This window comes from Schistocerca serialis, chromosome 2 (assembly GCF_023864345.2).
Source record: "Schistocerca serialis cubense isolate TAMUIC-IGC-003099 chromosome 2, iqSchSeri2.2, whole genome shotgun sequence".
Classification (NCBI taxonomy): Eukaryota; Metazoa; Arthropoda; class Insecta; order Orthoptera; family Acrididae; genus Schistocerca; species Schistocerca serialis.
Genome location: NC_064639.1, coordinates 343,229,564 through 343,301,652, shown reverse-complemented (window position 1 = coordinate 343,301,652; position 72,089 = coordinate 343,229,564). Strand labels below are relative to the sequence as shown.

Genomic DNA, 72,089 nt, shown 5'->3' with positions numbered 1-72,089 from the left:
GAGCCCAGCGTACCTGGCAACATGCGGGCGTTCAGTGTCCTGCAACAGAATGATGCCGTCCGTCAATATTTCCGGGCGTGTGGTCTTGATGATGCTATTCAAATTTTGCAAGGTGTTCACGTACCGCTGTGCGTTAGTTGTGGCCCATTGTTCCAGGAAGTAAACGAGATGCGAACGCATGCAGTCAAAAAAAAAGATTATGACTTTCCCGGTGTTGCTATCCCTGTTGTTTCCACTGCGCTGCAGAAGTTTCGCTGGAAAGCCCTTACACTTTCTCCGTACAGCCCCGATCTCTTCCCTTGCGATTTCCACATTTTTGGAGCCTTAGAAAGTCATTCGTGGTCGTTGATTTGCTGCCGATTGTACATGGGTACAATCACGTTTCCGTAAGCAACCGCGAACATTTTTCCATGAAGGCATTGACGGTCTTGCCTCACAATGGATAAACGTATTAACAGTTAACGATTACTTTTGGAATGAGAAACACTTTACTTACTTTTTTCATATCTTTCTCGTTTCATTTGACTGCCCTTTTGTAAAGGTGGAAGGTTCGTTGACGGTAAAAAGAATCCCGATAGTGTTAAGAAAGAGTGTAGTATTATATTTGCATAGTTTTGAAATACCGTTGTCTAGATAAGTGCTGTAAGTTAAACGGACGGAATGACTAACGAAGAAGTGCTTTCCATGACGAGAGAGCAAGGAAAATTATTGGAAATGAGAAAAACGGGGGAAACATCTTTGCTGGAATCTACACTACAAAGAAATTGCATGCAACCAAGAGTTACTGAAGGATACATTGTAGCGAAGATAGAGACAGGAAGTACATTGAAAATGGACGAAGTTACTACCAGATTAAGCAAGAAGCAATGAACAGAGGAACTTGGAGATCATCCAGTTTAAATCTGTCTTAAGACGGATAAACCAAGAAGCTAGAGACATGTTTCGTACATCCGACTTCGTGGGCAGCCTAACCCATAACGCTCGCTGTTTTTCTTTGTTGGATTTACGCCAGAAGCTTCACTTTTTGAGATATTGTAAACAGTGACGTATGTAACGTATGTGACACTGATAAATTTTTATGAATTTCAAGTGGTAGTTCATTATACTCTCAAAACATAGCGCTTCTCGCCTTGTTTTAGTGGCACGTTAACGCGACGTTACACCGTCATAACCAAAGAGGCACGCATGAATAACGCATGTTTCGGTATTCCACTGCCTTGTGTATATCTCTTTGGACTAGCAGATTGCTATGACGTGTCTCACGAGAGTCTCTTTGGTTCCGACTGCCAATCAGACGATCTGACGCGAGAGTCCGTTTTTCCTGCAGTTGAAAAATGGTCCAAATGGCTCTGAGCACTATGGGACTCAACTTCTGAGGTCATTAGTCCCCTAGAACTTAGAACTAGTTAAACCTAAGGACATCACACACATCCATGCCCGAGGCAGGATTCGAACCTGCGACCGTAGCGGTCTCGCGGTTCCAGACTGCAGCGCCTAGAACCGCACGGCCACTTCGGCCGGCTACTGCAGTTGAACTTCGGCGTTATGTTTCTCATATATTCTTATTTATGTCTTTTTTCAGCTCGACCACGCGGTCTCCGGTTGCTAGTCGCTGTGCTGTATTCACTTCCTGTTGCTGCAAATCTGTTGGTGAGATTGCTACATGCTTGTGGCTGAAGCAATGCGATACAAGTACAGTCGGCTCCATTTATGTAGGACGAAGTTATTTTTTCAGTATCCCGGTTGCGAACTGTAACTTATAGCTCTTTTTACGGCTTTCTTATTGAATATGGAACTTCATTCTGTCTGGATGGGTTTGAGCCGTGTGCCGACGTATAACAGGATATCCATGTATTATATCAGTATCCATTAAATCCTTTATTCTATTCTAAATGGTCCCCTCACATTCGGTAAAAATTCAGTCGAACTATTCAACACCGTTAGTTATCTATTCTGTGAAGGGACGTGCAGTTTCTTACTTAGTTTCGATTTCGATGTCGATCAATGACCTTCAGTGTATATCTGCTCAGTCCGTAAAAAGGAGAGTTTTTTCTCTTAGAGCAAGTTATTAGCCACCTGTTATTCGTATAACTTTTTCCGAATCTTCCTTCGTTTTCCCCTCAGCCACGTGTTTATGTAAGATCACGGTCAGAAAAAGATCGTACTGTAATCCCTTGCCCTGCTTAACTTTGTCACTCAGAATATTGAAGAAAAATTCCCGCACTCGGGGTTCCTCACTTACTACCAACACAAAAATGTCTCTCTCAAAATTACGTCCTGCGGATATTCCGGGAGTAAATGGACGTTCAAGATTGGGAATCTGGCAACACAGTAATGACATATTCTGTAACCACCTCTGTCAGCAACCCGGATTAGTACATGTCCGGTAACTGTCTCTATCAGAAACTCAGAGCATTGCTGCGCAGTTGGTGCAGTGGACAGTGGTTTGGGTTAGGACGCAGGAGAGCGAGAGTTCGATCCTGGCTCGAGGTGTATTTGTTTGTATTTGTTAAATGTAGTCTGCGTGGTACTGTGGGCATCTTAAAAGTTATCCAGCGAAAAGAGTGGATCTCCTGCAAAATATTAACACTTAAATAATACGAACGCAGAAATGGAAGTACAATTGTTTTTCAGAAGCTTTTAGCATGTCGTGGACGTAAATTGTTTCGCACCACTGCATCTACTAGATTCCAAACCTGTTAGTACCAACTATTATTCTTGCTACATTCAGGTCCATTACATTTCCTTAGGGCCTTTCGCCACCCCCAGTCCTAGCAAAGGGTTTTGCAAATAATTTTCGAACTCGGTTACCATTTCTGTGTATTATCACCATGGAATCACAAATTATGCCTTTCAACATCAAGGCTGACAAGTTCATTCTGTTTAGTAATTTTCTTCACGTGTTATTATTATTATCGATGGAAATGTGGAAATATCACATCCATTAGCGTTAGGGAAACAGTTCACTTCGAAAACGAATATTTCACATTGGCAGAGTCAGTATGAATCATGCAGAACGAACGCTCAAAGAGAGGTGATGCGCTTTAAGTGGAACAGCCCGCTGTGACTAATGACGTGTCTGTACTGCGTGCTCTGTTCACCAGACAGGGACTAGTTGCTAGCAGAGTAACGCGCCCATGACAGACTGTACATTCGTACACATATCATATTTTCGTCACGTGGTATTCTAAAACAGTGTGGTAGAAGTATGGCGTACACAAACGTTGAATATCTGGGTTATGCTTCTTGTCGTTTGTGCACTTGATAACAGGACTGGTGTTGACGTTCGTGAATATGCTGCTAGATATCCTGGTCGACGTCATCCAGATAAGAACGTATTTCGTCGTCCGGAGCTTCGCCTTCGGGAGACAGGTTCTCTCCTTCCACCGCCGCGTGACGGAGATCGTCCACGGACTCGCCGTACTCCAGCTACTGAGGAAGCTATAATGGAGGACATAAACCAAGAACCCCAGCAAAGTGCACGTACCGTAGCAAGGCAGGCGCATGTCACGCAATGCATGGTCGTTGACGTGCTGCACGAGCATGGGCTGCAGCTCTATCATTATTCTTTAACACAACGCCTGCATCCTACAGACCGTCGTCTACCGATGCATTTCTGTGAATGCTCCCAGCAACAGGAAGACAACGACGTCTGCATAAACACTGTAAAATGGTCGGATGAAGCAGCGACTTCAACATACACCACTGGCGTGACGTAAACCAGGACATTAATCGCGACCGTGGATATCAAGTTCGCTTTGGCATCAAAATCTGGGCCGGAATATTGGGAGATAGGACTTTGGATCCCTACTTGTTGCCTGACTGGTTGATTCCACGAAGGCATCATGCATTCCCCTCAAACTATTTGCCTAATGCGCTGGTAGATGTCCCACTTCACGTTCGGCAGATGTTATGGCTCCAATATGATGGTGCACCTTCATACTTTGGAATTAATTTGCGACGGTATTCGGACAGAATATTTCCAGGGAAATGGTCCGGGGTTCCAGTTGTATGGCCTCTGCGCTCAACTGACCTGAACCCCTTGGATTTCTTCCTGTGGGGACACCTGAAGGAGCACGTGTATTATACTCCACCGACACATATGGAAGAACAGATAGCGCGTGTTCATGCCGCTCTTACGGAATCTATGCTTACTAATTTCCAGATCGTGTTAATGTAAGAACAGAAATAAGTCAGCAACTCATTTGAAATTTTGTCATTGTTTTAAATTTAAATATAAAGATCATGGTCATATAAACAACTGCATTACATTACAAATACTATAACTCTGTATTATTTTATTCCTGGGCATTTATGTCAATGCTAATCTTGATTAAAGTACTCGTATTTGCTCATAAAGTGACTGCATTATACGTTAATATACGAATAGAAATAAGACATCAGATCACTTGAAGTTTGTTCTTGTAGTAATTCATTTATCTTATTTTGAACTCTCATGTTAACGACAGTTCTGATTAAAGTATTTGTCCATGTATGGACTTTAATACAGGCAAACCAAAACACATAACATCTCTGAGCAAAGTAGGCCTATGTCTTAACTTTGTGTCAGGATCTTTGTAACAAGTAACAGTTATGTAGCACATACTAGATGCTGGCAAAGTTTCGCTATCACAGTGTAAATGCGTACGTATTGTGTAAAAGTGTGTGAAGTGATGTTCCAAGTGGCCATCGCTGTGGAAGCAGACAGGTGGACACTAACAGCAAAAAGCCGCCCATACCGTCGCATTAAGTGCAAAACTAAAATTTTGCATACATATCGACAGAGAAACAATACTTATGCCGATACATTAAAGCATGTTCCATCTTCTTGCCACAGAGCCTGCACCCAGCATTGTGCTAGAAAAAAATACGCAACTTCCGGAAAACCATCTGAAGATGAACCTGAAAAGGTTCGAAAACTTGTTTATTGAATAATAAATAAATATTCAAAAAAGTGACGGTTGCAGTTTCATGTATTTATATAAAATTAACAGTCACAGGTTCTAAAATATCCAGTCTATTTCTGACTTGTCTGACCGCGTTTTTGTTATGATCGCCGTTACAAAAAACTGAACTGTTAAATGTCGTATACGTGTGGCTTAAGAAACGCCGTATACTCCAATATTACGTGGCAGAATGAAATTGGCAAACAGAAACAAATACGCTTCGACCGAGAATCGAACCCTCGACCTCTTGGATGCTAACCCAAAACGCTATCCACTGCACCAACTACGCAGCGCTTTTCTTTAGTGCTGACAGTGGTAGTTACCGTACATGTGATCATAGTGTTGTCGGATTGCCAATCTTTGACGTCCAGCTGCCGCCAGAAATACGCGCAGGATGAAATTCTGTGAGAGACATTTTTGTGTTGCTAGTATGTGACGAATTGCGCTTCGAAGTCCGAATGTGCATATTTTTCTTCACCCTGTGTATTACGTGGCTATCAGTATTTTGAACTGCCCGGATAACTATATGTGTTAAATCGTAGTTTCCGTGACAGGGAGGTGGAGCTGCACGGATAGAATCTGCTCGTCAGATTAACAATGAGGTCCGGTGTTTCGGCCAGCCTGGATGTGGTTTCCCTCATACCACTAGGCGAATTCTGGGCTGGTGTCCAACTTCCGCCTCAGTTACAGGATGTGCAAACATTTAGGAAAACTTTCGCTCACTTTCACATAAATAACACTACGCGCAGACAAACGGGGCACACAATTCCGCCCCGGTGGCAACAGGATGGCAACAGGAAGGGCATCCAGCCACCCCTTAAATTAACCATGCCTACTCCGTTCCTAATCATGCCGACCCTATAGATCTGGGACAAAGGTACAAGAATAAGCAGAGGACATGTGTAACAGCATTTTCAGTTAATTAATCAATGAGGAGACTGACGGTAAATTCAGAAGCACAGCCCTCAGCTCCCACCAAATGCTCATGTAAAAATTCGTTTTGTATCGCTCAGAATTGTTACAGAGTATACAGACTGTATTAATGTGTGCGTGGCACGGACGACTTGCTATAAGAAGACCTCCATTACACTAAGTGTTCGTAAACTGTGCACTACCTAATTGGCTTATTTTTTATGGGACTTAATAATCATTATCACGGTCTGTTTACCATTGCGCACGAATATTTAACTGTTGTCTCCACATAAGTAACAGACAGATGTGTATGTACGTGTGCTTGCCGGAAAAATGACTATAAACAATTTGAAAATATTTCTAATATGACTTGCACTATTAGATTTTATAGACGCCTATTAGCTTCGAACAGGAAACGAAGATTAAAAGAATCACCTCTGCTTGATGACACACGACCAGAGACTTGACAAACCACCTGCTGCAGGAGAGTTGGCTAACAGGAAAGAACGCTAGTACCACAGCCGTAGAAAAAAAATATATTACGTAACTTCATTTCTTGGTTTCAGATGAGAAGAACGAAATTAGTAAGAAATTGCTGTACTATTTTTGCAACGGTGAATATCTTGGCAGTCACAGGCAGCGATAGGACGGAAAGGATGTAAAGTATGACGGACGAAATTGCGTGGAGTTTGCGACGAGTAATTTCACACTAAAAATAACTTTGCAGCTGAGAATGTTTCTGTACAAAGCTTTTATTTGCTCATTTCCCAGCTTAAGAGCCACTGCAGACTCATAGTGGCTATTTGTCGTGACGGTGTTCAGTCGGATAACGAGTATGACGGAAATTTGCACACTAGTTTGTCGAATGCAAACCTCTTCAGCTCTGTGCAGCTACAGAAAATCGGTTACTGTATTCGAACCTTCATTTCCTTCTGCAATTTTCATCCCTCACATTTTCCTCCGTTACCAAATTAGCGATTACGCGATGCCTCTGGACGTTCCTATCAAAGGTTCCCTTCTTTTTCTCAGGCTGTGCCTAAGTTGGATTGTTTTGTGTATTAAACCGGGGACCTACAAACGACGGAGAGGCTTCGACCCGCCGTAGCCCTCAGTGGTTCACAACCCCACAAAAGGCCACAGCAGTCCACCTACACCACCGACGCCCCACACCGAACCCAAGGTTATTCTGCGGTTCGGCCCCCGGTATACTCCCCCGGAAACGTCTCGTACCAGACGAGTGGGACCCCAAATGTTTGCGTGGTAGAATATTTACGGTGTACGCATACGTGGAGACAGTGTTTGTGCAACAATCGCCGCCATCGTGTAACTGAGGCGGAATAAGGGGAACTAGTCCACAATCGCCGAGGCAGATGGAAAACCGCCTCAAAAAGCATCCCCAGGCTGGCCGGAACACCGGACCTCGCCACTAAACCGCCGGGCGGATTCGTGCGGGGGACCGGCACGCCTTCCCGCTCGGAAAGCAGCACGTTAGACCGCACGACTAACCGGGCGGGCGTCTCATAAATTACACTTTTCCTCAATTCGATGCAGTACCTCGTCGTTAGCAATTCGATTTACACTCCTAAATTTAATCATTCTTCTGTAGCACCACATTACAAAAGCGACAATTCTCTTCTTGCCTGAACTGTTTATCGTTCATGTTTCCTTTCTGGCACAAGGGTACACTCGAGACGAATACTTATAGAAACGAGTTTCTAATAATGACATTTACGTTTTATTTTCAGTAAAGATATATTCAATGTCTGTCTTCATTTTATATCGTCTTTAGTTCGTCCATCATCAGTTATTTTGCTGGTCAAATACCAAAACGTATCTACTAGTTTTAGGTCTCTTTTCCTTCAACATCGCCTAATTTAATTCGTCTTTATTCGAAGACCATATTACTGCCTTTGTTAAGTGTCATCTTACAACCTCTTCTGAAGAGGAAAACACTTCCCGATGTTTTGCAAACCTACAGTTGTTTGGTCAAGAACTGGCTTTCAGCTACTCAGGCGATCTTCAGGTAACAAACGAATCTGGCAAACACCGATAAACGTGATTTGTGTCTCACAAAGTATTTAATAAACATTACAATAATTACATTAACTAAAAAAGAGGTAAACAAATTTTTATGCTGAGATACATTTAATAAACGATGATAAACAGGGTGAATCTACGACTTGCAACTAAAACTAAGTTTAACAAAGGAGAAAATGGAAATTGAGTCTGAAAATTTAATACTAGGCTGGCCTTCTGTGTTTGTTGATTTCCAGTATTTCTAGCAGGGTCATCCTTCTGCTTTTCTTGGCAGAATGTAAAACTTCACATTCTACATTCTCGCACTGTTCTGACCATGACTGAAAATTGTAACGTATTAATGACGTTGCACAAGGCCATTCGCAGTCAAATATAACAGTGCAACTTGCAGACTTTATGTTCAAGCATACATTTCTCGCGCGGTTCCTTATTTTTTTGTCCAACGGCATGTGATCTCTAAAGTTAAAAGTTTCGCACTTAAAGAAGATCCATTATACACAACAAGCTTTTAAGTGCTGATTTTGCTCGCTAGAGTATAATGTTTTTTTTTTCAGCTACCATACTTTCAGTTTCCTAGATTACATAACGTCGCCGTGATCCCAGCGATTAGCTGCATTCGGTAGAAAATATAAAACTCGTGTAAACACCCATCACCAGGAAATGGGCCTGCGATAGCTGGAAAGCTGGTTAATTGAAAAATGAAAATTTTGAAAGAGGCTAGCCGCAGTTTCGAAACAAATTGTCCGCTAATCTTCTTTGTTGATCGGAATCGAACTGCTACGAATGGCTTTTATAGTGAGCTTAAACTGTGTACCGGTCCTGATGCTTTCGGCCACAACCAGCGACTCGGGCCTTGTTATTACGACTTCCAGGTGCGTACAGAGAAGCCGAGCTCCTTAACGAGGTGCATTCCGCACACCAGGCGTGACTGATTCTCACTTCTCTGATTATTTCCGCTTTCCTTGTTAGCGTTGCAGATTAGTACCCTAGACGTATTCCGGGAGGAGTCGGCGGTCAAAATGTTCCACTTGTCTCGTTACGAGCACCAGCACGCAACCGATATGCCGATTATTTCTGGAATAACTGGATGCCAGTGCAAATTACTGACTCCTTACAAGGGCAGAACACAGACCGTTTATTTTTCCTAGTCACTTTTCCAGTGACGGGCCTGTTACTTGGAAAAACGTAATACACTGTAGAGGACGGTGTCTGAAGCACAGACAACGGCCAGTGAGGAAGTGCAGAAGTGTTCCTTGTACTGAACGGACAGCCTCTTTTTTTGAATCCCCTTTTGAAGTGTTCTGTCATCAAGACTGCGTTATGCGACACAGAAGCTTTTCGGAATAATACAATCATCTAGAATGAACATTTCACTCTGGACTGGATATTTCGTTCTGAAGCGGAGTGTAGTGTTTTGGAACCTCTTAACAGCTTAAAACTGTGTGCCGGGCCGAGATTCGAAGTTGGGACCTTTGTCTATCGCGGGGAAGTGCTCTGTCAACATGAGTAGCGACCCACAGCACAGCTTTTCTTCCGTCAGTACATGATCTCCTACTTCTAAACTCCGCAGGAGTTCTCCTGCATACCTTGCGGCTCAGAGCACTCTAGGGAGCACACTAGGGAACGTACTCTGAGCATCTGAGGTCATCAGTCCCCTAAAACTTAGAACAACTGAAACCTAACTAACCTAAAGACGTCACACACATCCATGTCCGAGGCAGGATTGGTACCTGCAAACGTAGCGGCCGCGCGGTTCCAGACTGAAGCGCCCAGAACCGCTCGGCCACAATGTCCGGCATACCTTGCGGGATAGGTACTCGTGGAAGAAAGAATATCGCGGAGACGCGGCTTAGCCGTCGTCAGGGGAATTGTTATGAGTTTTCGCTCTGCAGTGGAGTCTGTCCTGATTTGAAAATTCCTGGCAGACAATATTGTGTGGTGGAACGGAGTGCAAACCTGGGACCCAGGATTGAGTCCCGATTGGCTGGATGGTTTGGGGAACAAATCAGAGCACACTACGCTGCAGAGTGGAAACTCATTCCGTAAGAGTGTAACATAACTGGTAAATTACATGTCGGTATGCAATCTTTATTCAGTCTGGAAATATCTGTGTTTTGTTAACTACGCTGGGAGAACAGACACATGTGATGACTGTAGCAACCAAGTTATAGAGTTTTTCTCTTGTGTAGACAGCTCAGGTGGGTCAGCATCTGGTCGCATTGGAACACAGGGCTCTTTCTCTAAGCTTCTCAAGGGTTCCGAAATTCCAAGGAATGCGACCGTTTCTTGCTTATCGGGAGAATAGAGCGCCGCCATTGAAGTCAGGAAGTTTCGTTGTTCCGTTGAGTCCCGGGAGTGTTCGCAGGCGCGGCGAATCTGCTGTATCTGCCCTGCAGTGGCACTGAAGTGTACGACTCGCCACTGTGTGCTGAAACAGCACGAGAGCTATTCGTATTCTGGGAGCACCAGCAGCCGCCCACCACTGTTTTCGGTTTACCCAGTGAGCGGAGAGATAGCAGTCGGTGTGCAACCAGATAATTAAGGAAAATACAGTGAGAGCTATTCAAGAATTTTAGCAGTTTCTCCCCTACCCTCCCCCTCCCCCGCAATTTGTGCTGGAAAGAGAAATCCTGGATTGCGAGGCTGGTAATCGTGATAGACTCTTCCCTCGAGGACTTGGCGTTGTGGAAAGAGGGTGTGCGGCTGTAGAGAGGGTGGAGAATAGCGTGGGTCTGCTAGGTCCAATTTTCGATTGCCGAGACGGTGGTCTGCAGCCTTGGCCAGGTTTACTGTTTGAGTAAGCTTCGCAATTTCGCTGCAGCGCAGTTCTTTTACCTCTAAGCAACCCGCAACTTGCGTGTCCTTTAGATCTCAACTTGTGCTGCAATTGTATTGAGAGTTGGACTTACTACTCGATACTTTCCTGTAATGACATTTGTGAGCTACTCAAACCTACTGGAATGCCACGTGCACTTCCGCTAGAGTCTTGCATATTATTAGTTTCAATTGCTCACAAATATTTGGGGTATTATCCTTGCTAATTTGTGTGTTAGTTCAAATAAGCACAGTTAGCTCTCTGATTTAAAAAATCGATCTTCTTTATGAAGAGTCTTTGTTAACAATCACTTTATTTGTGTTGCACACATAAGTTTCTGACTCTTTGAGCGTTTCGTGGATAGTTAAGATTCCACGATTTTCGGCTTCCGGCTAGCTCTTTCTTATTACACTATTTTACAAGAAATTCTATTTTAACTAGTATTATTGACCTCAGATTATATTGAACATTCTAGGCACATGAACGAAATGAACCAAATTAATTAAAAGTGATCCATTTACCTTATTTCGCTCAGCTTCATGGCTCTGAACAGGCGACCGTTCTTTCTTCTTTCGTTTCACCCTCTTTGGGGTACATTAGATCAATCATTTCTTTGTGCGTTGTTCTTTACTTAGGGCCCAGTATTGCTTTATCCTTTCTGATCTTCTTTTCCTCTCTTCTTCCGAGATGATGGGTTTGGACTTATGTATAGATTTGTCTTGGAACCGTATATTTTCATTATTGAACGTTTTATAAATATCTTTGGTCACATTTGTTTATTTTACTCTGTGCTTTCACTGTGTCGGTGATCCCTTGCAATACAAGTGCATCCACTGAGACCAATTTGGGGCCTTTTCAACGGAAAAGTTTGATTGTTACACTCAACGAGGCGAGATCTCATCAATTTTTCTGAAAGAGTAAAATCAGTGGCAGAGTTTTCCTTTTTGCTGAGTTCGTGAGAGTGGCAGGCCGATTGCACGATCGCCTTCGAACCCCAGACTGCCTCATATCAAAATAACACCAATATAAAAAGAGTGGATGAAGGAGAGCAAGTAACATTTCTAGAGTATTGTTAATGAAAGGCAAGGTGCCAAATTCTACTCTCGGTCCGGTACACGGGTTTCATCTACTAGAAAGTTTCAGTAATTTCTCTGTAGCAGAAGTACCTAAGCATAACATGAAACGATTGTCTTTTGTTGCCTGTAAACTGTCTGCTTAGCCCATTTTCCGTGCTCTATGAATTAATTCGTCACCTCGTCGTTTAAACGAAATTATTACGTCCTTAACAGATGGTCTTACGTCACAGGTCGTTTTGGTTCTTTGCTGGGTCCGACATATCCGCTGTTGGAGAGGCCCATATTCACTAAGATGACAAAAGTCATAGTTACTCCTCCAAATATCGTGTCGGACCTCCTTTTGCCCAGCGTAATGCAGCGACTCGACGTGGCATGGACGCAACCAGTCGTTGGAAGTCCTCTGCAGAAATATTGAGCCGTACTGCCTCTATAGCCGTCCATAATTGCGAAAGTGTTGTTGGTGCTGGATGTTGTTCACGATCTGACCTCCCGATTATCTGACTTCTCGATTATGTCCCATATATATTCGATGGGATTCATGTCGGGCGATCTGGATCGTCAAATCATTTGTTCGATTTGTACAGATCGTTCTTCAAACGAGTTGCGAACAACTGTGGCCGAGAGGCATTACATCATTGTTCGGGAACATGAAGTCCATGAATGGCTGCAAATGGTCTCCAAGTAGCCGAACATAACCAATACCAGTCAATAATAAATCACTTGGACCAGAGGATCCAGTACATTCCGTGTAAACCCAACGCACACATTATGGAGCCATCACCAGCTTACACAGTGCCTTCTTGACAACTTCGTTCCATGGCGTCGTGGGGTCTGCGCCACACTCGGACCCTACCCTCAACTCTTACAAACTGAAATCTGGACTCATCTGATTAGGCCACTGCTTTCCAGTGGTCTAGGGTCCAGCGGATACGGTCAACGGTCACGAGCCCAGGAGAAGTGCTGGTGATGTGCTGTTAGCAAAAAAAAAAAAAAAAAAAAAAAAAAAAAGTTTCAAATGGCTCTGAGCACTATGGGACTCAACTTCTGAGGTCATCAGTCCCCTAGAACTTAGAACTACTTGAACCTAACTAACCTAAGGACATCACACACATCCATACCCGAGGCAGGATTCGAACCTGCGACCGTAGCGGTCTCGCAGTTCCAGACTGTAGCGCCTAGAACCGCACGGCCACTCGGGCCGGCTGCTGTTAGCAAAGGCACTCGCGTGGGCCGTCTGCCGCCATAGGCCGCTAACGCCAAATTTCGCGTCACTGTCCCAACGGATACGTTCATCATGAGTTCCGTATTGATTTCTATGTTTTTTCGCGTTGTGTTGCATGTCTGTTAACGCTACGCAAACGCAGCTGCTCTCGGTCGTTAAGTGAAGGCCATCGGCTACTGCGTTGCCCATGCATGACATTTGGTATTCTCGGCGTACTGGTGACACTCTACATAGCGGAATATTGAATTCTGTGATGATTTCGGAGATGGAATGTGCCATGCGTCTAGGTCCGATTACCTTTCCACGTTCACAGCCTGTTTACTCCCGTCGTGCGGCCGTAATCACGTCGGAAGCCTTCTCACATGAATCGCCTGATTACAGATGACAGCTCCACTAAAAAATAGATGTCCTGTGACTAGGGCCTCCCGTCGGGTAGACTGTTCGCCGGGTGAAAGTCTTTCGAGTTGACGCCACTGTGGCGACTTGCACTGCTATGGGGATGAAAGGATGCTAATTAAGACAACACAATACCCAGTCCCTGAGCGGAGAAAATCTCCGACCTAGGCGGGAATCGAACCCGGGCTCTTAGGACTGACAGTCTGTCGCGCTGACCACTCAGCTACCGGGGACGGACACAGCTCCACTAATGCACTGTCTTTTCACAAGCTGCGACATCGTCGCGAAAAAACACAGTGACCCGTACATGTAATAAGTATCCTTTAATTTACGTCTATGGTCACAATCTTTTCTGTTTAACAGATTACCGGTTTCGGTCTTTAATGACCATCATCAGATCTGTCTCATAAAAACAAAAGTCCTAATGCACTGCAGCCATAGTGGCATAGTCAACTGGTGCTGATCCCGCATTTAACAGTTGACTATGCCATTATGGCTGCAGTGCATTAGGACTTTGTTTTTGTGAGACAGATCTGATGATGGTCATTAAAGACCGAAACCGGTAATCTCTTAAACAGAAAAGATTGTGACCATAGACGTAAATTAAAGGATACTTAGCACTGTCTTTTTATAGCTTTTGTAGCGATGCTACCGCTATCTTATATGTGAATATCGCTATCCCATGACTTTCGTCACCTTAGTGTAAGTTGGAGCGCTTGGCCGTTGAGAGGCTTCTAGCAGAAGTTCTCGATCAGTGCCCTCCTCTAAGAAGGGGGCGCTGATGAATTGCCCGCCAACTGCTCGGCAGAGCTCGCCATCCCCAGCGTGAACACTGGCCGCAACAATGCGGTGCCGCAACAAAACTGCGCACCCGCCGACGCACAAAACCTTGCGTATACAGACGTCGCCCGCGAAACCTATATTCTCTAAGGCGCTTTCACGTCCCCGTGTCGCCCCCGCGATGCGAGGACAATATTTGGGCTTTGAACACTGCAGTAGGCGCGTTCTCGGCTGGCCGAACACCCACAAAGAGGGCCAGCGAGATGTGTGGCGCGCCCCTTGGGCCACGGCCGACTCACTGATGAGGTTACGCCGCGAGGCGCCCATTGCTCCAGCCTCCCTGAATGTCGCCAACTGGGCTGCGCCTTTTGTGGAGCGCTGAGAATGTCTTAGGAGCGGAGTTTACGTTGATCCTAGCAAGGGTTTAGTCTCCAGCTGCTGTCATATTGTTACCTGGCTTCCATCTTGTTTGATGCAATCTTATTCACTCTCTGAGCTGTGTCAAGTTTTCTCAATGTGCCCTTGGTGTGGACACCGTTTTAAAGCACACGCACCACAAATAACTTATCCAAACGGGATGTAAATCAGTAAACGTGATATACAGGGTGTTTCAAAAATGACCGGTATATTTGAAACGGCAATAAAAACTAAACGAGCAGCGATAGAAATACACCGTTTGTTGCAATATGCTTGGGACAACAGTACATTTTCAGGCAGACAAACTTTCGAAATTACAGTAGTTACAATTTTCAACAACAGATGGCGCTGCGGTCTGGGAAACTCTATAGTACGATATTTTCCACATATCCACCATGCGTAGCAATAATATGGCGTAGTCTCTGAATGGAATTACCCGAAACCTTTGACAACGTGTCTGGCGGAATGGCTTCACATGCAGATGAGATGTACTGCTTCAGCTGTTCAATTCTGGCGGTACACCTGATCTTTCAAGTGTCCCCACAGAAAGAAGTCACAGGGGTTCATGTCTGGCGAATAGGGAGGCCAATCCACGCCGCCTCCTGTATGTTTCGGATAGCCCAAAGCAATCACACGATCATCGAAATATTCATTCAGGAAATTAAAGACGTCGACCGTGCGATGTGGCCGGGCACCATCTTGCATAAACCACGAGGTGTTCGCAGTGTCGTCTAAGGCAGTTTGTACCGCCACAAATTCACGAAGAATGTCCAGATAGCGTGATGCAGTAATCGTTTCGGATCTGAAAAATGGGCCAACGATTCCTTTGGAAGAAATGGCGGCCCAGACCAGTACTTTTTGAGGATGCAGGGACGATGGGACTGCAACATGGGGCTTTTCGGTTCCCCATATGCGCCAGTTCTGTTTATTGACGAAGCCGTCCAGGTAAAAATAAGCTTCGTCAGTAAACCAAATGCTGCCCACATGCATATCGCCGTCATCAATCCTGTGCACTATATCGTTAGCGAATGTCTCTCGTGCAGCAATGGTAGCGGCGCTGAGGGGTTGCCGCGTTTGAATTTTGTATGGATAGAGGTGTAAACTCTGGCGCATGAGACCATACGTGAACGTTGGCGTCATTTGGACCGCAGCTGCAACACGGCGAACGGAAACCCGAGGCCGCTGTTGGATCACCTGCTGCACTAGCTGCGTGTTGCCCTCTGTGGTTGCCGTACGCGGTCGCCTGGCTTTCCAGCACGTTCATCCGTCACGTTCCCAGTCCGTTGAAATTTTTCAAACAGATCCTTTATTGTATCGCTTTTCGGTCCTTTGGTTACATTAAACCTCCGTTGAAAACTTCGTCTTGTTGCAACAACACTGTGTTCTAGGTGGTGGAATTCCAACACCAGAAAAATCCTCTGTTCTAAGGAATAAACCATGTTGTCTACAGCACACTTGCACGTTGAGAACAGCACACGCTTACAGCAGAAAGACGACGTACAGAATGGCGCACCCACAGACTGCGTTGTCTTCTATATCTTTCACATCACTTGCAGCGCCATCTGTTGTTGAAAATTGTAACTACTGTAATTTCGAAAGTTTGTCTGCCTGAAAATGTACTGTTGTCCCAAGCATATTGCAACAAACGGTGTATTTCTATCGCTGCTCGTTTAGTTTTTATTGCCGTTTCAAATATACCGGTCATTTTTGAAACACCCTGTATATGCAGAGACAAATAAATGATTATAATTTCAGAAAAACTGAATGATTAATTCTTGAGAAAGAGTTGCGGAAACTGAACAAATGGTTCAAATGGCTCTGAGCACTATGGGACTCAACTTCTAAGGTCATCAGTTCCCTAGAACTTAGAACTACTTAAACCTAACTAATCTAAGGACCTCACACACATCCATGCCCGAGGCAGGATTCGAACCTGACACCCCAGCGGATAAAAATAGTCATTCCTGTTATGTTAGTGTGGATAAGAATGAATAGGCGATGTAATTAGTAGAAACTTTTTCTTCTCAGCAAGATCTGTACGTCCGGCAAATTGGCTGACGTAATTCTCAGGCCGAAGTGTGGTATACCATATATATTACTGTGTCCATTACTAATATTCCTATTATTGCTGCTGTTGTTGTTGTTACTGCCGGATCTTTGGTTTCCACTGTTTGTTGTTATTATTATTTTTAGTTAATATTTATAAGTATGAATATATTATTTCTACAGTGAAAAGTAATGTTTTTCCTTCACTGCGTACCATCTGTTCGATTGGGCAGATGTTCCCTTTTCCCTCTCCTTGTGTCGTAAAGGCTTTTCGAGAGCTGATTTGGTGTTCTGTATTTCTACATCAATCACTAATTTTCTGACTTCATTAGCAGATGTAAGGATATGTATAATAACTGCAGTAAAATTTAGAGATTATGTGACTTGTTTTTATGGATCTTCCACATCATCAGTCCATGGAAACCATACGTCATCTTAATTTTGCCTTCGATACTTTTTGGTTTAAAATTGCTCGTTTTTACTTTTACGTGGAGTAAGGGGAGCTGAGTATTTACACATCTCCCAGAGTTTTTTTTTTTTTCTTTTGTATTGAATATACTGTCGGTACGATCGAGTGTTACATCTTTATTAACAAAATTTTTACCTGCGCATTCTATGTTACATGGCTTTCTTAGCAACTGGTACAAGAAGTTGCGTAAAGGCGGCTAAATGTACAAGCTATTGAGGCCTACGTTAATACAGTGAAGAAAATAAATATTTTTGTGTAAGTAATAAAGGCCCGCTTTTTATGTACAAAACTTCTAAGACAAAATTTCGAAACATGTACCGCGTGATGATGTGAAGTACTACAGTGTCCTTTTTGTGACGTTGGGAAAAGACAAGGTCATACTGATTCTTCACGATTTATTATAACATTATTGTTACCTAAGGTGCACCTAAGCCTCATGCTAACCAAAAGAGAACGGATTTTTTTTCTCTTACCGCTGAAAACTATACAACGACGTCGCATCTGCCATTCAGGTCGTGTTCTATTCACATCCCACAGTGCAACTCGCTACCAAACAAAAACTAAAAATTTTAATTTATTGCAGGTAGCCATAAAAGGGCTGTGGTGTTCTCGATGCTGAGTACTGGGGTAAGATAGCAGTGTTCCGTTGTTATCCTGTGATTAATAGACCTAGATGTGATGGAATGCAGGAAAATGAGTAGCTGCTTCGATATTATAGTGAACCATTGCTGTCTGAAACATCAATCCGTTTCCTCGGTAACTTTGTAAAAGACGATAACGTGTTGCGTGATGAGAAACAGCCGAAACCGTAATACAGATGGCTCATCCGTCAATTAGCGTGTCATGCATGCAACGAAACGCCATTGTGGGCGACACGCTACCTTTTTGTTCGATGTGCGTGACCACGTCGTCGTTTGCTGCAAACCCATAGCTTTGCAACTACAAATCATCGGTTGCTACCCCGCATGGATCGCTTAAGCGTGTCTGTGCGACAGTCTGTTCTAGCCTTTTGGTAAGACAGTCCTTTCATGTGGAAACTTACATTTTTGACTCGGACCTTATCAGACGGGAAAAGGGTCACGCTTCTCACTCGAAACTGACCTTTACCTTAAGTCACACTGGCTCAAACCCTGACGCTGTAATTGGTGCATACTCCGGATTTATTGTCCCGTGTCGTTCTTCTACTGCAGTCGTTAATACTGTGCATGTAAATGTTGTTGGTCTTCCTTATTTGTCCGGGCCGTATTTCGATCTGTGGTTTTTTTCTGTGCTTTGTGGAGAGATATTGTTTGTTTTATGACTCGTTAGCCTTGAGGAACTTGTGCTCTTGTTTCTGTCTCGCTTGAGTCAAACTGTGAAGCTTTAGTCTGGACCGTTGACATACCCTCACGATCTTACACGGCTTTAACATTTAGAATTATATGATATGTCACATTAGCTTGGCCTAAAAATTCTCTGCTGCTTATGTAGTTAAATACCGAATACTCGATCAAACACAATGGTTAGTATGTTGATACAGAACATAACTTGATTTCTATTACTATACTAAACGATATATCAGCCCATCTGTAGATACTGGGGTGTTTAGTAGGCGAGGGGATGTTATTGTTATGATCTTCAGTCCGAAAGCTGGTCTTATGCATTTCTTCACGCTAGTCTGTTTTGTGCATGTCTCTTTATTTCTGCATAACTACCACAAACTACATCTGTTTTAATCTGCTTACCAAGCATGAAAGGTGATGAAGATAAAAAAAAGGATTCCCCCTTTACTAAGCTGCTTGTGAATGAATGTCATTCTTATGATATTAAAAGTGCTCTTATTCCTAGACCAAATACAGAAAAATTAACATCACATGAAATCCCAGTTGTCAATAAACACCAATAACAGTATCTTGGTTTAATCTTTAACAACCAAACACAGTCCCATTATTTATCCTTGTAAAGTAGCAGCAATTAGTTAACATTGTCACCATAAGATGATACAATTCTTGTAAACTGTGTAAATGTTTCCCACTCCCCATACTACACTGTGTTCTTCCTCTTTCTCTCTCTCTCTCTCTCTCTTCCTTTTCGTGTTTGTCACATTCAACAAATCTCCACACTTTTATCAGTGTACCATAGCAGTCTGTGTCAGTGCTCATTTTGTTTACTGTTTTGGCCTTTATACTCATATACTCCTAATATGAGTGCAGTGTTACGTGAGGGCGTGCCGAGAAATAAAGCCTCCTAATTTTTTGTGAGACATTTCTTAAACCTTTGTAAATAAAACAAACTTTAAAACTTCTATATTTTTATCCTTCATGTTTACAAATTTGCAGCCCTCTGCCACTACAGGGCTCCTAATTCTAGAATGTAACATGGCGGTATGTAACGTAAATATGTCGGTGCGTGAGAAACTGCGTGCCACAATCGAGTTGCACGAATTCGAATAGTTCGTCCACACATGGAGCACCTTCTCTTCCAGCACGACAATGCCAGACCACACACGAGCGCTGCGACACTTGCAACATTCCGGCACCTTGGGTTTATTGTCATCGATCATCCTCCATACAGTCAAGACATGATCCCACCCTATTTTCGTCTGTTAGCAAAACTTGAAGATCACCCTCGAGGACTTCACTTTTTTAGTGATGAAGCAGTGCAAGCAGAGGTAAGGTTGTGTCTCCGTCAACAAAATCAAACATTCTGCTGTGACAGTGTCAACGAACTGGTCTCTAGTTGGGAGAAATGTGTTCGCCGCTAAGGTGGCTATGTTACGAAATAAGTATGCAGACATGAAGAGTAAAGATATAGAATGTTAATAACGTTAGTTTTATTTGAAAGGCTTGAAGGCTTTTCACATAAAATATTCAGAGGCATTGCTTTTCAGCAGGACCACGTATAAGTTTTAATTGTGCATGTCTGCTTAATTGTGTATGTCTGCTTCAAGACAGTTTATTAGTTTATGTACGTAACTAATAATAAATAGCTCTGAGCACTATGGGACTTAACATCTGAGGTCATCAGTCCCCTAGACTTAGAACTGCTTAAACCTATCTAACCTAAGGACAGCGCACACAGCCATGCCCGAGGCAGGATTCGAACCTGCGACCGTAGCAGCAGCGCGGTTCCGGACTGAAGCGCCTAGAGCCGCTCGGCCACAACGGCCGGCCTTTAACTAATATCTTCATAACATTCTGGGTAGAATATTTTTGTCAATCAGTTGGTTTAAGGGTTGATACACGTACCTCTACAGTCTAAAACATTCAGTAAATCATTACATAGTATTTCCTAATTTGTACTCATGTCAAACTGAAGCACTGCCATTTTGGTACCGATACATTATCTTCATGTAGTTACATTTCTTCGAAAATAAATGTACAGGTAGAAGCTATAGCTAATGTTATGTGGACTGTCTGTTGGGTTTTAAATTGTCTGATGATGACGGAGAAAAAAGCGGGTTCACAACAAAGTATAAAAAGATATATTGCTGTAGAACATTAATACTGCGCGTTTCACTTATTAAAATAAGAATTAATTTTTCTGGTTCAAGCTGTGGGTGACGATTTATGTGTATGTTTATTGTAAAGACATTGCATACGTTATAAAAAGCATGTAACGTATTGGTATTTCACAACCTACATGTAAATCTGTTGTTTGATATGGTACATGTACATAAACTGTATTATATAGTCACAGATTTCACAGATTCCTGTACAAGGATTGTATAGATATCGATAAACATAGGAAGTAACATGTATGGAAATTCCTTCGGTACTCTGAGGAACACGCACATGCTAAAAACTGAAATACACATTATTGATGTTTCCGAATAATATTTATTTTGTATTTTGTTGTGAAACTGCTTTTGGCATGCCAGATCATCCTCAGAAGACTAATACTAAACAGATAGTCCACACAACTTCAGCGAGAATTTATAGCTGTTCATTGTTTTTTCAAAGATATGTAATCATTTTTCCGGTATGTATCTATAGGAAAACACAAAATTTATTGAAAGCTTTTAACAAATAAATACTACAGTACATTACACTCAAAGATTAAAAAGTATAAAAATGCAAAGGCCAAAAAGCACAAAATTTGCCTAATTTATGGAATGGTGCTGAAACTGGAACACTTACAAATCTCACTGGAATACCTGCTTTGTGAAGCTTAGGTAACCCATACACTCTAAGTGCTACTGGATTCATGTTCGTGAGGTATTTGGAATCTCTATGGCTGTGGATTAGTTTTAATAACGTTCTTCACTTCCATACAGTATTTCATCATGGAGTCGTCAGACAACTAAGGGAATTCTGCATGCTTGAGGAATATAAGCAGTTTTCAGTGTATTGGGGACTTATTTAGTAACATTAAAATCTTCCACTAGAAAGCCAAAAGCCGCTTCACAACGAAACATAAATTAAATGTTATTGTGGAATATCAATAATGTGTACTTCAGTTTTTAAAATGGATAGTAATTTTGAAAGTATCATCTGACACTTAATAGTGGTAAGCAAGGAAAAGTCGAAATTAGTGTAGGTACCAAAGGGTAGTGTGTGAAGAGAGTGGGTGAACAAGCTAATCGTCTGGAACGAGAAACCACACAGTGAGGATGCAAGGGCGTGGCCTTGGACACTGAAAAGTTGGAAAACTAAAGCGGTTTAAAATGTACTACAAGAGAAGCGCAAACGTCCGATTACAGAAGGGTCTACAGAACAGCTGTATGCGAAATATTTCCGCCGCTGAGTTCAGTTCAAAATTTTGTCTTAGTTAGCAGAAATGTATTTGAAATGTAAACTTTTCGATTAACCATCCACTTAATTCATGCGTTCTATATCACCCGTCCCCTATCGCTACATAAAATGAAATGACATGTTCAACGGTTAGACGGGGAATTCACTGAAAGTTTTACATTTCATATATATTTGTATCTGAGAGTATTTCCTGCACCCTACTGAAGTCATAGTTTGTAACTCATGGTTTGTAACCACACACGTGCAGTTATTTCACAAATGTCTCGTCTGTGCATCCATGTTTACGGGATGATTCCTGCTTCTGCCATTGTCTGCTTTCGCCTATGTCAGTTTTTGCTTACAACTGTTATACAACTTTTATAGAAGCTCGGAAGCTGATCTGTACCACTCTGCAGTTATAAAAATGTTATCTTGATAGAATCAGCGATGTCTTTCTTCCACTGGGAACTATGAGCCAGCCTCAACTAAGTGAGTACAGTTTGTGTCATAGAACAAACGCACTACAGTATCAGAGCTAGTCTACATTCTCCTGCCGCTTACGATAATTATAAGTGCAACTTACAATCAGTATTGCAGTAGGACAGTTACCAGTGAAATTATTAAACTGTGTCAATAAATATTTGTTTTGTGACAAAGTTTCTGTACCCTGAAGCATATTACCTGGTAAGGGAATTTGTGTCTGGTACAAAAGTAAACTGAGTTTTTCGCTGAAGACCGTTAAAATGCTAAAAATATAGCGGGTTGGATTACCACAATTTGTAATTCACGTAAGTCAGATCGAGTGCCATTCCTACGTTAATCTAGTTTCAAAACATAGTTCTTTACTTTCAAATATGACGCCTTACTGTAAGTGTTTCTAGATGTAAGTTGAATCTACTTCTTCCTGCTCTGAACTGTTGGAATCAGCGTGTATCTTCGTTACTCTGTTGTGCCTATGTGGTAGTAAGGAGTGCTGAAATACGAGTACATGTAATTCGTGAAAAGGATATGTTTAATTCTGAGCAGTCAAGAGTGAGGTAAACACAGGATTACAGAAAATCGTAGGTAACATCCTCTAAAGTACCGTAACAAATAAATTTTCAAAGAAGTATTATTGCTGTGATTCAGTCCAAAAACTGGTTTGCTGCATCTCTCCGCGCTGGTCTATTTTCTGCATAACTTCTGCAGCTTGTGTTCATTTGAACTTTCTTACTGTAATTAAGCGTTTATCTGTCTCTACAATTTTTTCACCCTCACCCCCCTCTAGATTCCACTCTTTCTGTCTTTACGAAACATATAGTTTGTTGATGTCGCATGTTGAGTCCTATCATCCAATTCACTTTTTGAAGTCAAGTTGTACTATAAATATCTTCTCTCTCTTATTCGATTCAGTGCCTCGTCATCAGTTCTCCCATCAATCCATTCTATCTTCAGCATTCTCCTGCACCATCAGCCTTCAAAAGCTATTCTTTTCTTGTCTACACTATTATCCACATCGCACTTAAGTGGAAGTGTAGATTCTAGACAACTACATTAAGGAAGGATATCCAAACTAAATTTTATGTTCGATATAAACAATTTTTTCTTCTACCGGGTCACTTTTCTCGCTATTGCCAGTCTACATTTTATATGCGTTCCACCTAATTATTTTGCTGTCCAGACAGTAGAACTCACCCACTGTTTCTAGTATCTCATCTCCTTCAGCTTCATGAACTTCAAGACTGATGGTAAGTTCTATATTGTCATAGTGATGGATGAGTGAGAAATTACAGCATTTTGCTGATAGTAGATTGTATGTTTGGTCGCAGTCCTGCGCTACAAAAAATAGCCTAAACACTTATAAACAAGTGGTTGAAAACAACGAGTGTGTTCGTGGATTTGTAAAAATCTGAGTTGAAATACCTTATTATCATACAACAAAATTTCGTTACAGGTTCCTTGCTTAAATACACGTCTCTCCATCCTGTGTTCTATGATAGTACTAAGCAGGCCTTATTCAATACATCAGACAGCGAACACACACATACCGGAAAGCCTATTCAGAAAAAAGGCGTTGCAGTTGTGACTTGTGACAGGATTGTATTTCAGTTGTTGCCGTGTGATGCAGGCACTGTACGTTATAGGTTACCTTACAATGCGTTTGGCTTCGCAACATTCGACAGTCACTTCCAGGCCAGTGTTCTTTATCTGAAAGTGACATGTTGGTGCATCATCTCTGAAGTTTGCATCATCGTTACAGATACTACTTATACAGATTCACACAAAGATTGAGATGGAATTATACCTCGTGATTTGTGAGAATGGAGTACCATACGTTACATGACTGCAGGGGATGAAACAAGGGTGCATCACGTGATGTCGCAGTTAAAATGAGTATTACGAGGGTTGCGCAGAAAATAATGCAACGCATTTTTCTTCCTGAGTCCGACAGATAGCGTAGCTTCACGACAGTTGCAAAATGGCGTTTGTAGGTGATGTATGCTACAAGCAACAGAGAAAGAAACTATGGGAAATATTCACAACAAAGTCTATGGAGCCTCTGCTGTCGACGTAAGTACAGTTAGTCGCTGACGTCATACGCGAGGACAGACGCATTACGACTCTGCAGTTGGCGCTGCATCTGTCAGTCAGTGAGCAAAGGATTCCACAGTGAAGCACTGGCTCCGCCACCAGGACAAAGATTGGCACCGACAGGGCATACACACCCTTGTTTTTCACTGGAGGAAGGCCATCGAACGGGATGGAGATTTCGTGGAAAAATAGCGTGTGTAGATAAAACACCATTCTTTCGTGTGTGTAATTCGCATGACGTTCAATAAAGATTTGTAGAAAAAAAATGCGGTACATTACTTTCTGGGCAACCCTCATAGTTGCATGGAAATACCATTACAATCACCCAAGAAATTTAGAAAATTTAGAATTTATATATTAAGCCACAGCGATGTTAATTTAGGATTTCTTCACTCATTTACGTGTAAGATAGTATGAATGGTAGTTTCGTAGCGTGTACTAAACCCACAAAAATTTGGTGAAGTAATATTTTCCATATAGTACAGCTCCACATCTATGCAGTTGCAATAGTTTAACCATGGTGCCCTCTGAAAATGAAATGACAAAAGAAATTGTGACTGATTGTTGTTTCTTTGTCATAATTTAGCAATTTTTAGTAGTAAAGGAATACAAAAGTAATTGTGTAAAAATAGGTTTAGTACTGGTACTTTAACAAGGTTGTGTACTTGTGACAGAAATGGTGAAGCTAAGATACCCTTCGGCTTTACAATCCAGAGACAACAGAGATCAATAAGCCAGGAAATTCTGTTATACCCCAGACTTACATTACATTCGCTCCTTAGACATTACTATGGCTGTAATCCTTATAGTATAGATTTATTTGCTAACCAGTATATAAATAAACTCACATCATCTGATATTAGTTTTCTTCATTTGTGTAAATGCTCTTCGAGTGTGGAGTGAATCTTAATCCAAGGTAACAAACCAGTTACAAATGTATTAGAAGTCTGTGTGTTCCAGAAAACTATTGAAGTAGAAGAGAAGCAAATAATGTACTACTGCAGACATTGATACATTGATGAGAACAAAATAAGTGAACTGGTATACCTATCTTATCACAAGAACTATAAATGAAGTGTGCTAATTGAAATAAGGATACCGCAGATAGAGCATCCAGTATTAAGGAACCACACCCAGATTTTCTTGAGAAGCTTCCATAGAAGATCAGGTTCTTTCCTTAATTAGAGGAGATACAGATTCCTTGTATCCTCCAACTGGTGTTATCTAATGAATTCAGTACCAACAGCAAAATTTAATGCCTACCATGCTTTGAATCAATGGCTTTGAAATAAAACTGTACATTGTTACCTTGAATACATGAAACTACTGTAAAATAAAAACACCAAAAGATCTTTGTTCTATAAGACCCGCAGCCTGATAATAAAAGCTGAACATTTGATAACTCAGTCTTGAGTGTCATGTTTTTGTGTAGGAAAATGCCACCAGCTGAAAACAGGAAACATAAGTTAATCATACCCACATACATTCATTCACATTTCTTTCAGTAGCATTTCCATAAATAGCGAGTTGTAGTATATGTAAGTTGTAAGGAACTGTAAATTACAACACCAGAATATTTGAGTTGAGAATCACACAACAATTCAAGAAATATTTCTTAGTAAACTTTATTTTGAACTGTACACTATTTTTATTTGTCATTGTAGCATTTTAAAGCTCATCAAAATACACAACTTAAACATTTATTACAACATAGCACATGGCAGAACGGTTAGCTGCAGTCTGTTGTGCCAAGACATAAACACTGAGATACATACTAAAATATGAGTCTCCTCATAATGAACTATAAAACTGAGAAACTCTTTGTAGTGAATACAAATTCTTCAGCCTCCATAATGTCTCTCACAGGAAACCACAAAGATGAAGGAAATTATCTTCAGATCATTCTACTACTAATACAGGCTTCAGTCTACACCCATACTACATCATCTATATTTACCATCTCTCCACAATGGAATATTTTTGAAAGCTGTATGATACTTAAATTTTATGTTTACTATTAAAGATACCCTACTAACATCAACTATGAATATAACTGCATTGTTCGGGAAGAGGAAGAAAGATTTCAGTGGGCCAAAGGGCAAGAGGGTAAGCAGAGACATATCCACACAGGCAACAGCAAGATTATCTGCATGAAATTATCAAATAGAATCAAGTTCTTGGAACACATCCATTTGTAAGTCTTTGGAAGACGAATTCTTACATAATTATTTAACAGATATCACACAGTCGCAATGAAAAATCCAGCCAACGTGGCTGAACAGAATATTACTGGAAATAATACATATAATTAACTGGCCATTGCCTGTGTTGCAGTTCATTGAAGTATTTGAATTGCAGATGCAAAGCCATTAGGACATTTCTGACTACGATTTCTTGAATTATAGACTGATAGTAAGTTACGTTTCAGCATGTTATATAAACTGTCTCACAGTTCTCTTTAAGTAATATTTTATGCATTTTTGATGGCAATAACCTGCGGTTATCATAAAATATCACAGTCAACTTAAAACCGTCACTTCTGTGTATAAATCTAGTGTCAAAATATAGTAGTAGTAAAGTTTCAAATATTTCATCATTCACAAAAATTTTAACACTAGTGAAACTATGTAAAAGAATTGTTGAATATTACAAACTTCAGTTGGGTTGTTTTATGTATCGTTTTTAAACACTCTAAAATTAATCCATTACACATCAAACAACAACTTAGAGAATAACTTTTCTGCGATGTAACAGAAATATTAATTACAGAACACACAGTATTTTTTTTATTTTTAGAGCCTGATCTCTAATATTCATACTGAGAAAAATGGTTGTTTCACTAATTGATACTTTAAACTCATTTAGTTACTGACTGTTTCAGTTAATGCACCTGCAAATACAACTAAAGCAAGCTAAGAGATGCGACTTTCAATATTGAGCTACTAGACGTCATTAAAGAATACATTTAAAATTACATGTAGGCACTTATGCATGTACTATATCACAGATACCTCATGGTTCGTCAGTCACCAAGAAAATTTATTTTCAGCTGCTAGAGACACAACCATAAGCAACAAATGAAAGACTGTGGTAAAACTACAACTAAATTAACATTCCGATCAGAGATTAGAAAACCTTAACTACAATAAAATAATCAGGTACTCAGTTATGATGTCTAACATATTACAAAGACATTGAAGAACAATAATACATCCTATATCATTTATTTTCACGACAGTGTCAACACTAAATCCTGCAGACAGTACTGACCTGAGTCTCTAAGTTGACACTCATCAGACCCATTTGGACAATCTTCGCTCTACGAGAGTATGGCTTATTTTGCTTGAATGCACCATCGCTTTAAATGTAGGAAACGAAGGAATGAAAATTAGCGTCGGAATGTTGACGTCGTCAGAGATTAGGTGCGATCTCGGATTAGGAAATGATGGAGAAATACTTGTGTGCGTCCTTTACAAAGGAACCATCTTAGATTGTTAAATCTTCGAGATGCTGTGGAAATATTGCAAATGAATGTGGCGCAACGTTGCACAAGAGCAAACATCAGCTTCACTGCTTAGAAAATTCTAGCACTACAATGTACAGTAATCCTCTTGATTTTAATGTTACAGATAAACTGCGCACAATTCTCGTCGACAATCTTTTTATCTTGTCGAATATTTGTCACGGTTGATAGATGTTGTGCAATGTGTACAGTTACCATTGAGACAAGGATGTGAAACAGAGGCTGTATGTTGCTTTGTTTTGTTACGAAATATATTTCCTTTCCCTTTTATTTCTTACCTCCTACAATCGAATATCGGGTAATTTACTCGCCACAGGGCATTCCAAGAAATTAGACCGTCAACGATCACGGAAAGACAACTGAGATCAGCCGATTTTATCACCGCTGATTTGTTATTGGCGAAAGACTACGTTTCTGCTTGTGGACATTACGCTGACTGAGACAATATTCAGATAACAAACATCCGGGCTTTAATAATATTTAGCCACACACTTTTCTTCTTCCCTCATATGTGTAACTTAAGGGGGGTAGGACGTCAAAGGGGCCGACTTGGAGCAGGAGAGGCACCACAGGACATTTTAATTTCCACTGTGTATACTTTTAGAAATTAATTCATAAAACTTTGTCAGCATGACCAGGAAGGATTCATAATTCACACTCATAGCAGTGGAAGTTCGAAAACATAACGAAATGATTTTTGTTACACGTGAAATTTCATCATTTTTTTCACTTACTAATGCCAGTGTTGCTGTAGGTACACTTTTCTTCATATGTAAGAGAGGTTCTTCGATGAATTTTGCACAGCATACAAACCATACTTAAAGGTGTATGAAACTCTAGAATTTTCCAAATCTATTAAAAACTGTGGTAAAAATTGAGGTAATTAACTACAAAATTTGTGTTTTTTCTAAACATGAAGTTTAAAATACAACAGCTCATTCGTTTTTTCATAAATTAAATAAATTCTAGAGTTTCATACACCTGTAAGTATGGTATGTATGCTGTGCAAAATTCATCGAAGAATCCCTCTAACTTACGAAGAAAAGTGTACCTGTAGCAACAAATGCAGCCATTAGTAAGTGAAAAAATGATGAAATTTCGCACGTAAAAAAAAATTATTTTGTTATATTTTAGAACTTCCACTGCAATGAGTGTGAATCCTGAATCCTTCGTGGTGATACTGACAAAGTTTTATGAACTTATTCGTAAAAGTATAGACACTGGAAATTAAAATGTCGTGTGATGCCTCTCCTGCTCCAAGTCGACCCGTTTGACGTCCTACCCCCCCTTAACACACTCTGGTAAAGGGTATGAGATTCCATCTCAGTAGATTTCATTTAGTTTATGGTCGTGGCAGTGAACTAAGTAAAATAGACACGAAAATCTGAAGGAAATCATAATCGTAAGATACGCAGCCGAGATATTAGTAGAAATGTAATTTGCTTGGCTGCACGGCCGAATTCAGTAATCAAAAGAACAAAACTATATCATTTTGAAATCCATTCGAAACGTTCTGTTGTTGTCTGGTTACTTTTGCAGCACCCTAAAACTTAATCAGTTTGAATTGGATTCGAATAGTCTTTAGAAGTAAAGAACATAGCAGTAATGAAAAGCACAGAAAAGTGCTCAACATTTAGACATAAAGTCGCACACCAGCATAGCACTGCTGGGTGTTTCTATAGAAGTGATCACATTGTTAGTCGTTCTGTGCCTCTGAAGACAGGTCGTGGGTTGGGCTGACAGCGTCGTCGACCTTCAACTGTTCCTCCAGCCACTTGCTGTGCAGGTTGTCGGTGACGGCGTCGCCCGGGCAGCCATCGCCGGCCCCCATCATCTGCTCCAGGTCATCCCAGTGCAGGTTCAGGTTCACGCGGGCAGAGGTCGCCAGTGGCCGAGGTAGCAGAGATTTCATTGGCTGTGGAAAAACAGAACACCTCTTAGAAGGTTCACTGGGGGGGGGGGGAGGGGGGGGAGGGGGGCAGAGAAACCTTAAATTAAATTAAATCGGGAGAAACGGATCAGAGGTTACGATGTCTGCGATGCAGAATTATAACTGGGGAGAAACCAGGTTGAAAAATCCAGTTTGGCTAACTTGATTTAAACTGATTCCTCACGAAGTAAAAAAAAAAAAAAAAAAAAAAAAAAAAAAAAAAAAAAAAAAAAAAAAAAAAAAAAAAAAAAAACAACTAACAAATGGTTGTGAAATCTTATGGGACTTAACTGCTAAGGTCATCAGCCCGTAAGCTTACACACTACTTAACCTAAATTATCCTGACAAACACACACACCCATGCCCAAGGGAGGACTCGAACCTCCGCCGGAACCAGCCGCACAGTCTATGACTGCAGCGCCCAAGAATACTCGGCTAATCCCGCGCGGCCCTCATGAAGTCTAGTGGTCCTCCTTCAACGAGGCGTCGAAAAACATTCCCACTGCCTCCATCATTTTCCATTCCAACTAGAGTTCTATGATTAAAAAAGAAAATGCGTGACCTCCAATGGTCAAAGCTGCACAAAATTGTGCTTAGAATATGTATCACTCATTCCAGAAATAGTGGTATGAGCCATTCGCATACAAAACTGCGCGTCTTACCACGAGAGACATTTGAATTATCATCTAACCAAGATCTAATAGAGGAACTTTGACAACGTGTATAAAGAAAATGGCGGTATAATGCGATGTAAAACACACATATTTCAATTTCATGATTTATTACTGTATTCCTTTTACATAAAATAACTACGCTACATGAATAACAAACTTTTTTTCCGAAATGAGGTCGTTAGTTACTGTTGAGGAGACGAAAGAATTTTGCATCGCATTAGATCATAAAAGTCAGCATCTTGGTCACATAATATTTTATTGAAACTGATTACTCGTTTCGGCTTTGCATCATATGCAGAGTGGTCCATTGATCGTGACAGGGCCAAATATCTCACGAAATAAGCGTCAAATGAAAAAACTACAAAGGCCGAAACTTGTCTAGCTTGAAGGGGGAAACAAGATGGCGCTATGATTGGCCCGCTAGAAGGTGCTGACATACGTCAAACGGATATCAACTGCGTTTTTTTTTTAATAGGAACCCTCATTTTTCATTACATATTCGTGTAGTACTAAAGAAATATGAATGTTTTAATTGGACCACTCTTTTGACTTAGTGATAGATGGCTCTGTGATAGTCACAAACATATGGCTCACAATTTTAGACGAACAGTTGGTAACAGGTAGGCTTTTTAAATTAAAATACAGAACGTAGGTAGGTTTGAACATTTTATTTCGGTTGTTCCAATGTGATACATGTACCTTTGTGAACTTATCATTTCTGAGAACGCATGCTGTTACAGCGTGATTACCTGTAAATACCATATTAATGCAATAAATGCTCAAAATGATGTCCGTCAACCTCAATGCATTTGGCAATACGTGTAACGACATTCCTCCCAACAGCAAGTAGTTCGCCTTCCGTAATGTTCGCACATGCATTTACAATGCGTTGACGCATGTTGTCAGACGTTGTCGGTGGATCACGATAGCAAATATCCTTCAACTTTCCCCACAGAAAGGGACGTCAGATCCGGTGAACGTGGGGGCTATGGTACGGTGATTCGATGACCAATCCACCTGTCATGAAATATTCCATTCAATACCGCTTCAACCGCATGCGAGCTATGTGCCGGACGTCCATCATGTTGGAAGTACATCGCCATTCTGTCATGCAGTGAAACATCTTGTAGTAACATCGGTAGAACATTACGTAGAAAATCAGCATACATTACACCATTTAGATTGCCATCGATAAAATAGGGGCCAATTATCCTTCCTCCCATAATGCCGCACTAAACATTAACCCGCCAAGGTCGCTGATGTTCCACTAGTCGCAGCCATCGTGGATTCTCCGTTGCCCGGTAGTGCATATTATGCCGGCTTACGTTACCGCTGTTGGTGAATGACGCTTCGTCGCTAAACAGGACGCGTGCAAAAAAATCTGTCATCGTCCCGTAATTTCTGTTGTGCCCAGTGGCAGAACTGTACACGACGTTCAAAGTCGTCCCCATGCAATTCCTGGTGCATAGAAATATGGTACGGGTGCAATCGATATTGATGTAGCATTCTCAACACCGACGTTTTTGAGATTTCCGATTCTCGCGCAATTTGTCTACAACTGACGTGCGGATTAGCCGCGACAGCAGCTAAAACACCTACTTGGGCATCATCATTTGTTGCGGGTCGTGGTTGACATTTCACACGTGGCAGAACACTTCCTATTTCCTTAAATACCGTAACTATCCGGCGAACGGTCCAGACACTTGGACGATGTCGTCCATGATACCGAACAGCATACATAGACCACGCCCGTTGGGCATTTTGATCACAATAGCCATACATCAACACGATATCGTCGGTAAACGGTCAATTTTGACACGGGTAATGTATCACGAAGCAAATACCCTCCGCACTGGCGGAATCTTACGTGATACCACGTATTTATACGTTTGTGACTATTACAGCGCCATCTATCACAAAGCGAAAAATGTGGTCCAACTAAAACATTCATATTTCTTTACGTACTACACGAATATGTAATAAAAATGGGGGTTCCTATTTTAAAAAAGGCAGCTGATATCCGTTTGACCTATGGCAACGCCATCTAGCGGGCCAACCATAGCGCCATCTGGTATCCTCCTTCAAGCTAGACGAGTTTCGTTCTTTTTAGTTTTTCCGTTTGATCCTTATTTCATGAAATTATATATATATATATATATATATATATATATATATATATATATATATATATATATTAGGGTGGTCCATTGATAGTGACCGGGCCAAATATCTGTTCCGAGTCACGGACAGCTTCATTAAAATCTTTCAGTTTTCTTGAGTGTTTAAACCCACACCAAATCCGAAGCGAAGTTACTGTGCAACTACGTCCGTGTACTAGTAAAATCAGTACATCCTGCCATAACATCTCGATAATGCCATCTAGATGGTCATAAACCTAGGTTTTGTGGATCAAAAGTGTACCAGGAGTACCTGATGAACCAGTGGTTTATACCTTGTGACGTGTCATATGATTTTGATACCATCACTTGCGACTCATTAAGAATTCCATTTTATTTCTACACTCTTTTTTGCGCAACCATGTCTTATTTCTAAATTATCCTTGTAAATGAAAGGTGACAAAAAATTTTACTTCTTCTTTTATAAAATAAGAATTAATTTTAAGTAAAGACGCTCCCACAGCGAAAGGCGCAATTGTATCAAAACATGACATGGGAATGAAAACGAAAGTTGATATAGTTATGGCCACTGTAATTTATTACAATGATTCTAATTTAGGGAATATTGCGTTTTTAATGTGTACTCAACAGCGGTACCTGCTCGAGTCATCCTGATTTCAGTGATCCATAGGTTTCGCAAATTACTACAGGAGAATACTGGACTGTTCGTGACTGACACTTTCCCCATTCCGTGTTCTCATTAATAATTTGCATCTGCCGCCTTATTCATACACACTTTTTATCGTTAGACAAACATGTGCGTTTCTGAGTTACTGTATTAACATATTTAGTGTTCATGTGACATTTAACTGGTCCTACTGAGTAGAAAATAGAATATGTAAATTCATTTAAAAAGCAAGGCAAACTTATTAAATTTGTTAACGTGGATATTGTACCGCTTATGGTGGTACTTGTCGATGAACAAAATGCTATCCAAAATGTGAATAAAAATTAGGGACAGCAAGAAATGAAAGAATTCCGTACATTAGTTTACTTTACACAGAATATCTTTAGATATGACTGGTAGATACGGGCAGGCGAAAAATAGGTGCCTTAAAACGAAGCTCTGTCTGCAGTACTGGCATTAAACAAGGGAAATACATTCTAACACAAAGAAACGACGCAACAAATGAATTATCCGAATGAAATGGAAATCGGTAGATTTGATCTATATGTCAGGCAAACAAATGATTAAAATTTCAGAAAAATTGCATGTTTTAGTCAAAACAAAGAGCTTCACAAGCTGCTGACTGCTGACATCCAGAACTGTAAATCTAGATACCAGAACAAAATTCCTGAAAATGTTTGCAGCACAGGTCTGCAAGGACGGGAAACGTGGAGAGGAGAAGACAGGAATGAAACGATTGGAAAAATGATTCCTTTGAAATACGGTGTTACAGGCGACTTTTGAGGATGTGGCTTGACACAATAGCGTTTAGCAGAATTAACTGCTATTATTTTCGAGCTATTTCTCTTGCCGGTCTTGCCTTCGTACATAAAGGACAGCCGTTGGTCGTGCATACAATGTGATCAAAAGCACTCAGACATCGCTACGTAATGCGGAACTGACCACTAGATGCCACCAGCTGCAGGACCCGGAACCACCAGCATAAAAGGAGGCGGTGAATATTGTGTCGCCAGCGGAGGAGTTGTAACGGCTCAGTGGGTTCGTCAGCAGAGCTCACTATAGTCCGACCGACGAACGATAGTCGTTCGCGCAGTTCGAGACAAGGACGAGGATTTCATTGCAGTTCCAGGCGACAACTGCGGTACATACATACGCGTGCTTTGCGCTTGACGAAGCAGTGTATCCCGCAAATTATGACTCTCGCATGCATACGTAGAATTTGTCGCTTACCACCCCCAACAGCCACGAAAAAAAAAAAAAAAATGGTTCAAATGGCTCTAAGCACTATGGGACTTAACATCGGAGGTCATCAGTCCCCTAGAACTTAGAACTACTTAAACCTAACTAACCTAAGCACATCACACACATCCATGCCCGAGGCAGGATTCGAACCTGCGACCGTAGCGGTCGCGCGGTACCGGACTGAAGTGTTAGAACCGCTCGGCCACTGCGACCGGCACCAGCCATGACAACTCGCAACAAATGAATAAAAATTCGCTAAACGTTTCGCTACGATCATGCTGTGCGATTGCACTGCATACAACATTCCCAGCAGAGCGCTCAGAATACTGCTGAACGCTCATTGGCTGTCGGAGGACGCGTGAAGTAGGTGGGCAGAAAAAGCTTATACTCGACCGCCATCATTCGTGACTCCAACTTGGTATGAGGGTGAGTCATTTGATTTCACCAGAGTACCAAATCCACCGGGACATTTCGACCCTTCTAAAGCTGCCCTAACAGACTGATGTAATTGCGAAATTGAAACGCCAAGGAACAAACAAAGCCAAACCAAGAGCAGGCACACATCGTGTATTATCGAGCTCGGCAGAGCATGGTGGTAAAAAAATCGCATGAACTCAGTGGACGAAATCACTCTTGAATGCCAAAGTGCTACCAGCGCTCCAGCTAGCACAATCATGTGAGTAGGGCGTTAAAAAGAATGGGTATAATGTTCGAGCAGCACTAAGAAGGGAAGTTGGTAGGCGTGAAAGATGATGTGTATTAAAATATCGTGCCAGTTGCGTAAGAGAGGAGCTGGTAGTGACACTATGGAGATGCAAACCAGGTTTGCGTTAAATACACACTTCAACGGTCGTGAACGTTAGCTACATTTGAGAGTCGATGCGATGAGCTGATGTTAGTCAAGAATGCCTTCAACACGACAAAGACCCCTTTATCAGCGCCTCACTGAGTTTGAATAAGGTCGTGTCATGGGACTACGAGAAGCTGGATGTCCCTTCTGCGATATTGCAGAAAGACTTGGCAGGAATGTAGCCACCACACATGATTGCCGCCAGCGGTGGTCACGAGAATGTACAGTCGCAATAAGACCGGGCTCCAGACGGCCTCGTGGCCCTACCGAGAGGGGAGACCATCCCGTTCGGCGTATGGCTCTAGCACATAGTACTGCGTCTGAAGCACCAATTGGAGCAGCAGTTGACACCGCAATGACACAACCAATTCTTACGAATCAGTTGTTTCAAGGACAGCTCCGAGGCAGATGCCCTATAGCAGGCATTCACTCACCCCAAACCTCCACCGTTTGCGACTTCAGAGGTGTCAAGTGAGAGTTCATTTTTGAGGGCAGGGTGGAGGAATGTTATGTTTACTGATGAAAGCTGGTTCTGCCTCGGTGCCAGTGATGGCCTGTGTTGGTTAGGAGGAGGCTAGCTGGGCCGGCCGGAGTGGCCGAGCGGTTCTAGGAGCTTCAGTCTGGAACCGCGCGACCGCTACGGTCGCAGGTCCGAATCCTGCCTCGGGCATGGACGTGTGTGATGTCCTTAGGTTGGTTAGGTTTAAGTAGTTCTAAGTTCTAGGGGACTGATGACCTCATAATTTAAGTCCCATAGTGCTCAGAACCATTTGAACCATTTTAAGGCTAGCTGGGGGCCTGCAACCAACCTACCTGTCTGTATACTGGACACATTGGACCTACACATGTAGGTATGGTCTGGGGTGCGATTTCACGTGATAACAGTAGCACGCTCGTGGTTATCCCACGCGCCCTGACTGCAAAAGTTTGCAAATTTGGTGATTTGACCTGTTGTGCTGCAGATCATGCACAGCATTCCACGGGGCGTTTTTCCAACAGGATATTCTGTGGCAATCCAATGGTAAGCAATCACTTAAAGCGCCAACTGAAAAGTATGAAAGAGGCGGTGTTACGGTATATGAATTTTTTCCGTGGTTAGGGTGTGGTCTCCTTACTGGGCTAAAGAAAACGCTAACTGCGGAAGGATATGAGTACGTTTTACACAATTGTGTACTGGGCACGGTAGAGGAACAGTTCCAAAATGGTTCAGATGGCTCAGAGCACTATGGGACTTAACTTCTGAGGTCATCAGTCCCCTAGAACTTAGAACTACTTAAACCCAGCTAACCTAAGGACATCACACACAACCATGTCCGAGGCAGGATTCGAACCTGCGACCATATCGGTCGCGCGGTTCCAGATTGTAGCACCTAGAACCGCTCGGCCATTCCGGCCGGCTAGAGGAACATTTCGGGGACAATGATTGTATCAGTAGCAATTCATCCTGTCGTAAAGTAATATCTGTGGGCCAATGTTTTGTGGACATTCATATTCGTAAAATGGAGTGGCCTGCCCAGAGTCCTAAACTGAAACCAATGGAACACTGTTGAGACACCGCGCGGAGTGGCCGCGCGGTTTGAGGCGCCATGTCACGGACTGCGTGGCTCCTTCCGCCGGAAGTTCGAGTCCTCTCTCGGGCATGGGTGTGTATGTTGTTCTTAGCGTAAGTTAGTTTGAGTAGTGTGTAATTCTAGGGACCGACGACCTCAGCAATTTGGTCCCTTAGGAATTCACACACATTTGAACATTTGAACTGTTGCAATGATTTAGAGAGCCGAGTTTGCTCCAGACCTCAGGGCCCAACATCCCTATTTTCTCTAATTTCGACTCGTGAGGAATAATCAGCTGCCATTCCTTCTCAGACATTCAGATACATCATTCAAATTGTCTCCAGTAGCGTTCAAGCCGTCATTAAGGCGATTGGTAGACACGCCCATATTAATGTTCACTGATGGGCTGGATGTCCGGATACTTCTGATTAGCTAGTGTACACCACACGCGCAAAGTCGAAGATCCGTCTCGCAGTTGTCATTGTAGCATTTTCACAGTCTACGGCCTACAGTAGTATGTTTTTCACAGAACGTTTGATACCCGGTTATAAGGATTATATTTTTCCTCATTATGTTAAAACAGTTACAGGAGTAAAGGTTGCTGTTATTGGTGTTTCTTGGATGCAACGTCGCTCAACGAGCTATACCCTGTCTCTTCTTTAGTATGTGTAACGTGCCATTTGATATCACCTTACTACGAACTATGCAATGAAGCTGTCGGCGCATAAGCATTTCCAGTAGATCTACATTTAGAAATAGTTATGATGAAAATTATTTGCACACATTTTCATGACTCATTACAAGTAACACGAAAGGAGAAAGAGTCAGTTGTTGATGTCATGGTGGCTGTCACGAAACAGGAAGATAATTGGGCTTGGTGCGTAGCCGGATGAACAGGCTGAAAATAAACTAAACGTTTCCTAGACGATGAAACATGCAAGACGACAGACGACATGATGAAATAGGCAGAAATAACCCGGATGCCGAAAGCTGAAAATCGTGGATGGCTGGAGGAAACCAGCAATGGTCAAACTGACTGAAGATAATGACGTGACTTTTCGTAAGAGACATCGGACAGCTACAAAATATGGCTTCAGCAACGAGACAGGTAGTTGCTTGGTGCTCAGCGTGTCACATGAATCCTATCACCATAAAAAGAATACTTCGAGTATGTTAGATAGCATTCAGATAGAGAAGAATTTCCCCCAGTCCGTCCTTTATGGGTCACATTAGCCGAAAAGTTAATTGTGCAACACTATGAATGATATCCTTACATAAGACCCAGCTAGGAATTGATGGGCTCTTTCTCTATATCGTATCAAATTGATTAGCAGATGTCACAGAAATATATGGTATAATTTCTGTTGCTTGAAATTTTATTCCGTGTTTGCTACACTGGTACAATCACTTCAAGTAGTTCGTGGCATAATTATAATTATTATTATTATTGCTGTAGAAATGTTATTAAGGCAGGGAATAACTGAAAAAGTAGGCGCACTTTCATCCAAAAAAAATGGTTCAAGTGGCTCTGAGCACTATGGGACTCAACTGCTGTGGTCATAAGTCCCCTAGAACTTAGAACTACTTAAACCTAACTAACCTAAGGACATCACACACATCCATGCCCGAGGCAGGATTCGAACCTGCGACCGTAGCGGTCGTGCGGTTCCAGACTGTAGCGCCTTTAACCGCTCGGCCACTGCGTCCGGCCACTTTCATCCAAACAGATAAAATTCTGATCTGCTCTCAAACTACTGCTCTCAAACTATTGTGTCAAAGTAGATTCATTAAGGATAAATAAACTGGAATTAGGTTCTGCATTTCAAAGAATGTTGCTCAGTTCTTTCGTGTCTTTTAACACCAGGAAAACCGTAAAGCTTATACTGTAGTTGAATATTGCCCATTGAACGTCTCCGCTGGCGACTGCTCCGAATTCCTGCACACTACCGCAAAGACGCTTAAATTAACCTCACCAAATCAGTGAGTAACAATGTCGACCGTGCGCCGAGCGGGGCAAAAGCACAACCAAAAGAAGAAGTACGTATCAGATATAAGCCTCATTTCACATATTGTGATAAAATCCTCCAGGCAAAAAGTGGTCGGCGGAGGGAAGTGTGAGTGATAAAAGTGGTATAGGAAGACCAATACAGGCAATAGGTTCAAATAAGTTGCTACTACACGGATTTGAAAATACTAGCACAATACAGACTAGCGTGGTGTGCAGTACCTAACCAGTCTCTGAACTGATCACTCCAAATATTTACTGTCAAGTGGCGCTGAAAGACGTACGAATGTAGCGAAAATGTATATTTGAGTCATGTGTAAATGGGAAGTATAATACTAAGGGCGCTAGCAAGCATGCAAAACAAAAGAGTATACAGTAATTGAACTGCTTGTTTTCTATTCTTGAAATAGTTGTGTATCGTCTGGAGATTCACTGTCGCATGTTGACATTTTCAATAGACTGCATCATAAACGAAGTGGTTACCGCGAAAGTACAATTACTTGGCATCAGCTACTTACATCAACACATTTATTTGTCTGAACCGTTTTTGTAACATGTCACACTAGCAAGAAGGATGTGTGACACTTCATAATAATTTGAAGAATAGAATCTTTCTTATTGTATTGACTGAGACAGCATTAGAAAACATACATTATATATAGCGAAAACTAAGTCAGCCTGATAATAGCACCATTTTCGTTCAATATAAATGTTGTAGTATTTTAGATCACTGCAAAATTGTGTATGTCTTTTTTTGTTCTACGATATTTGATAAAAAATGACCCTTCATTGTTCTACGATGGGTTACTGGTCATAACGTTTATAATTCTGGACAAAATAGTTATTGCCATTATTTTGTGATATATTCATCTAATTTTACATATTAACATCGCCACCGTAGCAAACAAACCAGGAATATAAAAAAAATGCTTCTAGAATTATCTTCGGAGTAGACAGACACTGTGTATGAACACAGTGCTGTTACTGTAAAATGAAGAGAACGTAATTTGATCACGTGGACTTGGAAGGCTGACACCCAATGATGCCCACAGAAATAAAACAAAAATCTCCTCCCCCCCCCCCCCGCCCATTATACACAAACATACACAAAAACATATACACATACATAAATTAAGCAAATGACGGTAACTCTGAAAAGTTTGTCATTGATACTGATGCCAGTACGTCTTCAAGGATTGCAAACATTTTTATCATTTTGTTAATTTTACAAATATTTCAGAACACTATTGAACTTTCACAAGCTATAGTTACTCGCAAAACTACAGAATGTGCTTCAGCTCATCTCTGTGAGGTAAACAGTTGCTATTTATGCGGAGATTTCACTCACTTTTTTCTTTCTCACATGCAAAAACAGTTGGGGGCTAATACAGCAGCGTGTTACCGATCCAAGCGTCGCGGGAACTGCTAGAGAAAACACAAACTTTTCATTGAATCTAGTATTAAAAAATAGGAAAACTTAGAAAACTTAAGAGTTTGCACCGTGCAAACGAGAATAAGTACGGAATCGCATGGTAGTGAAAAATATTGCATCATATTTTTTATCAAATATAAAGACTCTAGGAAAACAAACATTATACTACGTCGCAAAGTTGGCACACCTGCTTCTAGTGTATTTTCTATCAGTGCAAGTATTTGCGAGAGCTTTATTTTTAACCATCGAAAAGTATGGTGTTGCCAATCGATGCTTTTTTATTCATATTTTTATTCATTGAGCATTACGTGATTCTAGAAATAATTCCCATTGTTCAGAGCCCCGTTTTATCACATTATGACATCTTAAATGTTTCTTTTGCATTTTGTGAGTTGTCATAAAGCAATAAAGTAGCATTTGATACTGAGAATTATTTCCCGAAATGCATGATGCACAAAATAAATAGAGCGAATAAAACAAAACTACTGGAAAAAGTATGTTTCCCTGCTGAAAAAAGAAACCAGTAGCAGTCACATTATTCTAAAGACAATTTACAGTGGACAAAACAAAATGCACATATTATACGCAACAGAATTTGCTGCTTCAGTCACGTTTAATATTAATATGTAACACGGCGTTCTTCGCCAGCGTTTTGATAATTTCACATACACATCTGTCAATTAAAGCACGCTATTTTGTATCACTACATACGCCACAGATTCTTTTTTTCCGCTACTGAGATCAGTTGGTGACGTTCGGCAGAAGTTCGCCGCCTGACCTCATCAGAAAAAAAAAACCAGTTCCTGGGCCATATATTGTCATACAAAATAGTGTTTAAGTAAGTGGTCAATGTGCATATGATGCTGAATCGGATCGTGCTAAATAGAGAAGATACTGCTATTAAACGTGAATGAGGCAGGAAACAATGTTGTTTTAAGAAGTTCATAAGACAGTCTCGTTTCTTATAAAATGGATAAATCATCACTTTTGTTCGTCCCAATCACATCTTCGAGACATAAGTGATGATAACTATGTGAGCGATTTTTTGGGGGGGCCGTTTTCGATGCAATGTATTGCGAATGTCACCAAAAGATATCGAGCTTGCCGACACCGCTAGAATCAGCCGCCCCTTAGCGCAGAGCGTGCTTCAGGGCCGCTAGAGTTTTTATTCGTTTTATTGTACGGGCGTAAGCGATAGGCGAGGCAGGTAATAAACGGAGCGGTCGGTTTACCTGCCTGACGGCGGCCTCCGCCGCTCGCAGCAGCAGAGCCGCGTCGACGCCGGCGCTGCGCCGCTGCCGCTGCCAGCACTGCTGTTCGCTGCCCCTGCACATGGCGGCCTGCCCGTTGTGCGGCGCAAGGTTGGCGCGCCTGCTCGCTTTATAGAGGTCGCGTGCTGCGCGCGTGAGTCGGCGCAAGCGCAGTGGCGTGTGCGAGGCAGCAGCGGCGGCGGCGGTGGCGTTGGCGGCGGCAGGCGGCGGCAGGTGTGCCGCGGCGGAGGCCCGGACCGTGGGAAGGCCGGCGCGCCGCGTTCCCAGGCAGGGCCGCCACCTGCCGCACGCGACACGCGCCCTGCCCCCGCCCCGCCCCGCACCGAGACATGCTGGCCAGCTTCCGCCACAAGCCAAACCCCGCTGCCCGCGGCGCTGATTGACACGCGCGGCGCGGCACGAGGATGACCTGCCGCTACCCCACAACTTCCTACGCGTGCGCTAAATACTCCTACATTCGTGCCCAAAAGGCCATCTTAAGCTACCCTACGTGAAGGACCACAGTCATATAAAAATTTTTGGCGGAAATGTCCGCCATGTTAATTGTTCATTTATTTTACACAATCATGATTTCGGTTTAATAACCATTCTCAAATGCATGTTGAAATGTTGTGTCTGACCTGTTTGTGATATGTCATCGTTGAAAAAGCATATTCCCGGTCTTATAGAAAACAGATACAAATGGCTCTGAGCACTATGGGACTAAAAGTATGAGGTCATCAGTCCCCTAGAATTTAGAACTACTTAATCCTAACTAACCTAAGAACATCACACACATCCATGCGCGCGGCAGGATTCGAACCTGCGACCGTAGCGGTCACCCGGTTCCAGACTGAAGCGCCTAGACCCGCACGGTCACACCGACCGGCGAAACAGATACAAACCGTAGATAAATAATATGGCTGACAATGTTCACCAGTGGTTCCCAACCTTCCTTAGGCCATTACCCTCTGAGTGCCATCAGACATTGTAGTCAGAACACCCCCCCCCCCTCCCCTCCCTCCGCTATCTGTGCATCGAACTTGCCCCACATTACCTCCAAGTTTAGCTTCACAAGCTGCGACATGGTCGCGAAAGGAACAGTGACCCGAAAAAGTAGAATAAATTTCTTTTATTTCATGTCTATGGTCACATACATATAGGTCCTCAGACTACCGGTTTCGATCAACAATGACCATCTTCAGCTCTGTTTCATACAAAAAGCGCGTCCTAATATACTGGACCCAACGTGACATTGTCAAATGCTAAACAGAAAATCAGCGCCAGCATCGTCACACGTATATAAATTATAATATATACAACAGTCGTCTTGCGAGCAGCGCTCTTGTTTATTTCCAACAGTGGCGCTGGAGACAAGATGCTTCTTATAATTTTTTTTGTAAAACAGACCTCAAGATGGCCATTGCTGACTGAAACTGGTAGTCTGAGGATCTACATGTTTGTGACTATAGACGTGAAATAAAAGAAATTCAACCAACTTTAGCACCTAACTAAACTGTACGACGAAACACTTTTCTTGGTACACTTACATTTTTAAAATGATGAGAGGTGGATTAAGTGTGTGTGTGTGTGTATGTGGGTGTGTGTGTGTGTGTATGTATGTGTGTGTGTGTGTGGGGGGGGGGGGGGGATTCGTAATGCATGGCAAGTGCTACCCACAACCCCTTCTCAGAAAAGGAAACTATCCGCAATGAGGGTATACACTTGTTACAAAACACTCTTCCCCTGCATTACTGTGGCACTTCTTTGACCTGCACACTGCAACCCCATTTAAAATCAAACAAGTTCAAATGTGTGCACCGTACTTCATAAATCACATCATTGCTGCACTCTTACTTCTGAACTGGAAGAAACTGGACGATTTGAGCGCTGTTAATGCTTTGCGTCTTACCACTCTATTAATAATAATAATAAACTGTGTATAACACTATAGTAGCCCTTATGTAGTTACTGCTGTGTCGTGCTGTTAATTTACTTATCTGTTTCGATACGAATAATGAAGCAATTTCTGGACTACTGTAGGTACTATCTACGACTTGAAGAACAAGTTTTCTTGAGATACTTAGCATTTTTTACGTATAACACTCACTTTTATCGTTGGCAATGTACAGGAGAAAGCACAACAAATGTATATAGTGAGTGGACTATGTGAAAAACCTGTAACCTCCACCTCGTTAATGCTACTAACTGAGAAAAAGTGATTATTGATATCTTATATAACCAACACTAGAGTCATTACAAAATTGTGATAACAGTAATGATCTTTAGAAAATAATTTAGTTTTGTGACTGAATCAGAATTAAATTGTTTGGTTTTTACCCCTCAGAAAATTTCATTTTATTTCCCCCAGGTTGGGAACCACTGCTGTACACAGTGAAAAAACCATTAACACACACAATGGCGAGTTTGACTGCTGATATATTCCTGTGACCTGCGTTCGTCACTTATTTTCATCGACACACTGAAACACTTGATAATATATGTACCACTGTCTCGAAATCATTCGCAGTGCGATGCGCTTTTCTTAATTACGACTCAGCTTTAATGTCATTCTGATAACGGTGATGGCAGGCCAAGTGCCAGTAATATCGTAGTCAGGCAGTACTTTGCTGTCGGCACTACACCTGATGGCAGGCAATGTTCCCCAGGCATTCACCAATCCCAGACCTATCTATCGGACTGCCACAGGGTATAGCGTGATTAATGACTCCCAATCAGTCGTGTCCAGTCATCCACTGTCCAGTGGCATCTCTCTCTACACCACCTCCAGCGTCAGTTAGCAGTGACTACAGAAACGTGCAGCTTACGAGAAGTTTCTTGACAGTTGTACCCCATTCTTCTTAATTCCCTATGCACAGTCATTGTGTTTGCTGAACCGCTGGTTGCGCATTTGAACCCACAAGTGATTCCTGACGCTCATTTCATGCGATTCCTTCTACAGTCACTCTCCACAACTACAGTTCCTGTCCGAGAGTACACGAGGTCCGCCTGGCCTTGTTTTGGCATTGGTTTGGATGTGATTCTTTTTCGCTTTTCAACCTCATTATTACAACACCAATAGTCGATCTGGGCGGTTTACAACGGTTGAAATGTCCCACATGGATCTGTTGTTACTCAGATGACATTCGTTGACTAGCTCTCCTGACCAGCCACACCCACTCTGCTCTGTCTGCTTCCAGTACTTCCTACCACCTTTCTCTCCAATTTAATAATTTCAGAGTGTAATAGCAGCGTTAGTAAGAGTTAATATACACGAGGGTTGGAACTTACAAAGTGGCAACTATTTATTCACAACCGATACAAAAGAGTTACATGTTTGCTCCTGTTGCTGTTCTCCAAAGTAGTCACCAGCATTGTGTAGAACCCATTGCCAATGATAAGGAAAGGGAGTATACCTTTAGCAGAGCCTGTTCTGTTGATGGTGCGAATGGAGCGGTCTGCTGCCCGTCGAATCTCTGGAACAGTTCTGAAGCGAATGTCACGGATTGGTTCCTTCATCTTCGGGATCAAATCAAAGTCACAAGGACTTAGGTCTGGGGATTATGATGGATGGGACAATACTTCCCAGTCCCGTCGATCGAACAGAGCAGCCACAGCTTGCGCTGTAAGCGCCTGCGCATTGTTGTGCAAAAGGATGGGCGGGTTGCGTAGAAAGTGTCGTCGCTTCTTTCGCAAAGCTGGTTGTAGGTGACGCTCCAAAAGCGAGCAGTAATACTGTGCATTGACGGTCTGTCGTGGAGAAATGTAATGCGTTAGGCCGGCCGCGGTGGTCTAGCGGTTCTGGCGCTGCATTCCGGAACCGCGGGACTGCTACGGTCGCAGGTTCGAATCCTGCCTCGGGCATGGGTGTGTGTGCTGTCCTTAGGTTAGTTAGGTTTAAGTAGTTCTAAGTTCTAGGGGACTTATGACCTAAGATGTTGAATCCCATAGTGCTCAGAGCAATTTGAACCATTTTTTTGTAATGCGTTAGGATTACACCATCACAGTTGTACATGAGAATCACCATAATTTCAGACTGCTTCATTCCCACTATCAACGGAACCGGCTCTGCTAACGGTATACTACGCCTTCCACATCGTTGACAACGGGTTCTACACAACGCTGGTGACTACTCTGAAGGACAGTAACAGGTGCAAACATGTAACTCTTTTGTATTGGTTGTGAATAAATAGTTGCCACTATTCAAGTTCCAACCCTCGTATATATGATAACGGATGTTGTATTCTTCTTTAGTAAATAGTGATTCGTTAAAATCTTATGTCTTCAAGTTGACCTAGTTATTGTCCGATCCCAAAATGGATTACCAAAAGGGAATATAGAATGTCTCTGCAGTAGATATAACTGTAAGAGAAGTTGGCATGACTAGAAATTGTTTATAGTATGTTTAGCGTATGTGTATAATAATTATAAAACCATAGACCTTGACTGAAATGACATTTTAGTATTTGTGTTTCATTTGATTAAGTCTTCACAATGTTAGAGCTAATTTTGTGAAGAACGTGACGTTGTTAATGAAAGAGATTTTCGGATTCGAATTACAAACTGGTTATAGAATTTCTAGATTGAGAAATAATTTGCCAACGTTTTTAAAATGTTTATTAGTGCTAATGCTTAGCTACGAAATGTGCATTGGTGAAAAATTTCGGTGGCCTGTAAACTTTGCCCAGTGAAATTCGCGCCTACAAAAGGTCGACTAATCTTTCTGTAAGAACTCCAACAGGTAAAAGTGCCGGCTTTTTTGTAGTGATTTATACTGAGGTGACAAAAGTCAAGGCATTCCTCGTATGGGACCTCGTTTTGGCTGGCCTCGTGCAGCACCTTGACGTCACATGGATTCAACAAGTCGTTGGAAGTCCTTGCAGAAATAGCAGAAATATTGAGCCATGCTCCTCCATAATAATAGCGAAAATGTTGCCAATGCAGTGTTTGTTTGCACGAACAGACCTCATGATTATGTCCCATTAATGTCCGATGGGTGGTCAGATCATTCGCTCGAACTGTCCGGAACGTTCTTCAAACCAATTGCTAACAATTGTCCCCGGAGACATGCACAGTCGGTCATCCATAAAAATTGCATCGCTGTTTGAGAACTTGGATTCCATGAATAACTGAAAATGGTACATAACTATTCCCAGTCAATTATCGGTTCGCTTACATCCATTCCATGTAAAACAAGCTCACTCAATTATGGAGCCTTGTTGTCATCTTGGGTTCATGGCGTCGTAAGAGCTGGGCCACACTCGAACCTTACCATCAACTCTCGCCAACTGAAATCGGGACTCATCTAGCCAGGCCATGGTTTTACAATCGCCTAGGATCCAACCGATATGACCACGGGCCCTGGAGAGGCGTTGCAGGATACGTTGTGCTGTTAGCAAAGGCACTCGCGTCAGTCAGATGCTGCGATAGCCCGTTAACGGCAAATTTCGCCGCTCTGTCCTCACGGATACGTTCGTCGCACGTCCAAAATTGATTTCTGGGGTTATTTCATGCAGTATTGCTTGTCTGTTAGCACTGAGAACTTTATGCAAACTCCATTGCTTTTGGTCGTTAAGTGAGTGCCATTAGCCACTGCGTTGACCAGGGTAACACCTAAAATTTGGTACTCTCGGCACACTTTTGACACTGTGAATCCCAGAACACTGAATTCCCTAACGATATCGGAAATGGGATGTCCCATGCGTCTAGCACCGAGTACCATTACGCATTCAGAGACTGTTATCGCCCTCATAATCACTTTTCACATGAATCACCTGAATACAAATGGCAGCTCCGCCAATGCACTGCTCTTGTATTCCTGTTGTAGACGATACGACCATTATCTGTGTATGTGCTTATCTGCATCTCATTGCTTTTGTCACCTCTGTGCACTTCACAATAACTGATGAAAAAGCAATGAAGATTGTAAGTAGGCTGTTTAGGTTTTTATGTTACCAACATACGCCACGTAGCGCTCTGTATGAAAATCACTGATTGTGCTGTGTGCAGTCTGTGGCTGGTTGGCCTTGTTGGAGTATTCGCTATTGTAGTGTTGGGCTTTTGGATGTGAACAACGCGTAGCATTGGGCAGTTGGAGGTGAGCCGCCAGCAGTGGTGGATATGGAGAGAGAGATGCCAGAGTTTTGATAGGTTGCTATAAGCGAACGACCTGGACTTGTGTCCGCCAGAAAAAGGAAATTTGTAAAGATGGATGTCATGAATTGATAGATATATATATGATGACTTTTGAACATCATTAAAGGTAAATGCATTGGTTGTTCTCTAACACAATCTTTCATTTGCTAACTATGCCTATCAGTAGTTAGTGCCTTCAGTAGTTAGAATCTTTTATTTAGCTGGCAGTATTGGCGCTCGCTTAAGTGCAGTAGTTCGAGTAACGAAGATTATTGTGAGGTGAGCGATTCATGAAAGGTATAGGTTATTGTAACTCAGGGCCATTCTTTTGTAGGGATTATTGAAAGTCAGACTGCGTTGCGCTAAAAATATTGTGTCAATTTATTGATGATCAGAATAAGTAAGAGAGAAATGTCTGACTACATTTAGTTTTGCTCAGCTGGTTGAAAACTAAATAACGTAAGAGGTTTACCACCACATTCATTTATAATTTTTCCAAAGGGGACGTTTCAAGATGTTCGAAGAGAAATCGTAATGCCAAAATATTTACAATCAGAAAAGAAAAGTATTTTATGTTCTGTCTGAGACACTCTCAGAATTTTTACTTATAATCAGATCTGAAAAAAAATTAGAAACACTCAATTTAAAAACCGTGTATATTCTTGTTGACGAGGTATAATTTCAAGTACATACGTGATAAAACTTGGTGCATAGTATTGAATGAGCGTATGGTACATGCTATTTACCAGATACTCCGACTTGTGTACCCCCTTGAATACTGAGTTATCCGAGTTCCGTGTGGTTCATTTTCCTCCCACTTAATTAGATTGAGGATTGGCCACCAAATGCACTACGAATGGTTAGGTGTGGTTAAAAATGTGTATACGGAATGTTGTAATATTTACAGTAAAACTGTTTGCTACATTTTCTTGTATGGTATCATTTTCTGTTTTCTTTTAAGCTCAAATATGTTTGCTACGGCTTTGATATACTGTAATCTGCTGATTTCACATTGGCTGAACGGGATCATTTTTTGTTGTAGAAATTCCTCGTTGTCCACTGTTTTCTTTATTCGTCTAATGTTTTTCAGATTCATGCTATTCATTTTTACATAAGCGGTTTGTTGTACGTTTCAGGTGGCTTCCACCAATTGAAAAGTATGAATGATAGAACATAACGTTAAGCTTCGAATGAAAACTTCCGTTTTCGTCGTACCTGATTGCATCATTCAGATATGTTTTGCAAGTCTGGTTGTAGCATGACCATCGCTGAATTTCACCGTTTCAGAGAGACGAAACTTGTACCCCTCTACCACACGCAGCCGCTTTCCCTTCGCACTGAAAATTGTTGAAGACTCACTCTACACTCCAATGTAGCTAACCAAGGTCGAGTATACAACTAATTTGTTTACTACCGGCCGCGTATCCGCTACTCGGATGTTCATTATACCCCCGTCAGTCATTCCATCCGCAACTAGTACCTGGCCTAGACTAGTACTTCGGGAGTGAAGATTTGACCGTGACAGATACCGGGAGCGTTTCCAGTGGACGAGGAATCTCAGGGTGTGTACAGGCAGTGACACAGTGACCAGGCAGTTTCAAGGGATACTGGGGGCAAATTTCATAGACTTTTTTGTGGGATAAATTTCACTGGTCGCAGTTTTCATACATTCAAAAATTTTCACATCTGCAGCTACGCTTCAGTTATTGTAACATGCATATCGCTGAACTGTACTGTTCAAATAGCACACTTTAATCTCTGATTCTAGGACTGAAGCGTGACATTAAAAATTGGCCAGGTGCGAGTAGGACTCACACTGTGAGGGTTCCAGTGCAAAGTTAATTGTGTGTATAGGCAATTCATAAATCCCAAGAATCGAGAATCTCAACGATTTTCGCCTCTTATCGACGTTGATACTGCCGATGTGTCGGTCCCGGAAATTCAAAGACTTTCGACAATTTTTTAGTTTTAAGTCTGAAGCCTGATAACAAATGACAAAAGATACAATTTTTTCTTGTTATAAAATCACAATTCTAACAATTCTCTGAATTTTTTTCCTTTTCTTGTGTTGTGAAAACTTGCTCCTTTCCGAACCCTAAATTCTTTAATGAGTTTGCGAGTCTGAAAATATGTAACATATTGTATTGTATGGAACTGGGGACCTAGAAACGACGGAGAGGCTTCGTCCCCGCCGTAGCCCTCAGTGGTTCACAGCCACGCAAAAGGCTACAGCAGTCCACTCACCCCACCGCCACCGGGCTCCAAACCAGGGTTACTGTGCGGTTCGGCCCTCAGTGGACTTCCCTGGGAACGTCTCACACCAGGCGAGTGTAACCCCCAATGTTAGTGTGGTAGAGTAATGGTGGTGTACGCGCACGTGGAGAAAGTGTGTGCGCAGCAATCGCCGACATAGTGTAACTGAGGCGGAATAACGGGAACCAGTCCGCATTCGCCGAGGCAGATGGAAAACCGCCTTATAAACCATCCACAGACTGGCCAGCACACCGGACCGCGACACTAATTCGCCGGGCGGATTCGTGCCGAGGACCGGTACGCCTTCCCGCCCGGAAAGCAGCGCGTTAGACCGCACGCCTAACCGGACGTGCTAAGTATGTAATATAAATGGTCGTAGATATAGACGGCATTAACTTAGAAGCTTAACGTTCTTACAACACCAAGGGACCATAGATGAAAATATGTGACATAAATTTCAACTTGATATGTTTACTCGTAGGAAGGATTGACAGTCGGATAGCAAATGACAAAAATATTTGTTTTCGTCTTGTATAATTACAAATCAATAATATTCTGCTTTTTTTCCTCCAGTTATACTGCGAAACCTTGCTCCTGGCCAAACTTCATGTTTACAGGTCAGTGACAAGCAGCCTATAGCTTCTGATGAGTGAGTTTACGAGTATCAAAATATGTGATATAAATGGCCGTATCTTTTGAAAGCATTGACTTAAAAACTTAAATTTTTTACGCTGCCAGGGGTCTTTAGACCTTAGTCTACCCGTTCTTGAGAAAAAAGATTTCTAAGAGTTGGACGGACAGAGAACAGAAGTGATCCTATAAGGAATCCGTTTTTACCGATTGAGGTGTGGAATCCTAAAAAAAAAAAAAAAAAAAAAAAAAAAAAAAGCCTGTTAATGACGTATGTGTGTCGGCTCTCTAATTCAGCATAACATGACATATGAACTCTGACTGCATTGACTTACGGGGACACTGAATGTGAATTTCGTTGAAATTTGACATTTTCTATTTTCTACTTCATAATGTACGTTGGACTTTGCTGAACATTTCTGTACATAAAACCTGAAAATCAGACAGCTGTCAGACCATCAAATAATATTTTGAATGTTGATATGTAACTGTCAAATTTCGCGGCTACGCATATACTGCCACAGTTGAGAACTACACAGTCTAGAAGGCTGTGAATTGCTTTGTTTTGTGCCTAGTGCTACGTCTCGCAAGTTGACATTACGAATAAACAAATCAGTCCTTTGTTTCTGATGCTAGTTTTCGTTGAAATTAGTATGATTATTGGCCATTTTTGTTGTAAGCTTTCTATTACTTTTTATACATAAAGAAAACGACTAAGTGTAAAAGTAACTTCAAGAAACGCAAATTTGTGGGTAACATATATGTGAGACCTGCATTTTCTTCTGAAGTTCTTGAAAACACGTGTGCTAGCAGTGAAGGAAACCACGATAATGTTTCTGAAGTGACCACGCCTCCTAATGCATCGAAAAGCAAAGTAACTTTAGAATCAGGTTTACGTAAACACTCTTTTCCTTTGGCAGTAATGGAGGCAATGAAATGTATTTACAGAGATTTGGAAAATTATGAGCTACTAAAGAAGTGTTCATATGGGAAGACCCACAATGTGAACGGGTCTTTCAATAATGTTGTGTGGTGCCGTGAGCCTAAAAATGTATTTGTTGGCCTAATGAGTCTAAAGTTAGCAGTGTCTGGTGCTGTAATAACTTTTAATTGTGAGAACTATGAAAGACTTTAAGGTTCTGGAGAAGTTAGGGGTGAGATTGGGACAGAACACAGCTAAAGGACTGCGGGAACTGGATGAGCTTCGTGTACGTGAAGCAGAGTTAGCTGCTCAGCAAATGACAAAAGAAGCAAGAGAGAAGAGGAGGAGGCAAGCACTGGGTTGTTGTGACACTGAAGAAGACACAGACTATGGGCCAGGGCAATTCTAGTGCTTAAAAGACGCAGAAATGTAGGTCTGTATAAGAATTTGTAATAAAAAAGGTTTAAATCTCAATATCTCTGAACTATATTTTTTGTAATAAATGACCCGTTTTCTAAAAGAGTGCTGATGGTAGAGTCATGAAATTTTCACAGCATGGCGTGAGATTCAACAAAATTCTGTCAAAAAATTGAGTGTTCGAAAGAAAAAAACATGCCTCACAATACAATTTTAATATCTAATAATTCTAGTTCAGTGTATCTAGAAAGTTGCATTCAATAATTATGGAAATTTATAAGTTGGTGTCTTAAAAAGTTTCCAAAATAATGGGTCACAAAATTCGATAATTTAGCGTTGGCGGCATAGGAAATACAATGCCCCCTTAAAAGTTTCATTTTTTTACGCTGCCAAGGGGCTGTAGACCTTTGGCCACCTGTTCCTGAGAAAAACGATTTTTAACAGTCGGATAGACAGATAACATAAGTGATAAGGAGTCCGTTTTTACCGATTGAGGTACAGAATCCTACAAAAATGCGTGTTGATGACATAATTATTGACCACTATGTGTGTAGACTCTCTAACTCAGCATAACACGACATACGCGGCGCTGCGTTAATGCAGTTATATACTGTACATGCAGAGGACGCTAGAGAGCGCACTGCTGCAATTTATCCACCGAGTAACGATGTACCCGAGGTAGCCCTTCTTCCATCCACGTTGTAGATTAGCAATTTCCTTTTTTCGCGACAGTCACAGCGCTGACGGGGTGCGGGCGCGCAACCCAATGGGTGCCGTGGTGGTGACGTCATTGTCCCGCTTCAGTTACGCTGCGCGCACGTAATCTAGCGTACGGTGCCAGACAGAAATAACCAATTACGACTCCGGTGAGGCTCATGCCGTGGTGACGTAAGCGTGCTGTACGCGCGGTGCCGTCTGGCGCCGAAAATAGCCGTGTCGTAGGCGCCGCCATGGCAGGGGGACGTCGCGCTACGAGCCGATGGTGGCGGCAGCTGCCTCAGTGAGACCAAGGCAGGCTTAAGGTACAGCTGAAAGCTCACTGTCTGCTGTGGCGTGCTCAGCGTGTCAAACATGTAACAGCTGCTGGTCCACATGAATTAAACGCACCTAATATAGACTGAAGAACACTTTTTCAGCAGCCCAGCCAAGACTATTAAAAGTGATTGTACAATGACAAGGGAAGGCCGCGCGGGTTTAGCCGAGCTGTCTAGGCGCTGCAATCATGGACTGGTCCCGCCGGAGGTTCGAGTCCTCCCTCGGGCATGCGTGTGGTTTTGTCCTTAGGACAATTTAGATTAAGTAGTGTGTAAGCTTCGGGACTGATGACCTTAGCAGTTAAGTCCCATAAGATTTCACACACATTTGAACATTCAGCAAGGGAAGCATACCAAATTGGGTCACTTTACTTTTTTGCGTTTTCTTTGTTTTATAAAGTGAGATTAGCTACATACAGACTCGTAAAACTACTGTAGGTTGCTGTAGACTTTTGTAAGCAAGCTTAGACTACGTTAGTTTTTCTAGTAGAATTGGTCAGTTAAGATATTAAGTGAAGTGTGTTGCATACCTATCGGGCGTTACCTCATTTCAGTCGCTTTGTTTGTGTAGGCAATCAGGGTCTTACTAGATTCCCCTAGAAACTGGAAGCGGTGAACCACCTAGAAAGTCAGTGGGTGTAGATAAAGGGCCGTGTAACCAACGGAATATTTTTGTTCTACATTGCTATCATGCTGTGTGTTACTTAAAAATAAATGGTACTTGTAGCAAAATTGAAACTGTCGATGTTTAATTCACGTTTTATACGAAAATTGTTGATTTGTAACAGTGAAAAAGTGGGGTACTATAGTAAAAATAAAAAAATGCAGATTTATCATATGACGCTGGAAACCGCAGTTTCTTGAGAAAAAAGGTAAAATAAAAAAAAGAAAAACGCAAAATAAAACCATATCACACTTCTTCAGTACTTTGGCCTGCCAATATAAACATTCTTCTGTTAGCTGTAAATAGCTTTCACACTTATCAATAATAGCAGGAGACTCTTGCCTTTGATCACGATGAAGAACGTTTTATTGCGTACAAAATACTAACAATAATCATACATATTTTTGTAATGTTTGTGCATGTAAACTTAAATTGCATCTAAAGTAATTGCTTTGGTTACGTACGGGCTCAAAAGTTACATGATCAACAAATTTTTACTTGTAAAATGCAATTTATATTTTGGAAGCATATAAAATGCAAAAAGAAAAAAAAGATGTCTTGGGCTCTCTGTTACTCTCTCACACTTTCAGTTATGTTTCTTGTCCTACCAATGCTACCAACACTACCGGTAATCCTATTATCTACTACGTCATTTATGTACTGTACCAGAACCACCAAACTGTAATTTAGGTAGAGCTTAATTCTAGTTATATTACTGATAGGAATGGGTTTCTATATAAAGGTTTCTATGGACAACAATAACCTCAAATGAATGAAAATCATGTTTATGGCATGTCTTAAAGAAAGAAACGTTGTGTGTAAAGCTGTCCCGTCCTAGGGTAAGTCTACAAAGATATATACTAAACAAGACACTAGCCAGTACTGCCTCCTAATAGGTAATTTTACACACGTCTGCAAATTTTAAAGGAAAAAGAGAAACGGAAATCTGAAGTGGCGTAACGCTTTTCATAGTGAGTCTGTTTCATCAAGTGGTTGATCCCGTTCCGCACAAACTCTTCATCTTGGGAAAAAACTCTTGGCCTGCCAGGGTTTTTCATATGAAGCTCCTTCACTTTGTTTGAAACGGTTTCCAACGGTTCGGTAGGGATGCGGAACTTACAGGTTCAACTGCTCACAAAGACAGTCCGTTCTTTGCAGCTTCTAATGCACAGTCAGTATCATGATGGGTGTGGTCTGCATACGTGCTAGCTGGCTTTTTTGTCTGCACCTAACAGCCTGTTAAGCTTACCTCCAGTCAAGTGTGAGTCGTACACCACTGGCTGTTTTCGGCTTGCTAGTGCCATTTCTCAACTAAGATAGACTTTCACCGACAGTTCCCACCTGTTGGGGTCTTGTTGAAGTGAATTTCATAAAAATTGTTGTCAGCAAACGAAACTACACTCGCCTGGTAACTACTGTGTATTCTTTGAGTGCTCTGGGAGATGGTTCATTTTCAACTAGAGCACATGAAATATTAGTTCATATTATTACATGTATGAATAAAAAGATTTACTTGAGATTGTTCTTTGCCGCAGGAAAGCGTAGAATATTTACAACTTTAATGACTATGAAAGCATCACTTGATGCATACATTAACTGTTCTCTTGAAATACAATATTCAACTTTAGCGCCGGCCGTGGTGACCGAGCGATTCTAGGCGCTACAGTCTGGAACCGCGCGACCGCTACGGTCGCAGGTTCGAATCCTGTCTCGAGCTTGGATGTGTGTTATGTCCTTAGGTTAGTTAGGTTTAAGTAGTTCTAAGTTCTAGGGGACTGATGACCTCAGCAGTTAAGTCCCATAGTGCTCAGAGCCATTTGAACCATTTCGACTTTAGCTTAATTAAATGTTAATCTGAAACTTCACGATCACTGCTCCTTCATGGTGTTGCTGACTTCTGAATTAGAGGTCACGAATTGTGGCTGAGCCCTTGCATGCCCGACACTATATTGAGTTCAGTGTGAGGACACTTCTCAGCAGAGAGCAGAGGTGTGGTCTTCGTCGTTACGGTTTGCAGTGAGCCCTCGCTAATGTCTGTGGTATCGATTCGTGTTGCCGACTGTCGTGTGGTTCCGCGATCTCTGGACGGAACCACACAAACAAGAATAACAACTAGAATCTAACTATGACACAGCGATGAATGTTTCTAGCTAACATAAAATACATTAAGACTTTCACGTCCAATTAACTGCATTTATCATTCATCAGGATGATGTGGACAACACAACCACGATGTTCCTATCAGTAGAGTTCACTGTGTCCTATCGAAGCAGTCATTTTGCTCGGAACTTCCAAAAACGTCCAAGTGTGACACTCTGTAGAACTTAGTGGGAATCGTGTAAAGTATCCTGGATTGTGTAAAGTAATCTGGTTTATGCTACACCAAAAGGTCACCATTTTTGCTCAGTTTTCGTATTTGCAGTCATTCTTCGATGCAGTAAATGCGGCTTTAGTACGATGTCCTTGTCAGGCTCTTCCAAGATATCAAGACCCAAAGTTTTACGAGACTGCTGACTAGCTAACGAGTTGTTGTCGTCTAGCCTTGGCGTTACTGCAACCAGCTAAGAGAGCAAACTCTGCCCGGACTGCGTTCGAGTCTCGTCTTCTTTTTTGTCTTCCACTAAATGCTTTCCCTACTCCAGAGAATCATGTGTCTCTGAAAAAGAGCAATAATATAATAATAACATTAACAAAAATTTTCATAAACCTCTTATCAACAGGCAATAAATATAAAGTTCGCGGTACACATGGTGTCTGAAAATATACCTTTATTACATTACCGTGATCACAGGTCATCATCGCAGTTTTCTGTACGCATAAACAAGACGGGAAGGTACATACATCTACAGAACAAAATTACACTTTATGGACAATCAACATAATGAGACAAGAGCTTACATTCCCTTCAATACTTCAAATTTTGCGAGTGCTTCAAAATTTCATGCAGTTGCAAACCACAGCAAATATTTAAAAACAGGCCATAAAATATAAATTTAACAAAGTGAAACCACATAAATATGGTCTATCTTCGTCAAATTAATCTTACAGGCAGATTAATTTCGTCATATATCTCAACCAGATCAAAACGTTTCGAGAAAAAAATAGGGGTAAGCTGTAGGAAAGACACGTAATACGTATAAGAACCAACAAGTCATAATAAGACGGAGAAACTAAGAACGAAGGGCTCGTTAAAAATGGTGTAAGATAGAGATGCTGTGATTCGCCCGTACTGTTCAATCGATACATCGAACAAGCAATGACGTAAATAAAAAAGAAAGAACCAAGAGTGAGATTAAAATTCAAGATGAAAGGGCATAAGTCATAAGATTCGCTGACGTCGTTATTATCCTAAGTGAAAATAGAGAAGAATTACAGGATCTCTTGAATGAAATGAACAGACTATTGATTACAGAATATGGATTAGGTGTAATTCGAAGAAGGGGGAAAGTAAGAAGTAGCGGAAATGAGAAGAGCGAGAAACTTAACATCGGAATTAGGGATTACGAAGTTGACGAAGGAATTCTTCTATCTTAGGCAGCAAAATAACGCGTGATGGACGGAACACGGTGGACATAAAAAACAGAGTAGTATTGGCTAAAAGGGCATTCCTGACTGGGAGAGGTCTACTAGTAGTATCAAATATATGTCGTAATATGAGGAAGAAATTTCTGAGAATGTACGTTTGGAGCACAGTATTGTATGGTAATGAAACATGGGCTGTGGGAAATCAGGAACATAAGAGAATCGAAGCATTTGAGATATGATATTACAGACGAATGTTCAAAATTTGTTGAACTTGTAAGGTATGCAACGAAGAGGTTCTCCACAGAAATATATGGAAAACTGACAACAATTCGGAACAGGATGATACGATATCTGTTAGATATCAGTGAACGACTTGAATGTTTCTAGAGGAAGCTGTAGAGGCTAAAAACTGTAGAGGAAGAGAGAGACTGGAGTATACCCAGCAAATAACCGAGGACGTAGGTAGTAATTGGTATTCTGAGATGAAAAGGTTGGCACAGAAGAGGAATTCGTGGCGGTCCACATCAAACCAGTCATAAGACTGGTGACTAAAAACAAATAAATAAAAGAAAAGACCGCTGTCCTGGCGCAAAATACAATATCGCGTCCGTCAAATGCGAGTACAAGAGCAATCCTGTAGATATTCCTCATGGCTGCTTCGCTTGCAGGAGGAAAAAGCATACTTTCCTACCCCAACAATTCCAATTTAATCCCAAGTAAAATTTCTGGGACTTTATGGAACGGCTGATGAAACGTAAGTCAACATCTTCGCAAATTCAATTTTCTGTAGTTGCTTTATCATCATCGTTACAGGATTAATTAATAACAACATTTTATTGTATTCCTTGCGTCTCTACTCAAGGCATACTCCTTACGTACACCGCGATACTCGATTATTTTGTTGAAGTAGTCATTCCAAAAACATCACGGACTGCCGCGTTACGTCTGCCTAAAGGTTTCCCTTTAGTAATTTTCTTTAGACACAGATGATTTCACACTCTCAAAAAATGCCCAAACCACTTTAATATCACTCTTTAGATTCTAGTTCTTACTTGAACATTAGTTTTTTTCTCCATTCGGCATATTCTGGCGCCCTTCATTAATGATCATTTCAGGCCAGCATTTAAATTCCATAGTTCTGATCCTTAGCATTGGAGAGAGTCAACCATTAGCCTTCCGTCTCTCTTCTTACTGTTGCTGGAAATGTTCTTATCCCACCAGAAAGAATTAATACACCATATTACTTTCCCGCTTTGTTGTAGTCTGTATTTTACTCCTGTATTATCCAATCCATTTTTGCATTGAATATATAGTTTGTTGTGGGCGATCACTCTGTTGTAGAAATAATTCAAAAGCCAAGATCGCTTAAATACTGTTTAGTGGGAGAGCGATCTTGGCTTTTGAATTATTTATACAATCCATTTTTGTCGATACGTGCCCCTAGATATTTAAATTTTTCTGTCGGTCTCTTAACTTCTTCGTCATTGATGTCAGCTTCAAATCTTTTGTCACTATTCATCACCAGTTGTTCGTTTTCTGTTAGACTCATCTGTAGTCCCCATTTGTCATATTCCTGATATAAGTATCGTATCATGAAGTCTGGATCGTATTCGTCGTGTGCTAGAATGACATGATCGTCAGCAGAACTTGACGAAACCACCTGTGCATCATCAACAACGATTCAGTAATTTGGCATTATTAAAAGTGGTTAAAATCTGTCTTGTAACTACTACAGAGGCACGCAGAGGATGGTTCCAGATGTAAGAGGAAATCAGACGAAGATACTACTACTGATGACGTTTTAAACCAATAAACCGAAGAGTGTAATGTAAAGTAAAACCCGTTTCTCATTTTATTAGAAGTAAAGACTATTTTAAATATTTTTTATAAACGTCCATGAAATTTGGAAGCTTTGTGGTATAGCAACGCAACTATAGAAACCCCAAAAACAACCCTTTGTTGTAAAAGAAGTAGGAAAATTATTCATCCTGACAGTGACGGTAGCTACAGACGACAAAATTTTTCTCTTGTGATAATTTGATCAAAGGAGTGTCATGTGCATAACAATATTTTTCATGAAATAGAGACTGAATGAAAGAATATGATAGGATACGCAACAAAAACTTCAAAGAAAGAATTGCAAAGTAATTAATAACGAAGGTAACGGTGGTAAACTGGCCAAAGATAACATTTACCATAGAAGAGAGTTGTAGCCGCAGCGAAAAGGAAGGTAGATGTAACTACAGTGTAACTCGGAAATGGAAATGTTAGCTTCAGTTGCTATCTAGTCGCTCCTAGTACTATTGCAATAGTAGCGTGCATGTAAGCGCTACAAGATTGTTTTAAGCTAATCGGAAGTTTGAAAGTTTTGCAATATAGACTGAAGCATTATTCAGAAGTCATACTAAAGCAAAGTCATCTTTACCCTTAGCAAGATAACGGGATACGGAGATTCGCGACGAAGTTAAATCGTGTGAGATGTGTGATGGGACTTAGCCGTCGTGATACCGAATAAGCACTAACATTCAAGGGCATTGAAAAAGAAAGACAGCCGACAGAAAAACATTTATTAGTCTCGAGTAGGTAACATACAAACGCCAACACGAAGAACGTACAATTGCACCGAGTTGTCAGAAGTTGTCGTCAACGACAGGATTACTGATGCAAACGGAAGCAATTCCCTGAGTGAGAAATTGGTGTGCATGCTCAGCGTAGGGACAATTAATTACGAGGAACAATACAATTGGATTCAAACTTTAATTCTTCGTGTCGCCTACATAATTGAATAGACATTATCATGTGTATTAGTGAAAATTAATTGACTATTAGAATATTATGAAGTGAAAAGTGAATTCATGATTATTTAACAGTGAACAGTCATCGATTTGTCCCAAGATTACGACGCTTTCTGAACATTGTTTAACTATATGTTATCTCTGGAATTACGTCGTGTAGTTATTGAACACGCGACGTAGCGACGTCGTGACGGTGGAATAACAGTTTATTAACTTAAAATCCTCGCAATTCCATAATGTGGCCACAACTTGGGTGATGAGTTGAAGATTCAAGACTTTATATCATTTATATTCAACATCCGTTATCGAACCGGGCATAATAAAAATAAGAACTTTATTTAGCCAGTTCGCGCAAGCTGAAAGTCTGTCTCGGAATCACAACAAAAGAAAACTGGTGGTCATCATTTCAGGTCAAGAGAGTCATAGAGTCATCGAGTGGTGCAATTGACGCGCCTATCAGTGAAGAAGCAAAAACGGCTTACACATTCTGACGCGCTCCGCTATCGAAATATTGACATTAATCACGAAAGACGGTGTCTGAAATATGACCAAACCACGCAAGGAGTTTGTGGTTTCTTAGGGTGGCGTTGTCGTGAGCGACGGACTCCGTTCCACGTCATACTGACCGGGACAACCATCACCGCCGAGTCGTGTCAACTCTAAGGAGACGCAGACGCCACAGTGGGATGTAATCATCAATAAGTTGCTTCCGTTGTTTGTGACGTACCAGGAGAAACTTGGGTGCAGTCTTTTCTTCTCCGAACTGTGGCCATTATCTAGGCTGGAAGCGGTCTTGCACGTCATTAAGTGGTGGCTAATTCTTTGTGCGACATGCTAATTTGTCTGTGTGATTCATCCTGCCTTAAAACCCTTGCCGTGTTAGCAAAGTTTCTGTCGTAGAAGCAGCATCGTTCTTTCTGTTCCATGTATGCAGTGGACGTACTGAAGTGTGTGCATTTTGTAAATGTCTTCTCACGCGCTCTCTGGTGTGAAACCCGCATCAGACTGCCCAACGGGACTGCCTTGGTATTACCTGTCAGTTCGATATGCAGGTAGGCTGCATCAAGGCCTCACTGCGTAACGGCAGGGTGACCAGTTGGTTTTCATCTCCGTCTCCCGCTGCGTAATATGCTAATAACTCAGCCTCTCAGAGGCCTTCAGGAGGCTTTCTCGGTACCGCTATACGCTCAGTTATGCGGGCCATTCAGTCTACGCGGCCACCGGAAGCAATCAGCATCTTCATTGAGGAAACGACCGGTCCTAAACTATCTGAGCACCCTGGAGCAACAGTCAAAGCAACTCGTAATGTTGCGGGCGTGAGAAAGCGGACTGTCGAATCGTAAACATGTAGAACAGTGGGGTAATTACCCGCTGAGGGGCAAAATGAGATTTTCCAAGGGGTAAAATATAAAAAAGGAGTGACTTTGTTCATTTATGAAACTAAGTTACTTTTAAAACATCATTACTTTTATCAAAATTTTGCAAGAGTTTAATATTGATTATATAACTTATCAATAATTACTTTCTCCTCTAGCGTTAACGCATGACACCATGTGGTGGAGGTCACAGGCACCTCACATAGACCTCACATAGACTACCACATATTTAACTTTCTTCATTACTTACTTTGAAACAGATATATGGACTAATTGGCAGTACAACACTATACAGCTGTATCCAAAATTATTATCAAAGTTGTTGCTGTTAGAGTGACAAAGCACAAAGCGTTAACAGTCTGAAGTCTTGCAATGTCTGCCACTTCACAGGTAAGGAATCCAGCAGTCAAGAGATTTACAAGCAGCAACTATGTTGCACACATTTTAAGTCTCTCTCTCTCTCTCTCTTTCCAAACATTTATCCTGACCTGTGGGTTCTGCTGGCTAATCGGATGTGGCATGTTAATTTTTAAGGGGTGGCCGGATGCTACTCCTGTTGCCATTCCATACCCCCTGGGAAGGAATAAGTGTAACCCAACTGTTTGCGTCTAGTGTAATCCATGGAAGAGTGTGAAAGTGTTCAGATGTCTGCAGGCCGTGTAACTGAGGCGGAACATGGGGACCAGCCCAGTATCCACCTAGTGGGATGTGGCAAACCGCCTAAAAACCTCATCCAGGCTGGCTCGTCGTTAATCCGCCTGGCGGATTCGATCCGGGGCGGCGCGCCTACACGAGTCCAGGAAACAGTGCGTTAGCGCTCCCGGCTGCCCTGGCAGGTAGTGCACACATTTTGGATTGGATTTAAATGGGGATGCGTGGTGTGGGTGAAGCAAATGGCGCTAGGGACAGAGGTAGTACAGTGAAATCACGTTTTGTAACAAGTGTCTATCATCACTGTGTATAGTGAGCTTTCGCGACTGAGTTGTAGGTAGCACTCGCTATTCACTGGGAACTGCTTCAACACACACACACACACACACACACACACACACACTGACTATCATTTATCTTTCATCGTTTTAAAAACACAGGTTTTCAAAGCAAATTCTTCTTCATTGTAAAGTTTAGTTAGGCGGGGGTAGTGGTTGAGGGGTGGGAGTGGTGTAGCTGGGGGCAGTTACTAGGTAATATCAGACTGCACTCTGACTGCACTCTAAGAAAGGTTATCAACCACTGCTGTAGAAGGACGTGGCGGTTTCCCAAAACGTACCTTGTGTTTTCTTTTAGTTGTTTTGTGTACCAACGGCAAATAAAGGGTGTTTATTGGAAAGGGTAAATAACTTACAGAAATGTTTGATACAGAACTGAATGCAGTATGTACTCAAGTTTTATTCCCGGCTAACACAGTTAGTTACCGACGTTCCCGCTGGTGGTATGCGCGAATGAGTCATTCCAACAATCATGGAGCCGTCTGACGGAGCGGAGTGTGCGCAGTTTAGTGTATGGTTTCATGAATCCAAATCAGCAGTTCGGAGACAATTCATGAATAAATATCGCAAGCCACCACCTCAAAGACAAACTGTCATTGATTGGTACAATCGTTTCACCGAAACTGGCTGTGTACCACATAGGACGCCGGGTCAGGGTTAGACAGCAGTCTCTGACGCATCAGTTTGAACAAGTTCGGCAGCCTTGCATTCGTAGTCCGGTTGAATCAACGAGATGTGCGTCCTTCGAACTAAATACGCCTAGAGTTACGTAAGGTATTACGGAAACGCCTGTCATTCAAACTCCACAAACTGGAGCAGTTGCAAGATGTAAGCGAAAATGATTAAGAAAAAAAAAAGGAGTTGAGTTTTGTATAGGCTAGAAATGTTTAATAAAATGCAGACTGAAGATGATTTTCTTAGTAAAACTGTTTTCAGTGACGAAGCCAACTTCCATAACTGCAATAAAGTGCCAGAATGAGATTTTCACTCTGGAGCGGAGTGTGCGCTGATATGAAACTTCCTGGCAGATTACAACTGTGGTTTGGTAGAACACTTGCCCGCGAAAGGGAAAGGTCCCGAGTTCGAGTCTCGGCCCGGCACACAGTTTTAATCTGCCAGGAAGTTTGCAATAAAGCGAATTGGCGTAATGGTAGAATATGATGTGAGCAGAAAACCCGTCACGTAATCGGACATGTACGGGACTCGCTTAAGGGAAATGCTTCAAGCTATAACAAGATTTATGGTCGTTTCTTTCTTGCCCGGTCAACTGTAACTGGCATATCGTATGTGGACTTGCTTACACATTATCTGCTGCCTGTTTACAGCAGGATATAGGCACAGGACGTATTTCCCAGCAAGATGATATGCCACCATATTATCACCGTGAAGTTGTCGTGTATCTTCGTAGGGATGTGCCAACTTGGACTGGACGTGCTGGAACAATATCCTGAGCCGGCCGGAGTGGCCGAGCGGTTAAAGGCGCTACAGTCTGGAACCGCACGACCGCTGCGGTCGCAGGTTCGAATCCTGCCTCGGGCATGGATGTGTGTGATGTCCTTAGGTTAGTTAGGTTTAAGTAGTTCTAACTTCTAGGGGACTTATGACCACAGCAGTTGAGTCCCATAGTGCTCAGAGCCATTTGAACCATTTTTGAACAATATCCTGGGCGCCACGGTCATCTGATTTAACTCCAAAGTACTTCTGTGTATGGATTTACATTAAAGACAAGAGCGTTTCTTCCTCCACTTCCGCGAAATGTCGACGAACTGCGACAACGTATCACGGAAGCAACTGCCACCAAACATCAAGACTTGCTTCATAGGATATGGCAGGAAACTGATTACAGATGGGACATCTGTCGTGTTACAGAAGGCGTTCAAACTGTACCAAACATTTATTTACCTTTTTCGCAGTTAAAGAATACTTTTGTGTAACTAATTTATATATACCCAGTAATCCTGCTGTTATTATTATTATCATCATTATTATTATTATTTAAACTGAGGTGTGCTCATTCGATCTTTAGATAGAATGCAGCTTCAAAGAAGATGCTTTTTTTTTTACATTGTCCTCTTTTCCAAGCTGTCGCAAAATGAAAAAAATCTGCAGTTTGTTGTAGATAAAAGTAGCAGCTTTCCCTTCATCTGTATTCATTGAGTAAATTTGGTTCCACCGCTGCTAAGAATTGATGAAGATCTACGTTAACAATAGTACGAGAGCTTTTGGAGACAGCATAAACGTCAAACAGCGACCCGCGATTCTCAGCCGTTTTTTATAATAATATCCATCTATCAACCAACAGAATATCATCTAACATGAAGATATTCTTCGGAGCGTCGTTTTCCTTCTCAGTAACAAACAAAAATACTTACAGTAGTATTTTAAGATGTGCTTAATTGGAAACATTGGCGTTGGTGAATTCGGCAGTGAGCTAAGAAAAGTTAGCCGCATACATCAGGGACAGAGGCTTAAGTAGCGCAGCCACTGCGGTGGTTAGAGGATGTGAGAGAGGAAGTTTTCTCTGTTGTCTTCCACTGCTGACAACTCACGGCCATGCGCGACTCGTACCAATCAGCTGCTATAGCATAAATTTTGACGCAGAAGTAACAAGCGTGAATCCGCATTACATAGACGGCCTTCTTGAAGTTCGGTACATATTTGTGGCAAGGAATACGAAATTAAATTGAGGGTGTTGTAATAAAACGCAATGAATACAAGAAGAATGAGATTCTAAACACTTATTAATCATTTGTGATCGCGTCTGATACTGCATAATGCATGTAAATGTAATTACGATTACTGTAATTAATCAATTATCCGCTCGAGCAGAAAAAACAACACTTCGTCAGGTAATTACAGCGATGTATCTTTGGGATAATGGAAGCAAGAGTAAAGAAAAATCAAGACACGTTCATAGGATTTGTGGACCTGGGAAAAGCGTTCGACAATGTAGAATGGGGCAAGATGTTCAAAATTCTGCTAAAAATAGGGGTAATAAGGAGAGACGAGTAATATACAATATGTACAAGAGACCAGAGGGAATAATAAGAGTGGACGACCAAGAACGAAGCGCTCGTATTAAAAATGGTGTAAGACAGGGATGTAGCCTTCGACTCTGCTGTTCAGTCTGTACATTGAAGACGCATTGATGGAAATAAAAGAAAGTTTCAGGGGATGAATTAAATTTCAAGGTGAAAGGACACCAATGATACGATTCGCTGGTGACATTGCTATCCGAGTGAAATTGAAGAGGAATTGCATGATCTGCTGAATGGAATGAACGATCTAATGAATACAGAATAAGGAGTGAGAGTAAATCGAAGAAAGCCGAAAGTAACGAAAAGTAGCAGGAATGAGAACATCGAGAAACTTAACATTAGGATTGATCGTCGCGAAGTAGCTCACTACTTTGGCAACAAAATAACCAATGACGGACGGAGCAAGGAGGGGCAAAAAGTGCGTTCCTGACTAAGAGAAGTTTACTAGCATCAAACATAGGCCTTAATTTGAGAAAGAAATTTCTGAGAATGTACGTCTAGAGCACAGTATTGTATGGTAGTGAAACATGGACTGTGCGAAAATCGGAACAGAAGAGAATCGAAGCATTTGAGATGTGTTGCTACAGACGAATGTAGAAAATTAGGTGGAGGTAAGCAGTGAGGAGGTTCTGCACAGAATCGGAGAGGAGTGGAATATGTGGAAAACACTGACAGGGAGAAGGGACAAGATGATAGTACATCTCTTAAGACATCATGGGAATGATTTCCATGGTACTCGAGGGAACCTAAACAGTCAGAAAAAAAAGAAAAAAAAAACCTTTGGGCTCGCTGTAGGGGGGAGGGGGGGACTGCAGCCTGAAACAGGTCGACGGAAGTGTTCCGAATGGTGCCGCCATTTAATGATCAGTACTTTGGGACCGGGGGCCAACATATGAAAACATTCCTATATCTAGATTGTTGGGGCTCATAGCGTAATAATTTATGTAGGTTACCAATTAATGATAATAAGAAGGGTAAATATGCGGCCCGAAGTGCAGATCTGCAGTGTCATTATTGGCTCTTGAACAAAAAAGACGACCGCTGCTGTAGAGGCTCGCCTTAATTGAAAGTGTGTGTATGTGTGTAGGGGAGGGGGGGGGGGGGGGACAAAACAATGTGAATACCTGTAACTGAGAAAAAAGCCAGCGAACCGCGACGACTGTTCGCTCTAGTCTGGAGTTTGAAGGGAGTAGAGAGCGTTGTTCAACCAAGTCAGATGGTAAGATGGTGGGCGTACTGCACGGGGCAAAGATAGCAAGAATACGTTTCGTGTTCTGAAGTTTACTGTCGTGGTTCTGAATGTCCGGTGGATTTAAAAAGCGCATATAGGAAGCCTGGAATGCAATTAAAGCCGGCTAATGTGCTGAAACTTGTCTACAACGAACCAAACCTTGAGAACCAAAGACATTCGGAAGCACAGCATCTCTGATCGAGACATTATGCAAGAAACATCAGATCGGGGACTCAGTTACTTTGTTGTATTTATCTCAAGCAAAAGACGCTTCGGGAGAAGATGCTCGAAAGGGCAGAGGAGGCTGTGCTCCAAAAAACGAACTTGACTAAGTCGAATTAAAGTGATGGTAACTGTACTGCTTCAGTCGAAATCAAAGAGTCTAATTTCCTGTGACTGCTGGCTTTCATAGCCATCCATGTTTTTCATAACCAGCGTTTCAGTGCCGTTTTATAAGACACCAGTAAGTGGATAAGGTAATCAGCATTCTACGAGTCGCTTCAGTAAGAAATGCAGCACATTTTGTTTCTGAAAACACGCTGGTTTTATTCAAGATTCCAGTACACCATAATATTCTGCACTCTTTTGGCTATAAAAGCCTATTTTTCGACATAATCTCCGTTCAACGTGACGGACTTACGGCACCTTACTGGTAGGGCCTGATGCCTACATGGTACCACCCCACCAGTCGATGGTGGAGTCTAGCTGCATCAGTTGCCTCCCCATCATTCACGTACTGCTTCCGGTGGAATGCATCCATCATTGGGCCAAAGACATGGAAGTCGGAAGGTGCGAGATCCGGACTGTATGGTGATTTAGAAAGAACAGTCCAATGAAGTTTCGTTAACTCTTCTCGGTTGCGCAGACTTGTATGTATCCTTGGGTTGTCATGAAGAGGGAGACGTTAGTTTGCTTTTTTGTGGCGACGAATGCGCTGAAGTCCTTCCTTCAGTTTCCTGAGGGTACCATAATTCGATTCCGCGTTGATCATTGCACCGTGATAGAGGTCATCAAAGAGAATAACCCCTTTTGAGTCCCAGGATGACCTTCGCCATGAATTTGTCGGCGGGGGGGGTGTAACTATGAACTTTTTTCTCGGAGGAGAGATAGTGTGGTGCTGCCGTTTCGTTTCCGGTTCGAAGTGATGTACCCACGTTTCATCGCCTGTGACGATGTTCAATAAAAAACTGCCACGACAATCAGCGTAACACGCAAGCAATTCCGCAGAGGCAGTCCTTCGTTGCTGTTTGGAGGCTAGGATCCCGGAGTATGCGTTTGAGTTTTCTGACTGGTGGACAAGTGTGTCAGGACTGTCAAGTGAGACGTCCAGTTGTGCTGCGAGGTGTCTGATTGTCATTCGTTTATCACCTCAGATGAGAGTGTCCGCAAGTTTCAACATTTCAGGAATCACCGCAGTGTGCGGCCGGTGCACGGATCCTGGAACATCTTTGTTGATCCGTTATGGACCGTGGGACAACGGCTGGCATGTATTTCTTGATGCAATAAGTTACCAACAGTCGTATGTATCGTAGAAATTTATTTTATGTACTTCATATATCCTACCAGTTTCGGCATTACATTGATGACATCTTCAGGCCCCACATGTCATAGTCGTAAAATCGCTATACACGGAAGGAGCCATTTAACTGGATCCGTGAATCAAATCGCTATGCAACAGCTCTTGGTGGCCACAAATTTCTACAATAGATACGGCTGTTGGTAAAGTATTGTATCAAGAAAGAACCTGGAACAGGTTTGCGCGATCTTGTTAGGTGATGACGGACGCCTCGCCCAACGACTCATCGTGCTTTTGTTCAGTGCTAGGTCTCCGTAGACATTCTGCAAGCGCCTACGAACATCTGCAATGCTCTGGTTTTGCCGCAAAAGAAACTCAGTGACTGCTCTCTGCTTGGAATGCGCTTCCGTTACAGACGTCATTTCGAAGGAAATTCATGAAACTATAGGGGCTGAAGCGGGAACTTTCCACGATGTCCCACAACAAATGCCACATGTTTTCAACCGAAACTGCCAAAAGTAAAGATTTATTGCATTACTTACTTGGCGCCTCTTATATCTCCCGGTGCACTAGTCGGACAAATTGATTCTAAACAGCTGTTCTTGTGTCACCAGACTCATAGTAGTAGAGTGGGAATATTTAGTGTTTAACCCTGTTTCGCGGATGAGTTGATCCGAGTCCGCCGATTGTTGTTTACCTCATAGACGGTGGCGCAAGAGCTTCACATAGTGAACTCAAGTGCTCGCTGCATCTCTCATGGAACACGTGAACTGTAGCTACGGGCGGTTCTTTTGCAAACCTCGAGGAGGTTACGAAGTGCGTAAGTGAAGCTTGAAGGGCACCTGGAGCAATCTGATGGTTTTCTCCGTCACTTCTTGGTACAAAATTTTATGTTTGGAGGTGAAAAGCAAACAAATTGACATTTGCTCCAGTAATAATTGTTTAGCACCAACCTGTCTTTCACTTTATTATGTCATCATAAGGAACAGCTGATACCAGGCACGGAACTTGCATTTGGTTCTGGAGGGGGGGGGGAGGGGGAGGGGTATGGGCGGCGGCAAATAATCCAATGATGAGGGATTGAAAGCAGCAGCAAGTGTTCCCGAAGTTCACGCGAAATGTAGGAATTTATTCTGTTGGTGCATAAGTTGGTGGCATTTTTCAAAAATGTTCAAATGTGTGTGAAATCTTAGGGGACTTAACTGATAAGGTCATCAGTCCCTAAGCTTACACACTACTTGACCTGAATTATCCTAAGGATAAACACACACACCCGTGCCCGAGGGAGGACTCGAACCTCCACCGGGACCAGGCGCACCGTGGCATTTGTCCATAAGCTGAATAACCACAACAAATACATTTAAGAGACACTTATCAATAATATATTGTCCTTCACTATTTATTACTTTATACTGACACCGGGGTAACCTTTCGATTCCGCGACTGTGGAAATCGCGTCGTTCTGAGGCAAAGAACTCATCAAGCCATTTTCGAAGCACATTTTCATCCGGAAACCAAGTTCCTTGAAAGCTGTTCGATAGCGGAAAATGTAAATATCTTAGGGAGCAAGATCAGACGGACAAGGTGAGTGCGTAACTACTTCTCAAACCAACCCCTATAGTGTTTTTTGTTAGTCTAGCCGAATGCAGACGGACTTTATCGTGGAGTAGCAGTCTTCCCGGTCGTTGTTCTTGGATTGTGTCTGCAAGACGTCTCAGCTGTTGACAATAAGTGTCAGCAGTGATGTTTACACATTGGGGAACCATTTCGTAGTAATAACATTATCTTTTGTGGATGCGCGCAAGTCATTGTACGGCGAGCTGTTGCTTTGTTTGGGCTCGTTATCTTAGCATAAAGACACCACTTCTTGTCATCGATAACGATAAAGGATAAGAGTGGTTGGTGTTTTTCATGAGCCAATTGATGACGAGCAAGCAAAGATGTAGGTATGGCCACCCACTGATTTTTGTGATTATATGTTGGAGCATGCGGTACCCATACACCCAATTTTTGAACTTTCCCCGTTGCATGCAAATGTCGCACAATGGTGGAATGGCCACAGTTCATCCATTTGCCAGTTCTCGAGTACACTGGCGAGGATCATTATGGATCAGCGTGTTTAAACGATTTTCATCAAACCCCGAAGGTCCTTCTGCACGTGGAGAATCACTAATGTCCAAATGATCCTCCTCAAAGCCAGAAAACTATTTAATTTCCAGTGGCATTATCCCCATACACGGCGCAAACGTTTCTGGATGCCTGCGCAGCTGTCACCCCTCTATTGATCGGAAACAGTGTAAGGTGGGGTTGTCGTTTTGATATTTGTAAGTTATCGATGTCCACGTCAGAGAGAGAGTGAGTTATATTAGTGTTAAACGATCTTTGGTCTTGTTGTGGCACAATATTTGCCTCTGCGCAATCTGATACAGTCTTAGTTGAATTGTGGAACGTGATGGACGTATTCAGTACTCTGTGTTGTCTTGTGATTGTATCTGTTAGATGAAAAAAGATTTATTGTAAGGGACAGCAACGATGAATTGAGGTATATACTGTGGAAGGCGAAACGAATACGAAGAGAATTCTGAGATAAGACTGCAGGACAGCGCATCTAGTTTGTCGGAATGATTATTTCAGCTAGTCAACTTTGTCCACTTGCTCAGAACTGAGAGAAAGACCACTTTCCTGAGTCACACATTAACATATCAACTGATTAAGCTGTTTGGTATTTATAGAAATTCTCTGTTGACATTGTACCCATTTTAAATCATTGCTCACTTTGTTGAGTATGGTATTGTTCAAACCAAAGTTACGTGTGAGGCTGAAGAGAAAGTTTTACTCTGTGTTTTTGAATACATATTTAATTCTAAAATCACTGTCTTGGAATATCATTTCATAGGAGCAGCTATTCTCCCCATCCGATTTTTAAAAAAAGGTTTATTATTTCACGTTACGACATTGCGCCGTATGCTGTGCAATAGTCTGAATATTCAGAATGAGATTTTCACTCTGCAGCGGAGTGTGCGCTGATATCTGCCAGGAAGTTTCAGTCTGAATATTGTTTGTAAATTTTATTAGGCGCTTGGCCGCTGCCTCCTTGCTGTTTGCTGTTATGCTTTCGAGAAATGTGCGGCAATGTTGTCAAGACGAGAGGTAAGTGCAAATTTTGATTAGAGCCAGATAATTGTTTTACTTCAGCTGCGCATTTAATATAAATGTATTCAGACCAATTACAACTCAAATTAGTCAAATTAGGTTCTTTGTAGTCAAAGGTTAGCATACGAGTTTAAATTGAATGACAGTTTGTGGGTATATAGTTTTGGTAATACCTAGACTTTTTATAGAGTGGGAAGTAAATTTGGGCTAAATTTCATACAGAAACACACAGTGGCGAACTAACAACAGAAGAATACGTTGGAAATATTCCGATTTCCCCATTTGGCACTATGTTTTCTTGGGTCCACAGCTTGACTCACTATCTCCAAATGAGGTTCAAATGGTTCAAATGGCTCTGAGCACTATGGGACTTAACTGCTGAGATCATCAGTCCCCTAGAACTTAGAACTACTTAAACCTAACTAACCTAAGGACATCACACACATCCATGCCCGGGGCAGGATTCGAACCTGCGACCATAGCGGTCTTGCGGTTCCAGGCTGTAGCGCCTAGAACAGCACGGCCACTTCGGCCGGCTCCAGATGACAACATGTAAACTAAAAAATCAAAAGTGAACTACAAATAAAAAATGACAAGCGATAAAATAATCTCACAGCAGCCGGAATACCAACTTAAAAACAAAAACGCTAGTAGCTTATACATCAACCTAATGCCAATGCAAAGCCACCTACCTAGATTTCCCTCCCCGCGATATCCAATTTTAGTAAACCAAGGTAGTGTGATTACGCGG

At 41.9% G+C, this 72,089-nt stretch overlaps 1 protein-coding gene across 1 annotated transcript; it reads right to left on the bottom strand.

Annotated features, from left to right (window-relative positions):
• Window positions 1-29,456: 29,456 nt before the first annotated feature.
• Window positions 29,457-41,753, bottom strand: LOC126455539 (uncharacterized). Its single transcript, XM_050091290.1, has 2 exons — window positions 41,643-41,753; window positions 29,457-29,837 (listed from the first exon to the last, which is right to left on the bottom strand). Exons 1-2 carry the CDS (start codon window positions 41,742-41,744, stop codon window positions 29,619-29,621), a joined length of 321 nt encoding a protein of 106 aa, XP_049947247.1. The 5' UTR covers window positions 41,745-41,753; the 3' UTR covers window positions 29,457-29,618.
• Window positions 41,754-72,089: the final 30,336 nt, after the last annotated feature.

Bases quoted from the DNA above. Each gene is read 5' to 3' on its own strand.
- LOC126455539 (XM_050091290.1), bottom strand. From the start codon at position 41,744: ATGTGCAGGGGCAGCGAACAGCAGTGCTGGCAGCGGCAGCGGCGCAGC. The intron at 29,838-41,642 runs GTAAACCGACCG...GTTTTTCCACAG, and splicing joins CGGAGGCCGCCGTCAGGCAG to CCAATGAAATCTCTGCTACC.